We start from the raw sequence: 72,089 nt of genomic DNA on the forward strand, positions 1-72,089 counted from the left end.
GTCCGAGCTCTAAGGAGCAATGGAAAACAAAAAATAAAATAGGTACTTAATTGATGAAACAGATAGTTTGAAGAAAAAAGTAGCATGTTTTATAAACACACCTGACTGGGCAAATGAAAAAGCAACTTTTTAAAATTGCTGAACTTCTGTTTTTTTCCTAAAAATTAATGCATTAAAAAATCTAAATTTCCAGTTTTTAGAAGAATATACATTACTGCAAAATGAGAAAAAAGGATATCGAATAGATTTTTTGAGGGTTAATTATTTTTTAACAAAACTTTTATTTTATTACATGAACAGTTTCTACTAAAAAATTGTTATAAATCCTGAAAAAAAAGTTAAAGAAATTACGCTCAATTTAGATTCTAAAGAACTAAAACATCGATTGTGGCAAGTTTAATTTACATAGAAAACTGCCATGAAAATGAAAGTCTAAAATATCTCCATATCTGCTTGTCTGAAATGAACGAGTTTAACAAGCTCAAGTAGTTAATTTATCGTTGGTTTTTGGTTTTTATACAGCTGAAAATTAATTGGATTTTGTTTTACATAGTTTAGATTTTTCAATGTATATTTCATTTTGAGGTAATGAGATCTTCAGATAATTTTTAGATAATAAGTTGTGCCATGGTGTTCTTTGGTTCCAAGTCAATATGAAAAAAAAAACTATCAAAAACATTATAAAAATTCTAGTCTGATTAGACAAAAATCTATTGAGGATGGTTGCTTAATAATTTTTGCAGGCGGGTTCAAAAATTTGTAAGTGGGCTCTTAGTTATTAAGACATTTGTTTTTGTTTTTTAAATTGAACATTTTTAAATAGAAATAAAGAAATATGAAAATGTTAGTCTTTTATGTTTACGCTCTGAAGTTGCTGGCCTAATTTGTTGCAAATAAAAAGATAAAAGTGAATTAAAAGCCGACCGAAAAGCTAGTGCCCGAGGCGAAATAAATTGTAAACGTACAACTTCAAACAAAGCTTGGTTAAAAATGTCTAGATTGAAACAAAATTGATAGTATTTAGATCCTACTGTTTTAAAAACCTTAAAAAACTAATTGATAATTTTTACGATTGTCTTTTTCCTATATAAATTTTAAAATTTTGATCTATTATTTTAATCTGAAATTTTGGACAAATTGGATAGTTTTCTTTTTTTTCAGTTTTGTCAAAGTAAGCACAATGTATTAGGGTATCTCCATTTCCCTTTATTAACTGTACGAGCTTACTGAAGAAAATTAAAGAGTAAAACTAGTCTTTTATGTTCATGCTCTGAAGTTGCTGGCCTGATTTGTTGCAAACAAAGTGATAAAATTGAGAAAAGCGCCGACCGAAAAGCTGGTGGCCAAACCGAAATAGATTGTAAACGTACAACTTCATACAAAGCTTGGTTAAAAATGTCTGAATTGAAACAAAATTGATAGTACTTAGATCATACGATCATACTGTTTTACAAACCTTAAAAATCCAATTGAAAATTTTTCAGACTGTCATTTTTCTAAATAATTTTTTAAAAATTTTTATCAAATAATTCAATCTGGTAATTTGGACAAATTGGATAATTTTTTTTCAGTTTTGTCAACGTAAGCACGATCTATTAGGGTATCTCCAATACCCTTTAATAACTGTACGAGCTTTAATAACTGTACGAGTAAAATTTGCTATAGGAAAAATTAGTTATTCACAACAAAATAAAATCGATCGACCATGTTCCTCATGGTGCAGAAACGAATGAATGCCTATGTTTTTTATAGGTTCCCATGTTGACCAAAAAGGCTAATCAGACAGTTTTCATATATGGAAAAAGCTAGTCAAAAAAACTTCATGAAACTCCATAAGTACAACAAACTGCATGAAAAGGATATGATTAGTGATTTTTTGTATAGAAAAAATGATATGACTAGAATTTTCCCATAAACCAAAAATTTTGATTTCTGTAAGATTTAATGTCTTTCAAAAATTTTTAGTTCTGTTCGTAACCGAAGACAAGGGACAATGATCTTGGTTTACTCAAAGCCACAATTAACAAAAGTTTGGCCCTTTAGAATTTACGACACAATGGAAACGACTTGAAATCTGCGGTTTGAATTGTCTTAGAGTTGTCCTACACAAATGCGATAATGAAAAGATCAAAGTTTGAAATTTTGGCAAAAAAAATCAAAAATTTTCTTTTTTAAACATTGATTTATTAAGTAATCAAGCATTTATCAAGGTGTAAATAAACAAACTATTCAAAAAACAGGCGTTTTGAAAAAATTATATTAACAAAAAAGGAAAAAAATCAACTTTTGTGTATCCAGGGCTGCGTTATGCCTACAAAAAAGCGCCAAAAAAAATGCATGCAGAATGCAGATGTTAACCAGGAGCACAACAGTGTGTCTCCGCCCTCAGCTGAAAAGTTCGTATGCTGGTTCTTACCCTTTTGGATTATTCTTCTTGACAAAAACTAAACTTTGCCTTTGCAAGCAATGTTGGCCCTTTCGTATGTTGGCCGTTTCACTTGTGGATAATTTTTTTTCTAAAACAAATAAAAGTCGCTTTGCGTACAAAAAACAGAATCGTTTTTGGGTCAATTTCTAAACTAGTCTAAAGTTTTTTGTCGTCACCATCATTCACTAAGCAACACTCCATTTTGACCGGGTATCAAAGTCAACAGCAAAATTCAGTTTTTGCAAAAATATTGTTTTCGAAAAAACTAAATTTTTATATTGCCAATTTCTTTCGAAATTTAATAGATTTTTGAAAGATCATGATTGTTGATAATACAAACTTTCAATTATTTATCGATTTCATTTTTCGTCGCTTTTTTTGAATATATCAAAGCGAATAGTAAATTTGATCATCAAACATCGAATGAGTTTGATGGACAAAATATCTACAGTTTTGACCTTCCAGCCACCGAAATCGGCGTGACAAGGTGGCTTAACCTTATACTATTAGCTAGTAGTTAGTTATAAGTTAATATAGTTGATACAATTAACCAACCTTCCGGTCAGATTGAACTACTGGAAAGGTTAACACAGTTTGGATTCAAACTCTGGGTGAACCAAGAAACATCTCCGCGTTTATTATGCAAACAGGATTGTTTGGTCTGAAAACTTAAATTCACAAATTATCTCTCGGCCAACTTAGTTTTTATTTGAACTTACAAATACTTGTAATTTCTAACCTGAATACAAAAAACTCCGAACAATTTTTGTTGCTGTTGAAATAAACTATCAAGTTTAATACAATTGAAGTCAATCTGAGTTCAAAAAGACATCGAATTATTAGTGGAACAGTGTTCATATATGTTAAATGTAATAGAAAAAACTGACTTAAATGGAAATAATTGAAAATCACAACTTCGTCCATAGAGACGAGCAGCGTCGACTGCTTTCGGTTATACCCGAACTAAACGAAGACGAGATAAAAACGAGCACGACTCTTGCTACGCTCTCGTTTTGCCTCTCTGGTAGCCATGAATCCGACGCCAAAATATTACAAGACAGCATCAACAGGCGAACTTCGATCCAGAGTCCTCAAGATTACGAACGAATCACTTCATGCACGGATTCATCTTCGGAACACGAGACTTCAAGACTCAATATTTGTCAGTTCTCGGCTCTCGGCCTATTCGTGAACAAATTTGTCGAAGGGTGTTTCGTGACCTTGATCCACGGTCGGAATGTTTTGTACCCGTTTTTCGGAATTTACCTAAACGCTGCGGGCAACAGTTTCAACTCAATTCCGGCTGTTTTTGCAACAATCTGGGCACTCAAAATCTTCTCGGCTATTTTTAGTGACGCGATCCCAATAATGGGAAAGCGTAGGTTGCCATATATGGTCATTGGTTGGGCGATTGCGGCAAGTTGTTTGTTTGCGGCATGTTTTCACGAGTACCCACAGCCGTATTATGGAGTAACAAACTGTACTAGAAATATTTCAATCGTGACAAACCCGAGAGCTAATGAGTCGTCTTTGTTTTACATTTTGACGCTTTGTGGGTCGCTGATTGGCGTAGGCATCGCTTCGGTAGCTTTGGACGCTTTGACTGTTGAATATGCTAAACGAGAACCACTTAAAACCCGAGACAGAGTTTTGGCGTACTTGAACGTCGCCACTTTTTGTGGAGCTCTGCTTTCGACCATTCTCTGCGGATTCGGGTTAAATTCGGTCGAATATGGAGGCACTTGGTGCAAAAGTTCTCTAAATTATGAACAAATTCTTCTAATTTACGGCATTCTTTGCATTGTGTGCATTTTTGCGACAGTTTTTTTGACTCACGAATTTCCACTTGAGCAGAAAAAAATCATGCCTTTGAGCAGCCATCTTGCGGGCATTTGGAAAACCGTTCAGTCGAGCATGTTTCTCAAAATGGCCGTTTATATTTTCCTTTCGGGATGTTTCGCTGATGTTCAGTCATCAGCAGCTGTCAAGATTAAGGCGTACTACGCAGCTGTTGAGCCAATCACGACAGGTGTTGTTGGGGTCATAAACAGTTTCATTATGATTGCTTCAATCCTAATCTTTACCAGATATTTCAGCAATAAAGACTGGAGAAAAACGACTATTTTCATTAAGTTGAATATAGTTTTGCTAACTGCATTTGCTCAACTCGTGACTATTTTTGGTGTAGTTCGGAACCAATACTTTTATCTTTTCGCCGACGAAACGAGTTGCACGCTGTTTCTCGGAGTCTTAATCTATATTGCCATAAACCTCTCGGCCGAACTCAGCAACGAATCCCAAGAAGCCACGACTTACGGGCTTTTGGCCACAATCCGACTGCTAACGAGTCCGATAAGCACTGCGATCGGAAATTCTGTCTCGGCGCCTTTTGATGTCGTGGACAACGAGAGATACATTCGGGACTCGACAGCCGATCGATGGGCAATTGCATACGCAGTCATCGCGACTCACATCGTCAACTCGGTATCAGTCGCTGCTGTGTTTTTCTTCCTCCCGAAGAACAAATTCGAGCTTAGTAAGCTGAAAATGAGGAGCACGCATAGTCCAAAGAAAGGCGTGGCTTTTGTGGTTATAATTTCAGTCATTTTTGTTCTGGCTATCAGTCTGATTATGCTCACGGCATTCCCCCAGACTCAGTGCTTGCAAGTAGTTGGAGGACAAGGATGCATGAAGATCAATCCATAGAATATTCCGCCGTCCATTTTGACTTCATTTGAAATTTAAAATGGTAATGCATTTAATGATTATATACAATCAGTTTATTTAGATTTCTAATAAGAAACTCAATCAAGCTCTTTTAGATAGGCTAGGATTTGATTTTTCCTAAAGGAATTTGACTAAAACAAAACTTAACTAAACAAGACTTAATTATACAAAACAGTCCGGAAAAGTATGAAAATGAACAAAAAAACAGTCCGATACTAACAGAATCGGAAAAACACTCCCAATTAATAACTAATTCAACAAGACTGCTCGTATCAGGGCGAAGCCCTGAATGTTCCAACTGCCTTTTAAGGTTTATTGAGCACCAGTAATACATAAAAAAAAATAAATGAAATAAAGTAAAATGAATTTTTTTATCTAAAATTTGAAATTTATTATGAAAATCATCCCCCCACACGCCATATAAAGTATAAAAAGATAGATTTCGTTCCTTGTAACAAATCAATTATGGCAAATAAGCTTCGTTCAACCAATTTGGAACGATTTATAAGACGGATTAAATCTCCGCTTACGCGTTAATAGCGCGAACTTTATCGCGCGTTAATTGTCCTAAATTTGTCCAAATGGCAATCTTCAAACCCTCATAAATTTACAATAAATGATCACAGGTGAAAATCTTTTCAAATTTAAGCTCAGGACAACAATACCTTTTGAATGATATTAAAAAATTCCGTCAAAAATGGCTAGTTAAAAAGTCGAAATTTGTCTGAAGAAAAAAAACCCACCCCGAGCACAAATATTCCGTTACTTTCGTATCGAAAGCCGGAACAACAAGCAGGCAGGCCGAGAATTGTCCTTTGTTCAACAAACCCAATGAAAAAAAAGAGACCGCCGCAGTCGCGCCAACGCCAACAGAGGGTAGGACTTAATACGAAACTTAGAGCCGGTTATCGCCGCAAAGCGACGACATGCGTGCATAGCGCCAACCTATAAATTGATTTTGGTAGTGATTTTTGAAAATAATTTTTAAAATTGAGCTCATGATATTAATCTCTTTCAGATGACTTAATGCGTCGAAAATTATTTAGTTAATAATCGAAAATGATCTGAACAAAAAAACCTCAAGCATAATTTTTTAACTATTTATTCGAAAAACGGAACAAGGAAAAAGTGGAAGAAACATCTCTCTCATTGACAAAAGAAAGAGAACATGAGAATGTGAAAATCAACGCGTCAGAAATGATAAGATCTGGTATCATAATAACGCCAGTTTGGTCATGAAAAAAAATATTAGTTTTTAAAAGTTAATTTAGGGAAATTAAACTTCAGTAGGCTAATTTTTGCCAAAAATCGAGCGGAAAAAAAGGCGCACATACGATTGTCTAAAAGACAATTCAGCCAATGTGAAATTCAGACAATTCATTCAAAAGTATACAGACAATTAAGACTGAGACAATTAAACCAATTTTACAAAACGCTAGATTCGAAAATAAAAAATCAGAAATGGAGTTATGTCTTGGCTTAAGGCTGCCGGTAGGCGCGCTATGCGCGCGGCGCCGCTATGCGTCGATAACCGGCTCTAAATTTTGTATTATTGGCTGAATTGTCTGCATATTGTTGGCACGACTGCGGCAGTCACTATTATCGGCCGAGTTGTATGGACGCGTAAAAAATAATCAAGAAGAAAACTATTGAAAAATTGTTGAATAATATATATCAAAAACTCCATTTTATCTATTACGTCAAGTTTTAGGATGGGTAAGGTAATACTTCTATATTTTGTGCACAGCGTTCCAAAATTGTTTTGAAAATTAAGAAAATGGCTATTTATATTTTATAAAAAGACATTTTTTGGCAATCAAGTAAAAATTTAGGAGACAATATCAATCTAAGATTTTGTAGGGTAACACGAGAGCTTGTTTACGATATGAAGATTGGCCCGGTAGTTTAAGCGAGTTATTATTGGCTGTAGCGAGGCAAAAAAATAAATCAATTTCAGGCCAAATGTCTTTTCTGATAAAAAAATTGCGTTTTATTTTCCTCATGTTTTGTCTTATATCAACCGAAATTGAAGAAAGTGTGTATAAAAATTCTCATACTGTTAGATTTGTCAGCATAATTTAAAACAATGCAGTATTTATTAGCAGCTTTACTAACGCATATTAAAAAAACTCCTGGTATGTTTCGACTGCAGGCTTCCTGGTCTCCAATTGATTTTGCTTAACAAAATAGGATAAACTACAAAGTTTTCCTTGTTAAAATTAAACATTGATTGTATAATTTGGTTTACTCGGGACCTAATGTCACACTTCCTAGGGGCAACCACCTAGCGGGCTGTGTGTGTCTATGCGTAACTAAGATTGCTTCGTTCTTCCACGAACGCTACTTGGTTGTCTTTGCGTCTTGTAAAGCTGTTTTTGCCCAAAAAAATTGTTTCTTGAAAAATTTGCAAAAAAAATTACTTTTAAAAGAAATTATCTTGCAAGATCTTGCGAGAACTTTGCGAGATCTTTTAAAGACATGCATCTTCTTTAAAAGAATCTAGCAACCTTCCTTGATGGGCGCGTGCCCACGACGCTATATTAAGCCCATGCAGAGGGGGAAGGGGCTTGTATAGCGTCGTTTCTACGTTTTAAAAAAAAATTAATCGGAAGCTCAAAAATTCCCCGCTAGAATTCCCTAACTTTTTGTATGCGACCCTATACCCCGGAAAAAATGGCAGTTTGTTAATGCCTTCTTTTTGATGGATTTATTTTTAAGATGGGTTTTGGTCATTTTTGGCCTGAGAGATGTGGTTTGCTGCTTTAAGCCGTTTGGCACGTTTTTTTTGCTTTTCCAAAAATAAAAAATTAATTTTTTAGGACGGTCATCTAAAGGTTCAAAAATGAAAAATTTTGAAAGTTGAAAATAAAAATAATCGAAATTGATATTAAAAATTAGTTTCCCGATGCGTAGTATGAAGGTCCTAACAGCAACAAAGCTGAAAACTTCTTTTTTAAAGGGGTTTTTTGGATTTTTAATTTTCTTATTTGGCAGTTTTACCGAAAATGGTAGCAAAAAAAGAGAATTTTGAATTCAGATATGTTCTACGTTTGCTGAAAGTAATACAAAAAAACTGAAAAAAAAAATTAAAAGAGAATTTAAAAAAGAAATCAGATTGACAGTGTTGCTGGATGCTCTGTGGGCCCCTTAGGGCCCAGTAGACGAACATCCGACTCGGAATAGTTGAAAAAACTGGAATAAAAAAATCGTTGTTGATTTGTTAAACCATCATGTCCAGTTTTGACTGAGCATTATAAGTGCACCAGAAGAGCGCATTTGTCACGCGAAAACGTTTTCAACATCATGACAAGGTAGGAGGATGGGACGCAGACCTGACTGGCTAGATCGACTAGGGTGCGCTTTGCGGGTTGCATCAAATTTTTATACTCTTTTCCTCCTCTTTAACCAGTCACTGGAAACTTTGTGCTTTAGTTCTGAAAGTTTCAAAGTATCTAATCTTAATAATTTATCAAATATAAACGGTAATTTTTTATTTGAAATTTTTTTTCTAAATAAATTTTTTTCGGCCGTTTGCTGTGAGCATATGGCAAATTAACCGAATCCCGAGTTTTTAATAATATTTCTCAAACGTTTTGGAGAGAAAATGGATGGCCTTGGATTTTTTTGTCTGACCTCAATTTCATCTTGTGAATGTTCATTGACCTTTAATTAAACCGTGCTTCAAAAGGATGTGATTTGAATTTCAATTAAGTTTTTGAGAAAATGGTAGAATTAATTCCTCGGACCAAAGAATTATAGAACGAAAATTGCATTCCGCTGATTTTCTAAACACAAAACCAATACCAAAAACAGGCAGATGGGGTCAAACGTATGTCAAGTTAACGCCCTTCAAACGTGATTAGAATTGGGACAAAAACGATCAAAAGATTTTCCCAATGTTAAAAAAACTGGCTTCATATTGGGCAGTGCTTGGTGATTAATTTTTGAACGGAGGCAAACTACTTGGTCACATTATTTCCTATAGGACTCAAATTGTAACACTATTTATGTTTGTCATGAACATAAAAAAATTAAAAATTTGTAGTTAATTTTCTTCATTAAAAATCCAAAACGGTTTGAGACCATTTAGAGGGCTGTTGGAACCTCCAAGTCTTTCCCTGATAGACGAGCAGTGTTTTCAACTTTGTTAAAATTCTCCTATCTAATAATCGAAACTTCACATTCTGTGCCAATCTTACAGCAAGGAGTTTTCTTGTTCATTTATAAATCTGCTTGTTGTAAACGTCACCAGAAGCTCTTGAAAAGTCAGAGTAGATGATTTTTACTTTCCTAGCAAAATTTTTTGATATCCTGGCATCAGTAACCGAACTGACTCCTCGCATAACTTTTGAGTCGTGATTTTGCATCACAGTTTTTGAACAAATGGGAATCTCATTGGCCGCATACAAACTTCATGGTTTTGTTCTTCTTTTACTATACCCTTTAGCGACTCAAAATCAAAATCAGACATACGACCCCAAAAGACCCGGTTCAGAGCGGGCTCTTGGTGTTTTGAGTGACGTCATGAAAAAGTGTTCGAGTTCCACTGGAAGCAAACCGAGCCTGTCGTACTGGGTTTTGTGGCGCATTTGTGTCAAGAACGGAGCCTTTTTAGACAATCTTTCTGAAAAGTTCTAAAATTTCATAGCCTGAGACTATTCTGTCATCACAAATGAAAAAAAAACTATTTTGCCATCATAAATGAAAACTAACATGATTCAAAGATAAGCACAAAAAATAACATTAAGAAATTAATCGACTATTACTAAATTTTTGGAGTTGAAATTAACCCATAAGGTAGTTTTGTTAGACTGAAAAATGTAACTTGGTAACCGCAAAGCGGGATTGGGATGTTTATGCGATTTTCGAAGACATTTAATTTAATTTTTTGTTCGAATTGGTACATGGGCGTAGTTTAAAAAGACCCCCTTAGGAATGGACTGGCGAAACCGCCCGTGAAACTGACTGACGCGGAAGAAGAGGAGGCTGTGGATGTGTTTGTCGGATACTGTCCCAAAGTCAGACCACAATCAATGGTGAGGAAATCTCATGGGGGCGGACGCCTTCCCTCAGGGATTTGACCCCCTGCCGACCCTAAAATTTTTCTAAAGGCACCTTGGGCGCCAATATATACTAGTTTTTAGGAGAGAGCGCGTGCCAAGAAAACGCAATTTTTTGGTCAAAATTTTCCAAATAGTACCTAAAAACGCCTTTTTTGGCCTGTTTCTTCAAAAAATTTGCCTGCAGCATAGAAAGTTTGGTCAAAATGGTGTCTTTATAGTGATTTGGGAGAGCTCAGAAAATCAATTTGGTCGACCTAAAAAAATGTCGACAAAATTTTCAAATTTTTTTGAAAATCCGCCCCCTCGAGAAAATCCTAGATCCGCCCCTGCAATTAGCACAGAATGCTCAGACAATAATCCTTTAGAAATACAACAATTTGTTCAGGTTTTTTTTGTGCGTGGTGTGCTAAAAAATCTGACGAAAATTAAAATTTAGGCATAATTGAAAGTAAATTAGACAAATCGGGCAACGGTTTGTGTCAAAATCTACTGTAAGAAAAAAAAATACTTTTTGTTCCCGAAATGGCGCGAAAAACATATAAAAGCTTTATTGGAATAAAATAAAAAATTTAATGCCTCATCTTTCTATAATAAGCCTTCCTCGTTTACTTTACTCGCTCGAAATTAGACTAACACTCAAAAATTGCAAAGCCACACTGTGACAATTTTTTGTAAGTTTTTTATTCGTTCGAATCAGGACTGAAAGGGCTTCAATATAAAGAATGACTCCACCAATTACGATGAGTTTTTGTGGAAAATAGTTTTGTTTGGAAAAGGAAATAAGCATGCTCGCTCACTCTATTCGTTCTAAATTCGACTAGAAATCAAAAATTTCAAACGTGTTTTTCCCGAAATTGAAATAAATTTTTCGAAACTTCACAATTTTGTTCGAATCAAGACTAGAATATGATATATCACTCAATAAAACACTGATCAAACACATTCTTATGGTAATTTTGCGAGGGAAAGGAAAAAAACTAAAACACACCAGCATACAAACTTTTTCCCTATTTTCAATTGTCGGAACTAAAACATTTGAGAATAATAAGAAGTCAGTGTACATGTAGCTCCAATGTTTGCAATTAGTGAAGGAAGAAAAATTGTTCGGCAGTTACTTATTAATATGTATTTTGTCTCAATTATTATCATTTTGTTAACGTGTTGGGGTATATATTTTCTTCTTTAATTTAAATCGTATTTCTTAAAATATCCCAAGGGTTGAATCATGTTATCCACTATAGTGTTAGAACTCATTTAGTTTGATAGTTTTTGAGTGAAAACGCTTCAAATTTTTTTAATGCAGTTCAAAACAAAACCGCACGACCTTTAACAAAACAAAATAGAAAGAGTTATAGATTGTGGTGTTTGATAAATGTATAAAATTATTAATTTTTCTACAGAAAAATGATTGAAAGTACATTATTTTAGTGTTTTACCAGTATTCAAAAGCAATCTTACATGAAAATGGCAACCCTATATAAAAATGGCAATGCTTTGATACGTGGCTAAGGGGTAGACCACTGTGGGTAACAAAGAGGACTAAGGGGGAAACTGTACCGTTGATCCAGATTTATTTCTCAGTTGTTGTGATAAGAGCAACTAAGTATGACTCTCGTATCTAAAAACCGTTGACAATTTGATAACCGAGTTTTCGATGCCAGTGATACAGATTTGTAACTCAGATGAATTTTTTTCGTAATGGTAAAAGGCTAATAAATTGATTATTTTGGCTCGCCAAAAAATGTACTCAGTAGCGTGCAGTTTTTAAATTGAACACCATCTCCAATTTCCTAAGAACTATTTAATTTCCGTCATCGATGATTTCAGGACTCCAAGCGAGAGAGGGATCACTGTGATGCCAAAATTCAGAAGAAACGAAGCATGCTTTCAAATGCCAACGCAATTGTCACAAACGTGATTTACAACCCTAATTTTTATTTTTCAATTCTTATTGCAGTATTTTGCTCTTTTCAGCCGTCGTCTAGCCTGTTTTAGAGCAGCTGAGAGGCGAGGAAAACAATCGCAAAAAATTAGATTATCTTATAGGTCTAGTGAAAACGCAGAAAGAGCATCATCTTAACAACAAAACATGATAAATGCAACACCAATAACTTTATGTGAGATTTCGATTAGATGAATATGAAAAGTATGAACGAAATTCACAACCACTGATTGAATTAAAGTTTCAGCAATAAATTCATTTTTTCGCATCATTGTTGTCACTTAATTTGAGCTAAATTTCCGGAAAATTTTTAGTGAGTCGAAATTTTTATTCTTAACCCTATCAAAAAGTTCAAAACCAATTAGTAAATTTAGAAAAAGCCGCAAACTGCTGATTAACTAGATAGCTCAATGGAAAACGCAAGAATGAACTACAGTACGCGTGTAAGGAACAGTATACGGTTCGTTGAAAAGTAGTTTAAAAAATTCAACATTTATGCGGTAAAAACTGATATCATCTTACTTGTAATTTTTCATGAGGTTATTGAACAAAACCTTGCTAGATAAAAAACCGTGACCCGTATTGTTCCTAACATACGCATACGATTTAATGAAGGCAATGCAGTCTGATTTCATCAAAACTACAATTAAATAATTTGAAAGTTATGCGCATATAAAACACGTAGTTTATACTCGAGGCAAAATTTATTCAACTGTACTTCATTGCGTTGGTTTTCCATTGCTCCAACTTTCAAAGAAAATGGCGGAATAGAGGTGCACCAAGGAAGTTTTTTCACCAAACAGTTTCAATTTTTCAACTAGCAATTTTCGACAGAAAAAATTGATGTCCAGGGCTCATACTTGAAAGATATTTCAAATGTGATCATTTCTCGTAAATTTATAATGACTTGAATTGGTATTATGTTGACGACAATAATCTAAAAGGGATAATTAACGCGGAGTATTTTTATTCCATTAAAGCGTAGGCGGCTTAAGTGAATCAATTCAAGTTGATTTGAGAAGAGTGACCTAAAAGTATCAATTTTTTTTAACATTGTGTGGGATAGAATTCAGAAATAAATATTTATATTAATGAAATCGTTTTTTTTCTCGAACAGTTTCATAAAATTTTCTTAAGCAAAAAGCGTTCGGTACATTTGCGGATGCGCTTCGACTGTAGCAGTTTTATCTAAACTCTGTATTTTTTTACTGTTCAAAAACAAACACGTTTTTTTTTACTGTTGATTTATTTTGTTTTTTTATCTGATTCTTATTCCCTCATTGGATGAAAGTAATTTTTGGTTTTTCAAAAATCATAATAAGACAAAACTAGCAAAAAACAATTGAATTTGACATTTTGTTCTTAAATTTTTTTTGTTAAAAAGCTGCTACCAAAACCTCGTTACTGATCAAATTTGCTCAAGTCAAACTATTTTGCAGGCAAAAGGTGTCCATCATTGAAAAATTTTAACATTAAAACATCTTAAAACAATGGAAAAAATTTCAAAATAATAAACTTGAGTTTTACTAAAAATAGAGTGATTGTTTTTTGTTTCATTGTTTTTCATTTTAATTTGTTGTATGTTTTATCCCTAGTTTGATTCAATTTTTTATACTATTTTATATCCATTTTTTTCGATTTTCTTGGCTTCAAAAAAGTTGAATTTTTTTTGGAACTCAGATATCAAACAAAACAAAACGTAGTGTATTCATGAAAAATTTTTTCCAATATTTTGTTGCCTGCGTTTAATAATAAACTATGACAGTATGATATTAACTTTGAAAAGGTATTCCATCTGGTTAAATTCAAAGTTGAAGTGATTGATTTTGGTGATAAAACATCAAATCATTGATTAGAAAAGCTCTGATTCGACTATAATTTAGCCAGTAGTGGAATAATTGGAGGGAGACGAAGTATTTGATCAAGCAATCCATTTTCAGCTACTGAACCTAAAATGTTTCTTTACAGGCCTCAAGCGTGAGTTTTTACAAATTTTGAGAGGAGATTTCGGTCCATGAAAATGAAGTTTGTTAAAAACTTCCAAAAGTGCCCGGAAAAGTTTTGTTTTGTGAAAATTTGGAACATCAATATGCTCGAACTATGACAGTATGATATTAACTTTGAAAAGGTATTCCATCTGGTTAAATTCAAAGTTGAAGTGATTGATTTTGGCGATAAAACATCAAATCATTGATTAGAAAAGCTCTGATTCGACTATAATTTAGCCAGTAGTGGAATAATTGGAGGGAGACGAAGTATTTGATCAAGCAATCCATTTTCAGCTACTGAACCTAAAATGTTTCTTTACAGGCCTCAAGCGTGAGTTTTTACAAATTTTGAGAGGAGATTTCGGTCCATGAAAATGAAGTTTGTTAAAAACTTCCAAAAGTGCCCGGAAAAGTTTTGTTTTGTGAAAATTCGGAACATCAATATGCTCGAACTAAAGCATAGACGCAAATTGCAATTTTATATTTGATACTATGTTAATGAGTTCCATCATTTACTGTTGCCTTGGTCCAACTTCGAATATTTAATCAAAGTTATTTTTCAATTTCATTTTGCACCAACCATTCCTAACTAACGTATTATTGGCTAGATGCAATTAAAAACAGTAGTCTAATTAGTAATTTTTCTCAAATTAGGTTCATAATATCAAACAAAAGTTGTAATATTTGGAGCTTCTAAACCCATGATGTTCTTTTTTGATGACTAAAGGATGAGCGAAGAGTGAAATATCATAAAAAATTTGCTAATGAAACTTGTTTTAAACGCTAAAAATTGTTGTTAGCTGGCTAGTGAAATTTTCATTAGCAAACCTTTCTCCTCAAAAAAAGCTCCCTACCTGTTGCATTGCTTAAACTCTTACCACAGCACCCTCACTTGATTTTGATTGTTGGTGTTTTAGTAAGATTGATGCTGAAACATAAAAACTCATTTTGAAAAACGCCCAAATAATGGCCTGTGGGTTATCAACAGCCCTTACAACAAAAAAAAACAATGCTTTACCAAAAAGTACAACAATAGATATGAGAACTGTTCATTTGTAGAACTAATCATTATATCAATCAAAATTTTAAAAAAAAAACTCTGGGTACAATAAATCAGTTGTAAAATACTGGGGTATTTTCACTTATTCCGCCCAACCGTTCATTTCAGAACAGAACACTGATAGCAATGATTGCTTTGGATAATACAAATGCGATCACTCTATTTTTTAGCCGATTTTTTACAGAGCCGGATTTTGAGCAGATGTGATGGTGGTCATTCTTTTTCTTTAAGTTTTTTTCTGTTTTTTTTTGGTCTGGATAGAATTCGGCAGCTTGTTTGAAATGAAATTTGAATAATATAACAAACACTCCATTTTCAAGAAGTCGTTTATCTATAAATTGATTTAAAATAGTGAACAAAACATTTTGAGATGGTGCTGCAATTTTATTGGCTAGTTCTAGCCAATCAGATTGAAACAAAGTAGTTTCAGGTTAAAAATGTTTGGGCGGAAGAAGTACAAAAACCCAGGTAATGGTTAAAAAATCAAATGTACAGCGCATCTTTAAAAACTGCCACTGAACCGATCCAAAATTGTTAGATAAATTTTTCTCAGAAAAGCTAAGTAAATCAGGCGTTTTCAATTCAATGCGCAATTTAGAGATGAGCCTGAAATATACAGTAGCTCCAAATTTGATAGATAAATTTTTTGAGAAGCAACTGATATTGTTTTCAAAAAAATGAGTGCATGCTTTCTGCAAACAAAATTTTTCAAAACTTTGAATGGAAATAAACTGCACCTCAAAAATGAACAACAAATTTAAACTGAAAGGCTCACGATGTCAGCAACAAACTAAAAAGTTTCATTAGCCTTTAATTAATAATTAGAGAACTGTTTTATTTAAAATGCTAGGGTCAAAAACTAGTGCATCAACGAGTGGATGTCAAATTTTTGAACCATCCCATCCAGTTTTTTTTTAATCTCCGATAACAATTATCCGGGTTATAACTTCAAAGCTACTTCATCAGCGTCATCTGCCTCATAGTCATCTGCCATATTTCGCCAGATATATGCCATATACTCAACTTCTTAGTCCATAAGCTTACGTAAGTGATAGTATGGAACAAAACTAGCCAAAAAAAAACTATCAAGTCCTTTGCTCCATCGTGCTAGTCGGTAAATCTTCAGCCAGTATTAGGAAATGAAAAGCAAGAAATATTGAAAATATATATATAAGTGTTATTCATGAAGGTTGTCGATGAACAAAACTTATGTCAGTCGGTATTCGAAAGGCCCTTCCTCAAGATTTCGACACCCTGATCACCTTTGAAACAATTTTAGGGCATCGGTTTTGGCTCATTAACCCCCGAAATTATCTTTGAATAAGACATGCGCGTTAAATTTTTTTTCCAAAAACGTCAAAATACGGTTTTTTTGCCCTTTTTAAAAAAAATTTAACTGCGGTGCCCAAATAGGTGTTTTTGAGTTTTGGAAGTGCTCGGAATATCAATTTTTGGTCGATCATACACAAGGTGGACAAAATAATTTACGATAAATTTTGGAAAAATCCTGCCCTCTATGTTGCAATCCTGTCTCACGAGTTCTTCAACTTCTACATAGAATACATAGTAGTTAGTAGCTACTCACTACAACTTTCTGTCGATGTTTTCATAGCACTGAAAAAGTAGTCAAGAAGTTCTCAATTGAAAATAGTCGGAAAAAGTTTTGAATCTGAAGTTCACTGAAGCGTTAATTTTTTATCATTAAACGATAAATTTCGTTTTTTTAAATGGAAAAATCCTCATCCAACGAAGCTATTTTTCACGGGTAGATGCATTTGATTGAACAAAATATACCATGTTGTACAAATTCCTGTCCTTTTTTGTATCTGAACTCAACCTTCATAATCTGAAACTAAACGTGCGAAAAACAATTAAAACATCTAAAACGACGCCATCTTTTTGACCAAGTTTTATTCGAACGCTTCAGTGAATATAATTCAAAAAAATGACGTTACAAAGGTTTTATGTATGGCTAAACATCAGTATTGATAGTTTTAAAAAATGTTTATTATAGATCCCTTTTTTGAGATTTTTATTGAAAGTAAAATAATCAAAGTTATATTGAAATTCCGCTTGCATGATTGAGCACTCATTATTTCGAATGCCCAAGTGTGGGATAATACCAAATCAGGGTGAAAATGAACAACAAATGGCGACAGTATGCTAAATTAACGTTCGCCTCTTTGATATACTTCTGCCAAGGTGCTACAATAGCTGCAGTTGCGCCTGTCGTCTCAATCGTCTCTGAAGAGGATCGAGGGATACCTGCCTATTTCACAGGGGTCATTGTGGGTCAAGATGACGTCGCTATTTTCTTCTCCAGTCTCCTCTTATTTCCTTATTTGATCAATTCTAGTAATTACCTTAAATATTTTATTGTGGGCTGTATCGGGAGCATATTATGTAATGCGGTGTTCGCGTTTACGTACAAAGTAGAAGATGATGTAGTCTATGTGAACATGTGTTTGTTCATTCGGCTAATTGAGGGATGTGCCTTCTCTTCATCTTGGATTTCAGGTGAGTCTTCAAAATAAACCAAAGTTACTCAGAAAAATCTACAGCAACAACAATATAGCCGTGGTGGCAGTCGACTCCGAATATAGCCACATATTTAACAAGGATAGCCGGTTGCTGTGCAAATAGCACAGATTGTTCCGACCAAATTGTTATAAAAACTACAACAAAGTTTTTTTTTCAAATTGCGTCGTTTCTTTTTTTTTTTCGGTGTGATAATAGAACCCAAATGAAAACCTGGAACTCGATTGAAACTTGTAAAGCAAACTGGGTAGTTGACAATAATTTTTCTCATAAAATAATTTTAAAAACAAATACATCAAAGAAAATTAGAAAAAAAGAAATTTAAACTTTTTTCAATTTTTTTGCAGAACTTTTTAAAATTTTATTCCCACAAAAATAATATTCGATAACTCATTTCAAATGAGTTACGCTAGGTAATAGTTAATTATTTTAAAAAGGTTTAAGAATAACAATTATATGCCTATTACATGCTTAACCAAAAATCTTTATTCGCTTTGATTAGACAAGAAATCGAAACATTGGTAAATTAACCAGGAAATTATTTTGAAATTTTTAAAGGGTTTTTATAAAATAGATTACTCAGCCCAGTCCAATGATGATTTGTTGTACCATATTTTGTCTGGAAAAACCGAGAAAAAAAACCCGAAGTTTCAATGGTCGGAACGAAATAGCTTCGAGCGTGAAACTCAAATCAATTTATCTTGAAAATTGAAAAAAGATCAAATTACAATTGAAATGGCTTCAATTAGTTACTGCTCAGCTGTATTTGATTTGTAATTAAAACAGAAAAATATGGAATGAAACGTGTCTGTACAAAACAGTCCCATACAAAACAGTCCAATACAAAACAGTCCGGAAAATTATGAAAATGAAAGAAAAAACAGTCCGATACAAAACAGTCCGAAAAGCATAATGAACAAAATAGTGACCGCTGCTATCGCGCCAACGTGTTTGGGTAGGACTTAATACGAAATTTAGAGCCGGTTATCGCCGCAAAGCGGCGACCCGCGCGTAGCGCGCCCACCGGCGACCTTAAACCGGACTGTTTTGTATTGGACTGTTTTCTCCTCCATTGCATGATTTTTGGGACTATTTTGTATTGGACTGTTTTGTATGGGACTGTTTTGTATATGCACCGGAATGAAAATATACACATAGTATTTGTTATCTGATTCGAATCATCTAAAAAACCTATAGAAATTAGTCACAATTTAGAGTTTAGTGTCATCAGCGTCATACACAGCTGTAACTAGTTTGTTAAAATTGATTGACAAAACTTTAAACATAAATCTTTTTCTTAGACGCAACAAATTATGTTGCTTACGTTTCGATTACATCTCATTTTTTTCCTGTCGCAAAATAAATTCTGTATTCAAATAAACATTTCTAAAAAAAATTTGTATGGATTTTGTTGTATGCATTGCCTATTTCTAAATCACGTATGGTTTACAATCGTTAAAAAAGTCCAGCTTGTTTTCAGTTTTGCTTTATTTTTTTTGCGTTTTGCCCTGTGACAAAAAACTAGCGCATATTTAAATCAGAAAACCAATATGTTAAACGGCTTCAATAATGCAGATTAAATTACATTGTGAGATTTGCAAAAAAAAACTTTTGAATTTCACATTGCATTATGACAAAAAATAAGTAATTCAAAATAATTGAAAACTAAATTTACAGGATTTTTGGAATTTAGTTTGAACAAAAAAAATGCTTATCGTATAATTTTCATAAATAAAATAGTATGATACATTTTTTTACAATGGCATCATTAACTGAATTGTATCATATTTTTTTTAACTTAAGGAAGTCAACATCAGTGGAAAAACTTAACAAAAAAGCCAAAAATTTCGATTTTACTTTCAAAAGAAAAATCTAGTCATGAGATTACTTACAACGATAAATTGTCAGTCGTTCAAAAACCAGACAAAAACAGCTAGTCGTACAGTTCTCAGTTGTAAATAAAGCTGTTCATCAATTTTTATACACTTTTTGTATGAGGGACGTAGTATGAGGCTCGCAAAACTAGCATTTTCTGTCAAAATGGGAACTGAAAAAGCTTGTGAGAGCTAAAATGGGGCATCAAGCTACAAAGTGTGAAAAAAGTTTGTCTCCTAATTCAACACTTCTACAATTTATCTTAATATCACGTCAGGGGCGGATTTAGGGGGGAAGCGGACGCCCCCCCTTCAGGGATTCGACACCCTGCCGACCCAAAGGGTCCCCCCTTTGGTATTTTTTAAGAAATCCACTTTTGGCCGACCGACCCTAAAATTTTTCTAAAGGCGCCTTTGGCGCCAATATTTACTAATTTTGAGGGGGGAGCGCGCGCCGAAAAAACGCAATTTTTTGGTCAAAATTTTCCAAAAAGTGCCTAAAAACGCCCTAAAAACGTGCCTAAAATCGCAGGGCAGAAAATTTTGCCAAATTTCGGGGCATTACAGTGCTTTGGGAGAGCTCAAAAAATCAATTTGGTCTACCTAAAAAAAAAGGTCGTCAAAATTTTCGATTTTTTTTGAAAATCCGCCCCCCCCCCCCCACGAGAAAATCCTAGATCCACCCCTGCATCACGTTATCTATTTTTGCTTCTCATTCTTTTTTCATCTAAATAAGCCATTTTTGCTTAAAAATAACAACCATTTTTAAATTTTTTTTTTGTTTTCTTTAAAAAATCGTTGTAGTGAACTTTTTTGCGCTAAGCCAACAGCAAGCGACACTCACTGTTTTTGAAAAAAAAATGTTAATGGAAATTACCAATGAAAAGTTACTTTCGTGCAAATTTCACTATTGTGTCTAATTTTCAAAAAGAATAAGTCTCAAAAAAAATCGATTGGTTTAGGGACAAATTTTCGTAAAGGTTACGAAAAACATGATAGACTTCTAGTTTCAGAAGTGGATTTCAGGTTTCCCAGCGGAATAAAAAATTTATTTATTGATCCATTTTTCTCAAATTGAGTCAATATATCAAAATTTGAGTTTTAAGGCCTAGAAATTCTGGAATTGTTCTCAAAAATTGCGTTTTAAGGCCATCCATATATTTGTTTCGTTGGACTTCAAAATATGAGATTTTTTTTAATTCGTCAATTTTTTTCTATTTCCTTGCGTTCAGCGCTTACTTACAACTGTCTGTCGACTGTGTTTTTGGTTGTTAATCAGTATAAACAAAGCAGAAGTTTCGTAAACAAATATGAGCCTTGTTTTCAATAGGGCAATATTAACGAGTAGCCGAAATCTAATTTACTGAAGCCTGAGGCAAAAAAAAATCTTGAAGACGACTAACCTTACCTACCATTTTTATTAGCTCCAATGTTTTAAATATAAATTTTAATAGGCATGCGCAGAGCTGTTCAGTTTTCTTACAGTTGTGTTCACTCTCAGGTTTGCCACTGCTGATGGAATACATCCCCAACAGAGAGGCGGTGGTTAGTGGCATCACAGAACTGGGTGTGGTCATGGGAGTGGTACTTGGACCCAGCATCAGCATCGGACTCTACTTCCTAGCAGGATACGCCTACCCTTTCGTCTTCATCGCCTCCCTTCAAACAGTGGCCCTCATAGGCTTCTTCCTTGTCCCCTCCCCCGCTGCTTTGAAAGAGGGGGAGGGGGAGGTTGTGGTTGAGGTCGAGAAGAGTGGTGTGGACGCCTTTTTGAAATATTACTTCAGTGGGCCTGTGCAGCTGTTGACGTTGACTATGTTGGCTGCCACTTCTATGATTGGCTACACCGAGACAGGTACGATAGAAGCCTAATCTTGAATCGAAAATTTAAAAACTTCAACGCTTCTGAAATGATTTCATCAAATCCAAACTTTGGAACCATTTATTCACTTAGACATAATTCTTGAAATGATAAATGCAGATCTATTAATTTTGATAATAATAAAATAATAATAATGTGGTTCCTGTAAATTTCAGAGGTGCTATCAGTAGGCCTTAACAGTCCTGTCGAGGATAGTCCATTTTTATTTTTTTTTATCTCCCCACATTCCAGACTGTGTTATTTTATTGAGCGAAGATAGTGAAGAAAGGGGGAGAGGGGTTTGTCCTCAAACCGGCGGACTGAAAATTCGTTTTCAAATAGGACCAATGTGGTCTATTATGAGAGCTTGAAAACACTTTTGTTCAAATTATTTTGTTTAAAAATCTAAAATTGACAATTTTATCTTAAAACTATCCACTCTTTGGGTCTTATACGGGTATAAGAAGTCATCAAGAAAGCAGTACCGTACCCTCAAATGAAATAAACAAGAACATAATTATTGATGCAGTTTGTTTTCAGTATTGTCAGTTGAGTTCCACGAATACATGGACATGTCGGACTTCGAAACGACAGTCCTGCTATCAGTTGTCGGACTAGCTTATCTCTTCACAGTGCCAGTGGCCACTTATTACGCCGACAGACACAACTTCATCCCAGTTCCCATCGGAGGATTCGCTCTTGCATCTTCCCTACTCCTCCTCGGAACAATCACACGCTCGGAACCCTTTGAGAAGAACTTCGAAATGTACGCGTTTCTCCTTCTAATAGCCGGAGGCTCCGCGATGACATGCATTACTCCGACGTTTGCGCTTTTATACTTCGATTGCACCCGAAAAGGCGTGACCCCTATTGGGACGCTTATCTCCGGCGTCCTCAACGCCCAGTTTGCCTTTGGGGGGACAATAGGTCCTGTTATTTTTGGGGGGATTCTTTACGAAACTGTGGAGTTTCATATTAGCTGCATTTGTTTGGGTCTGTATATTTCAGTATCGACTGCATTTTCGTTTCATTACATGTGGAAAGAAGGCTTACTCAAGTCTTCGTGTGATTGTCCGAGACACAAAAAAGCGCCGAATGAAAACACAACTCTAGTCGAAAAGCCTAAAAGCGACGAAAGTGAAAAGGAAGCGGGTTGAATATTGTATAATTTATTGAAATTGAAATTGCAGAAAAATTAAATTTGAAATCCGTTCAGTCAATTTTTGATAGCAACGGCAATGTTTTTTTTAAAGTATGTTGTCAAAATGTGGGCTCAAATTTAACTCAAAATGCAATAAATTAACAAAATTGCAAACATCTAATAGCTGATTTCACAAAATAGTATCAAATATTTATATTTATATCCAGATCATCAAATGTCAGATCTGAGTCCGTTTTCCCGTTTATATTTATCGTCGCGTTGAATGTTCGGCCAAGTTCAAGTACAAATTCGTGGAACTCAGCAACCATAAACCACACATACATTAAAAAACTAGCTAAACAAATAATGATTAGTAACTTTTTTGTGAACCAAATCGGAAAGTAATTCAAACTACTTTGCGAATCTTCGATAAATTCCGGTTGTTTATTTTTGTGCCATACGGCTACGAATTTCCTCCGTCGCCGACCGGAATAAAATACGGGGTTGGAACCACTTAGCAAGTCAGAATAAACACGCAATTCCATGTTTGATTTGACCGAATAACTTCTGATTTTTGACAACTCAGCTATGCAGAATTTTAGCAATTCGTGCTCTTCCTCTGTAATGTTCTGAGAAGTTTCTCGAATGTATCGCCAAATAGCCCGACCATCAATTGAATCTTTACATTTGATATACTCGCGACTGTTTTCAATTGAAAGTTCAATGTCATTTTGGGTGAGTACCGAGCTAACTGAATGATCGCTTAATTGCTTCATTACCTCCGTTGACGAATGAAGATTTTACAAAGTGCTGTTTAAGATCCTGTTGTCTGATTGGATGTTCCAGTTTTTCAGCACACTACTGATGTTCGATTCTGGGACTCAAAATGTTGCTTCGTTGCTCTGGTGGAGCTTCGTCGAGCCTAAGTCGGTTAATGTTTCTGATAATCGCTTCTGACTTATTTTCATTGATCGAAATATGTTGTGCGCAGGCTGGCTGATTATTGCGTGGCAATATGGTAACCAATTTTCATACGACTTTGATCTGTCGCCAATTTGTGAAATAACAGCTTCACTTTCATCTATCGGGCTAATTCGTCTACAATTGTCATCAAGATTGTTAATGGAATAAATAATACATATCATAGAATCAGAATTGTACTCTCTTTTGTGTTTTAATTTAAGTCAAACAGAATCTGGAGTCAACCGACCCGTCTGATCAGGATGTTAATTTTGATCCTGCCTCGATAACTGCAACATACACAAGGGTTTTTGTATTCTGAATTCTGACGTAGAACTGAATCAGTTTTGTCAAATGTCTGAAAATTAGAATGACTATATAATGAATTTTAGTTTACAGTCAGATAGAAACTTGACCATAATCAGTAGTCAAGCTTGTTCGAAAAAACTTCGAATCAGTTTTGAATTTTCTGCTACTTAAAACAACGCCATCAAACCGGTCGTTGATACTATCCATTGACTAGGAGAGGATCTATGATTTTCAGAGATGTACGCGGATTTCCGGAACCTCATCCGACAAACTTCTTGTCGGTTTTTGGAGTCCGTCAAACTAATTTTCCGACTCTTTGTCCCTTTTCCCCCACCTTGGAGCTTTCACAAGTTTGTTTTTTTTTCATTTTCACAGTGGCAGATGTGTTAATGTTATAAAAATTATAAATACTAGATAGGCCATGATAATAATATTTGGTCTTCCTACTTGACGCTGTAAAACCCCTTGTTATATCATAAAACGAACGCTTATGAAAGGTGGGGGAAAGGAAAAGGAAAAAGAAGTTAAGTCAAAATCTGCAAAACTGAAGAACATAGCTAAATTAATGTAGAAATAGTACTAGAATGGTGTATGTCATTTAGTATGAAAAACGGAAAAACTCAGACTAGAGTTTCTCGAAGCTGCGACCATTTTTTGAAATTTCATTTTCGGAATCACGAATGAAACTGCTTTACTATATCACAGTTGTACAATTTTTTTAGGTTAACTAGATTGAGAAAAAATGACATCAAGCGCATAGTTATTTTCCACTACAGGTTTAAATAATGATGTAAATTTTGTTACATATTTTATATTTGTGTAAGACGTTTACCTGAATCGCTTCGTAGTAATTTCATCTGATCTATGTTTATAAATGGTATCATGAATAATTTAGAGCAATCGGGTTCTATTGACAAAAATATACTACTCCAATAAAGAACACTGTCAGTCATTTTTGGTTATACCATGCCAAGGAAAACTGTATCGTTAATGTTAAGTACAGGGGCGGATTTAGGGGGGGGGGGGGGACGGACGCTCCTTTCCTCCTTAGGGATTCGACCCCTGCCGACCCAAACGGTCCCCCTTTGTACTATTTTGAGATATCAATTTTTAGTGACGGAATCTAAAAAAGGTACCTTCGGCGCCAATATATAATAAATTTGAGAGGGGAGCGCTCGCCAAAAAACGCCTTTTTCGGCCAAATTCTTCAAAATTAGGTACAGAAAATTAGACCAAAACAGGGACTTTTTAGTGCTGTGGGAGAGCTCGAAAAATCAATTTGGTCGACCTAAAAACGATAACTTTTGAAAATTCGCCCACCCCCTCGAGAAAATTTTAGATCCGCCCCTTGTTAAGTACTTGTATTTTAAGGAAACATACCTAATCCTGAAGTAATAAAAATAGAGCCATTTGTGTTTTATTGCATCTCAAAAATTGTGCTTTACAATACATCAAACGTTTTTGTTCCGACTACTTGAAAAAAGTTTTTCTTATTTTTTCATTTTTGTTTTCCACGCAAAATCAGCTACCTCAAATAATCATCAGAGAAAGTTGAATATTATATCAACCCTTACAGTTGTGATTCAAACTAAATAAAAAAATTTCCAAAAAATTCCCAGTCTCGAGAAAAACCGGTTGGAAATTTTTTGATTTTTCGACAGAATTCGAGCGAATAAAGCGAGCGCGCAGGCTCAATATAGCTTATTTTGATGGCTTAAAAGCTTGCAATAGATTAATATACAACGTTTAGTTTTTCTTGAGTATGTTTTTGAGTATTGTAGCGCCTTTCTGGAATCAAATTTTCAAACAAAAATTCAAAAATGTGCGGTGAAACTTCAAAAACAGCAAAAAAAATTGAAATTTTTTTCGTTTTTCTTGTCATTTTTCTATGAAAATTGTTTTTCAATTTACTTGTTTTTTATGACCAGCGAATATGTCTAATCTCTTGTTATTATTTAGTTCTTTTTATCACACTACGTCGAAAAAAACAACACTAATTTTAAAAAAAAACAAACGTTTTTGTTGTATTTTTAAGCCTATGGTTGGAATCTTCAGCGCTACTTGCACAGTAACCGGCTATCCTTGTTTATCATATTGTTTCGATTGTTTTGCCAATTGTTTTTTCTTGATTTCTGCTGAAATATATCTATAAATTTACAATGATGTTTTCCGGTGGCTACAAATTCAGTAAAGTTTGCAAAACCTGCCCCAGTATTGCCAGCCTTTGCCGCGAATTCCAATTACCAAGTGTTGGCTTCTGGCCATAATCGATTTTTTTTCTATAGAAGCAATATTTTGTAATCTCTCAATTTTTCAAAAACGAAGAAAATAATATTTAGGAGCGTATCAAAAAAAACGCTTATCGTTATGCTCAAAACCAAGTTCTGCTTCATATTCATTCAACGCTGATTATATGGGACAGTAGGTTCAATGAATCTTCAAATGTCTCAGTTTCACCGCGCATTTAGCTCGACTACTAAAAATCGTTTTTTTTTTTAGGTTTTCCGCCTAAACTTGTTTGTGTTATAGAATTGTTGTAAAATAACTCTTTTTTTCATTCCCGGGGTTTTAACTTTTATGAGACAAAACACGAAAAAACGGATAGATAAGCACCAAATACTTCCAAGCATCAAAAATCAACGTTTTGTAAACATCTGTTAACGACATTTTTTTTTTTGCAGAGTTGAGTTTTTTGTCTAACACTGCTCATATACTTGGTACTTGGTGCAAAAAAAAATCTCAGGAGAAACCCGAAAACCTATCAGGTTTATATTTTTTGAAAGTCACGAGCTGGTTTTGATTGATTATTTTTTTCTTCTATACATGACTTTTGGAACCTGATCTAAACTACATTTTATAATTGGATAAATTGGATATTTTACCACCGTAAAATATTTAATATTAACCAATCATAATCCATCTAACTAACAACCCACTTATTTGTAAGTGCTGAAATTACTTGTAATTTCAGCACCAGAGAGATTTGAATTTAACTTAGAATGCTTAGTTTAACTTAGAATTTAACTTAGTTGCCTCTTCAAGAGAACTTCAGCTGCCGCAATAAACCAGTATACCCTAGATCTATTGAGCCTAGCAGATACTAGTTAAACATACTGAGACTAGTAAGTATAAGAGTAAGATTAGGATCGGTATTAGACTAAGAAGTTGCACGAATCTATCCGGCCGAAAATAAGAAAGCGTGACGAGCAGACGTTGTACCCTATACGAAATTACTCTATGAGTTAACCACATCGGTTATAACTCATCTGTAGCGACCATAAGTCTCGAAGAAGACCTTAATAGCTTAGAACTAACCAAAAATAGATTAGAACCTAGACAAAACATTTTCAAAAATGTTATACGATAATAATTTAATTGAAATGTCTCTACGACTCAATAGATCAGAGCCGATATTCCGAACGATAATAGAACTACCCGGAATTGGAAGATGATCTCGGACAAGAGACGACATACGACAGGTAGAAACTTACCATTTAGTTTTATGGTTGTACGGCAAAAGCCAACACAAACTTTTGTATTTAGAATCTTATTAGCAATGAATTTAGATTTTCATTTGCAAACATAAAAATTTGAAGTAAACCTTCATGATCATTTCAGGCGCTAAACAAATTATTAATATACAATAACGATTGATAAAAAGATCTCAGATCTTTTTTTAATTTCTGCAGTATTATATAAAGCATATTTGAAAAATATTTCTTGAAAAAAAAATAAAAATTAGTAGCATGACAATAAATTGTTAGTAATCATAAATCATCCTGTTGTTCCCGCTTCATCACCTAAACATAACAGCATTTATAAGCTCACTAATATCATTGAAGAACTAAATCTTCTTATTAAATAAATTTAAACCATTTTAAACTTAAATTCACTTAAATTTAAAAATCAGATCATCAAGGCTTATCCTTGGTTCTTAATAAATTTTATATCTAATTAAATTTAAAACCTGATCATGAAGGCCTATCCTTGAATCTAAATGAACAATTTTGTTCTCCCCCACCCACTTAGCAAGTGTCTAACGACCTCAAACGTCGATTCACTATCCAACCCTTCCAAAAGACCCAGGACTAATAGAAATTTTTCAATAAAACTAACCATTCAAATTAAGATAAACAGTGAAGAACTTCGGTTATTCATCCTTCACTTGAACCCTCCTCTTACCAGACCCAGGATAGATCTTAAACTTAGTAAGTTTAAAATAGTATCTAACGAACTACTTGCGTTCTAATTATACCTGAACCCTGTGGATCGATTTACTTTTCTCCAACCCTTGAACACAATCACTACCCCTAAGTAAGATTAAGTAAGTTAACACCTTAGCTTAGACTAGCCACGAGAAGGTAAAAAATTATTCTTCGGAATCGATATACGTTTCTCTCCAACCTTGAACAAAAAGACCCAGGTTAAGCTAATCAAAAAATCGTAAGGACTAACAGTCTAAGGAAATAGAAATAACTAACAACTTCTTGCACCCCTCATCCTAAACCTTATGTCATTCAAAAATTTAGGAAATAAACAAACAATCGTTTTACACAACTGTGAAATAGATAACAAAAAGTATGATCTTGTAATCACACCTCATACACAAACAGTTGGATACATTAGAACAAAATGACAAACTATAAAAAGAAAAATTATAAACAAACAAAGACAAATCACACGAAAAAGATTTTCAAAAAATATAAGCGCATTTTCTGAATCAGAAGCCAGTACTTTGATGAACTCTACAAATTAAAAAAATCAATAGATAAAATTTGTCCCATCCACGATCAATTATATTTTTCCGACTCAGAAACAACTTCAAATTCATCAAAAAGAGGAAAAAGAAGAATAAAAAAGCAATACAAACACAACCAAGTACACTTGTATAATTGGAATCAACCAATTAGACACATCGATAGTTATATATTAACAGTCATCAAACAAAAAAATGAGCCACACTCAAAGTGCCGATAGTACAGATGACGAAGCAGTTTACCCCTTTCTTATAGATTCACTCAATGATAGAGGACAACATGATTTTTGCAAGAACTTACTCGTAAATTTGTTTGAAGCCGGAATCAGTCCATGCAAAGCAGGATTCCCAGATGTAAAAATCAAAAGACAAATTATTGAACATTATTTGAAAGACATATGTAACCTAACACAACAATATGGAATCTACACCATAGAATTCAGCACACCAAATACAGCCCATCGCAAATATGTAACTCAAACAGATGATATTGAATTAGAATTTTCAAAAGTATTCATAGAATATATTAAAAGCATACAATATCATATTTCACAAAGAGCAAACTCCATATTCACTAACAAAGTCTTTGCTATAATATATACTTATATTTCTATATTAGAAAAAACAGAAATTCAAAGTATCTCACCAACTGAAACATCCAAACATACAAAAGTACGAAATGAAATCACAGTATTTTCAACATTTCTACATATAATTAAAGAGAAGTTCACCAAAGATGCTGTTTCACAACATACAAAACATGATTTACAAAAAATTTTAGCATGGTTCATAATAAATTATTTCACCCACAATTTAGATTTAATTTCACAAGCAAGAAAAAATTTCAGACCTCAAAATACAAATGACGACACTGCTCTTTCAGAACAATCAGACTACGTTTGGGACCCTGAATGTTCTCATCCTACATTTCTAAATATCCCACAAGCTATCTCAACTCAAGCAATAAGTACAATATCTTATCACAGAGATTATGTAAAAGTAATACCAATAACCATTGATGCAACACCATTAAACTATTATACATTTCTACCTGATACACGAAATAATAGTTTAAATTCTACCTTCATACATAATGAAAACCTTAATGGAACTAGAAATCTTACACAACAAGGTATTTAAACACCATCACACTTCATAAATGAAGAAATCGTCCAAACAAGTATTTCACCAATACACCCTAATTTGACAACACCAAGAAATAGAAATACGTCACTAACACAGCTAACCCTACAATCAACCGTTAAACCTTCGGTTGCTCCAAAATATTCACATATGGATTATCAAACGTATAGACCAATGACAATACCGTCAAAAACACGAAACCCATTCTCAAGAAACACCTTTGCAGAACACAATTATAATTATGTTCACAAACCAAGAACAAACCAACCTCCCGGAAAAAACGCACAAAATTTAAATCACGTGATTTTCCATTATTGGAATCTCCCGAAAACATCGACCAATTCAGTAAATTTTCCAGATAATCCACAACCTACACAGGATTATAGTGAAAATTACCCATTCTTTCAACAAAATAAAAATAACCAACATACACCATATAATACAAACTATTTATCATCTGATGAAGATGATTATCACCAAACAGATATTTTTGCACCATATACTAAAGAATATCGCACATCTCGAAATATAAAAATTTACCCACGAAACCCAACAGATGAACAAAATACACAACAAATGCATATACAAAATCCATTTAACACACAATCTTTTCAACCAATACAACCACAAAATCCAATGTCAATGCATTCTTATCAACCAACTCCAATGAAAAATGAAATACCGCTTCCATATTACATTCAGCAACACAAAATAACAAAAAATCAACTTTCAAATTTTTCGCAAATGCCAAATGCCGCAGAATCACTACAGATGACAGTGAATCCATACCTCATGGGTGGATCATCAATAACATCCAATAAACCACTGATGGTATTCACAGGAACAGACCCTGAATATTCTGTAGAAGATTATCTAAATGCAGTAACAGCCAATTTAATTTTAAATATAAGACCTGAACCAATTAGTACGCCACTGCATCAAAATTGGATACATAGACGCACAGCACTAATACAAACAACCATAGATGGCGCAGCTCAAAAATGGTTTTCAGTATTACCTATAGAAATAAAATCAGACTGGAAAAGATTCACACAAGAATTTTTAAAATTGTTTGACTCCGAAAGAAACAAACAACACCAAAGAGTTTTATGTTATGAAATTCGCAGATTACCAAATGAAACAATCAATCAATTAGCAGTACGTATCGAAACACTAGTTCAAAAAGCATATTCACTTAATACACATGACTCTAAAAACACAAAATTGACAGAAATTTTATTGATGACCTTAACACCTCAATTAAGGAAAATAGCGATAAAAAAGAGAGCATCTCATCCTTCCTCAATTCGAGAACCAGACTTAGATTTTTGAAAACTAGTAGATAAACTAGAACAAGCAGAAATCACAATGAAACTCGAAGAAACAAAAAATCTAAAACTACAATATGTTAATCGAATTGAAACAAACACTACACATATAAATAACATACAGGAATCAGTTAGAGACCTGATTGAAAAAATCACTGAAATACTAAATATTAATGAAACCATCCAAATTTTAAAGGCAAACCATCCTTCAAAAACTGATGTAATTTTGCCGACGATATGGACACAGTATTTCCGAATGTAGACAAAAACAACAAGACAATCAGAATAAACCTCAAAAGCATAAAGAACCAAATAAATCGTTCTATCAATACATGAAAAAAGATCAAAATCTACCAAACAAAAATATATACAGTAATAACAGTTCAGGAAAACCACTTCCGAACAACACCAATTACACAAGGAATCAATCGCCATATAACTCAAGTTATAGAGGAAGATCACCAGAACGAAAAAAAATACACGAAATTCTTCACAAAATAATTATAACCGATCGAATAGCCAAAATAGCCAAAATAACTATTCAAGATCAAATTCCAATGCAACACAATTTGTTTCTGGATCCAGTTCCCAATCAAACCCAAGGAATAGACACTATTCCAATAATCAACCACGAAACTCATCATACAACAGAAATAGAAACTATTCACATAATAGAAATAGAAGTTATTCGAACAATCGAAATCAGAATTACCCGAACAATCGATCAAGAAAGAATTCATATAATAGATCAAACTATCACAGATCAAATAATAATTATCAAAGCAGATCACGAAACAATTCACAAAATCGAAACTCAAGTTACAATAATTGACATAGAAATTATTCCCAGTTACCACACAGGAATAATAACCATTATCAAAATTCTAAACGTCGATACAGAAGTAGTACACCAAAACATCAAAGACACATCAATCAAGTGCAGACAAATGAAGAAACAACATCAGACCCCCCAGGTATTGATGACACAGGAAGTAACGAACTACAACTAAATCATATAAACTGTTGATCATCAGATACAGAAAGTGATACAGAAAATACCATCTCTGTAAATATGATAAAAAATGAAAACGACTATGAACCTATCATATGTGAACAACCTTTTACATCACATATATATGAAAATCAATTGGAACTCCTTCACAATTACTATATTGGACCCACCAATACTACACAAACTACACAAGAAGTCAACGAAATCAACACGGTAATTAAACCCGATGAAAAAGATGAAACACAATGCTCAAACACAAAACATATTTATCAAAATATACAAAAAGAACAACCCAGAGAAAAAAATTTGGACAAAACCATTTCTATTAGAAAGTCCAAGGAACAAAGAATTTCAGCCACCAGATCTTGAAATTGATTTTTTAATTGATTCAGGAGCAGAATCAAATATAATTAATATTCTCACATGGAATGAAATCAAAACATTATATCCAAAAGTAGCGCCTCTTGCAACCTCCAGTAAACTAGCAACAGCACAAGGATCAACATTAGTAAATTTTGGAAAAATCCAATTATTCCTTCTCCCCACGAGAACAATGGAATAAAACAAAATTTTAAACAAACCGTTTAAGCAAATATTTCATATTACTGATATTAAGCACAATATCATTGGATACCATTTATATCTAAAAATATACCAACAACCCACATCTTAAATAGTAAAATACTAATCAAAGATAAGTACACAAAAACAAAAAATACAGCCCTAACATTTTTTCAAAGATTAAACAAACTACCACCATTCTTCTCAAAATTTTACCCAATTTATAATCAACAACGGAAACACCTGAAACCATGATCAGGAAATATATATAATTTTTCAATAAAACAAGTTCACCAGTATGATAAAAGTCGAAATAAACAACAACTTTTTATGTCAGACTTTGAATGTAAACCTATTCACAAAATTTTCAAAATCACGATCTCATCCATCAAATATTTGAAAAACACGATTTCTGACATCATTTCGTTACACGTGTATAACAATACACCATATCAAGTAACATTACCCTTAGGACTTTTAGGATATTGTGAAACAAATGCTACAATTTCACCCATAAATGAAGTAGCGTACCGCGTTAATAATATACTCCAATTATTAGATATTTGCCAATCCACAATTCTTGACGAAGAATTATCCATAAATAACATAGTAAGTAATGAAAAGAGAAACACAGATTACTTCACAAAAACACCATATTTCAAACCAACATTCAAAATAACAAATTACACAAAAGAACAACAAAAATTTTTAACAGTGTTTAAATTTGAACATTCACAAATTACACAAACCGAATTTGATAAATTAGCAAAGCAACTGTTAAAATATTCAACAGTCTACGCAACATCAAAATTTGACGTTGAAGAATCAGTTCATCACTACATCTCCCGTTAAAACCCGACGCATTTTTCAAAAAACAAAGAGCCAGTAAAGTACCAATTCACTTACACGACAAAGTAAACAGATTACTTGATATTTTAGAACAATACAAAATTATCTCAGCAGTAAATAAAAAAAACAACCAAAAGGTAACACTTTTATTAACCCTGTTATCATACTAGCAAAAGGTGAATCATTAAAAATAGTTTTAGACGCTAGATATCTCAATTCACTAATTGATGAATCAAAGTGCAATTGGCCTATTGAACCAATACAAGTTATCTTAACTAAGATAAATGGAAAATACTTTACAACCGCAGATATGAATAGTGCATACAATCAAATGCCACTAGATGAATAATCACGACTTTTACCACAATTTGTTATTGGAAATCAACAATATGAATTTAATCGCTTATTCTATGGAATATCCATAGGACCAGCAGCTTTTTCAGCTTCTATGAGTAAAATTTTTAGACCACTAATACTCAAGAAAAACGCAATCACCTATTTAGACGATGTTTTATGCAATCACAAACCAAAGAAGAATTGTTTACAGTTTTAGAACAATATCAAAAAATACTTCAGAACGAAAATCTGAAGGCCGCTCCCCATAAATCACAGTTCTTTCTAACACGAGGTAAATTTTTAGGACATAATATTGAACGAAACACTATCACTCCATTAAAATTACGCATTGATGCTATTCAAAAACTTCAGCCACCAACAAACAAAAAGAAAATCCAAGAATTCCTTGGAATGTTAAATTTCTTAAGCAAATATGTTTATAAAATGCAATTATACTTAAGACCCTTCTATAATATCCTCTGACAACAAAATAACTTTGAATGGACCACTGAACATCAAACACGATTTGAAGAAAATAAAAAACTTTTAGCTGAACAAATTTCAACTTAATTCCAGATCCAAATCAACCATTTTATGCAATGTGCGATGCTTCGAATTTTGGCATCGGCGCAGCATTGCTACAATCACATAGTGGTACAAACAAAATGAACCTTATATCAGCAAATTCCCGATTATTCACTCAAGCAGAGCTACGACTCTCAACTCTAATGAGAGAATAAACAGATATAACTTATACATTTACAGAATATGAATTTCTGATACTTGGATCAAAACATCCAACAGTTCCAAAACGTTCCAATTATTCTTCTCTTTACACAAAAGTGAAATCGAAATCATAGAGTTTATAGTTTTCAAATAATTCTAATGAAATTTCCAAACTTACATATAGTTTGGACAGCAGGAAAAAATCTTGCATTACCAGATACATTAAGTCGAAATACGCCACCTGAATTACTCACACGAAAAACTACAGTTGAAATACCAAAAAATTTAAATTTTATCTCGCAAAAGATGAAAAATCACCCCGACTAGAACGCAAATTTGCAGTAAAAACTGACATTAATCAATCACAAATAAATAACCTACAACATTTTCCACTTTACTTAGATTGCCAAAATAATCACTACGAAGTTGATTTACTAGGAACATCAACTTTCAAACCAATTCCATACTCACAATGGATAAAAAACAACACCCAACAAAAAAGAAAAAAACACCAATCGCAAAAAAGGCCTTTTTCCATTAATTGAAAAAGAAAATCTAACTGATAAAATAAGCTTATCAGGACCACAAACAAATGATTCAAAACACACAGTAATCCACTTTTTGACCTCCATGACCCACTTGACACAATTCCTCTTTCAAAACTGGAAATTGAAAATATATTTCTCCCTCCAACAGATAAAATTACACTTGAACTCTTAAAAGAATATCAAAACCTCGACCCAGTAATTAAACAATTGAAATCATGGCACAAATACAAAACTAAGCCCGTAAAAGCAGATACCACAATTTTAGGAAATAAAACACTCCTCCGATATTTCCGAAAATTTACTAACACAGCAATCAATGACAATACAGATCTTTTAGATTATCAATTAAATTATTCTTAAGTTCCCTGTCTTCCTTTAAGTATGATATTAATAGCTTTTAACATCTCACATACACAAAATACTAAAGGACACTCCGGATCAGAGAAAACATACTCAAACTTTACACAAAATCTTTATTTCCCAAATGCACCAATTTGGATAAAAGTATTATGCACTGATTGTATAGTATGTCAATAAAATAAACCTTATCCAAATCAAAAACAAATAGCACAAAAACAAGATTTTAAAGAACAAAGTTTATATTTTAACCATCGCATTTCATTCGATACAAAAGGACCTATTTCATCATCCTCAGAAGGAAACTCCTACATTATGGTAATTGTTGACACATTTACACATTATGTAGCACTCAACCCAGTACCACATTGTAATGCTTATTATGCCTACACGACACTTTATGAACACTGGATAGCTAAAATCGGATTACCCGAAATCTTAGTTACAGACAACGGTACAGAATTCATAACTAATGAAATCATCACACTATGCCACTTATATAACATCAAACATAAACCACGTACATCTCATGCACCTTAGACAAACGGTTTAGTCGAAGGTATGAACCGTTCACTACAAGAATATCTCAGATGTATCATAAATGGAAATGATACAAAATAAACAGAATGGTCAGCAGATGTAAAATTATTTCCCTTAGCATATAATTCACAAATCACGACAGCTCTAGGAATGTCACCATACGAGATGGTTTTTAATCAAAAGCCACGTAAACCAATTATGTTTACAGCAAATTCTCATAAAAAAGCACAAGGTTTTTGCCAACCAAATAAAGACTCAATTTGTTATAACCTACCTTCACACACACATGATGAAGATCATTTTCATCACCCACAAATTCTTAAATTAGCCTCCGGCACACATACCGAATGGATTTTAAATAGAGATAAAAAACATAATGAAATTTACCAAAAAGTAACAAAGAAATTGTTACAAAGGCAAAACATTAACGAACAAATTAATTCACGCTTTACACCAGCCACAGATTTTAAGATTGGAACATTTGTCTTATACCTAACTTTAATACAAAAAAAAGAATTTCTAAAAAATTACAACCCCTTCGAAAAGGACCATACCAAACAATTGCAAAACCCACTGACGTAACGTATAAACTCACCGATTCGAATCAAAAAGAAATTGTTCAACATCGAAACAATCTATTGCCCTACTACCCAAAAGAGTACGGGCTACGCGAATTAACTCAATATATTCTTTCACAGGTTTAAAATTTATTCAAAATCTTTCACATACAGAAAAAGAAACAGATGAAAAACACAACGTTCATCATGAAAAACAAAATCCAAAACCAACTACAACTCAAAACGATACAAAAACGCCAGACCAAAAAATACCTCAAAAAGAAAGAAAAAATAGGAAAATGATAGAAAAAATTCTACCACAAGAACAAGTAGAGAAATCAGAACAAAGAGAATCATCACGACTTAGAAATCAACCACGTAAAAACTACAAAACATTTATCCCACAATCTAAAATATTAAAGAAAGTAGAATTTCAAAAACAACTTTAATTTTAAAATTAATAATCTTTGCACCTCTGGATCATATTGAACTTTCATTTTTCAAAATAACATGCTGACAAAAGACGCAACAATTATAGTTCAAATTCAGCCAATAGGATTCACTTCAATCCGTCACCTTCTATGACTATAACACCAACCTATTAGACGAAAGATAATAAACTCCAGGCATATCTATAACTATAACTTTACAACCTCCAGGTCAAAAATAAGCAAACCGCTCAAACTTAACAACTAAAATAAATACCACCATAATATCATAACCCTCCCCTATCTAATAACGCAAAGATCAACAATATTTTCCCAACTCAGACCTCAAAAACCCTCCAACCAAAAATGGTAAATTAGCCTAAAGTAAAAAACGACCATATTCAATGGGCCTAAAGTACAAAAATCTCAAAAATACCCCAGATCACCCGACAAATAAAAATAAAGCAAAGAAGACCTCCCAAACACCATAAAATTAGCCCCCAACAACTTTTCACAAAACTCAACCCACTTGTCAAAAAATCAATAAATAACTCGACCACATTTGCATCTCGCCTCAAACAACAAAAAATATTCGACAAAGAAATCATTTCCTAAATGCTCTTCTCTTGATCAGTCAATATCTTTAAAAAAAAACAATTTTCAACATTTTCATAAACTTTTTCATACTACTTAAACTTTTATTCATATTTCTATTTGATACTTTTGAAGCTTTTAAAATAATTTTAATCATTTTTTACAACATTTTTTAAATTTTCTACTCCCTATTTGAAATATATCTCCAACTTTCCCAAATCATTGACCATATTCACAGGTACGATAACCCAAAGTTTATTTAAATGATACGAACAATTTTTAGTAGAACAGATATTTTTTTACTATTTGTAATTTTTATAACATTTTTATCATCCTTAATATTGACAATGTGCAAATGTATAAAAAAAGCAATAATCACATTCGCTTTAGCAACAATCCTTTTAATTCTTTTCATTGAAGAATACTACAATAAACATAAATTTTTCCACTAGAAAAAATCAATCAAAATACCTTCAAATATTGCTAAACAACAATCACAGAATCAGTCTTCACCGACATCATCCCAAGAAAACCCGACCAGACCTAAAACTACCCGAAACCCCCAAACATCCACACGAATCTCTTTCCAAGATAACCCATACACTTTTGAAGAACGATACGCTCGCTTATCCGAACCATTAGAACCAGTTCAGCGACAGGCACCCCAAAGTGAACCAACATATAACTTATACCCAACATTACCACAAGAATTAAGTAGAATAAGAAACATTAGTCAAAACCAAAATACAGTTGAAATAATAGACAAATTATACATCCACGACGAAACAGAATTTTTCAAACCCCCCGAGTTCATTTTGACATACCCCAATCACCATTACCAATTACTCTACAAAACCCAAATAGTACATTACCAGAAACTCCCCCACTCCTTTTACAACGTAGCACCTCAAGTATACCCTCAGATTACTTAGGTTCAACACCAACATCTGAACAAATACGTGAAAATCCCTTTAACCCCCCAATCCCACAGCACGACTACCATATTGGACAACGCACTCATTTACACAAGGTGAACCAAACTTAGTAAACGACCCAATAGACATTTCTACGGATACAACAACATCATCATCACTACCAAAAACATTATCACTACCATCAACACCATCATTAAGCCAGATTTCACCGACGCTTTTCCCTTTAAATTTTCCAAATAACCTCGACGCTAGATATCGAGAACAATCATCAACAAATATCCTTTTAAGATTAGATTGGAATACATTCACAGCACCCCCACCATTATTTGGACAACATCAAGAAAGTAACCGACTCCACAGTTGGACACTTAATAGACTACAATATAGACAAGATATCCACGAAGACATTCGTGAACACAATATCCAAAAACTCCAACAAAATAGTCTCCATTTGAAATTCGAAATCACGATTAAACTTAATAATATTGTTCAACATCCTTACCCATTAAACCCACCCAATATAACAGCTCAATCGCTACCACCACCATTAATAACAACTGAAGTGATATATAAGTACGACAGATATACCAAAAACACAATTGGTAACATCACATTTTATAATCCATACTCAGGATTATCATACACATGTATATTCTAAAAATATTAACATTTCAACACATCTTTTTTCTAATATTTTCCGATCAGAACAAAACCCTTCTCCTCGCACAGGACCCCAGGATTTATTAGTAACACACTACGATTGTGAAGAAAACGAACAAAAACACAAATATGCAATAAATCAAGTATCACAATGCGAAAGAGAACCACAAGCTATAGAAACTACAAAAGTAATAGCAACACTGTATTCAAAAGCCCGAGCAACAACAAAGGCAGGATATAAATTTACAGCATTATTTTCCGAAAAGAAAGTACATTGTTCTAAAGTTTCAAACGGAAATAAAACCGACTTGATCACGAACCATTCTATCAAAGTAATATTGAACGACTTCTACATCTAAACCCCGACGATTGTAAAAACGAATTACTCAGATTAAACATCACAAGAAATAAAAACACAGACAGAAAAATAGTAAATTTTCAAGTCTTTGCCGATTCTGTACATCAAGCAGAACTTGAAAGATATCAAGGACAAATAAAACTAGACGAAAAAAACCCATACAACGGCGCACACGGAAGATTAACTTATGTTATACACGATAAACACTGGATACCACACATTGGAATAAAAATCCCTCAAACTGCAAAGCAGACATAAAAAATAACGGATATCAAGAAATAATGATTTTCGATTGGAAAATGCAACTCGAAAAAGTACAACTCACACGAGATTTATCAGACAACAGAATGATCTATCAAGGAATTAAATTACCTTGCAAAAACGATCAATGTTATTGTGACCCTACAACACGGACACAATCAACAATTGTTTGGTTTCCCGAAGATACATGCACAACATTTCAAGTAACGAAAATACACACTCGTATGATAAAATTTCACAAAAAATATTTTATAGAATCAATTCCATACGAACAAATAAATCCATTCCGAAAACAAATTACTGATTTCAGAAATATTCATAATACAGAAAATAAATTAACACGTTTCCAAATATATCAAGAAACAGAAATATAGCAAATACAGAGAGCCACTTTACAAAACACAATATTCTGAAATACTAGTTAAATACGAAAAAGGTTTCGACATGACCACTGGAAAATTAAAATTTGACCCTTATGCCACAGGTCACTCTCTAAACGAAGGAACATCATACATACCAGTTATCTTTCAAAAAAGGAACAGGTCAACCTGGTGGAAGACTAAAGCCACATGACAGTAGAAGTACACGTTTACAAGAACTATCACTAATGAATAACACCTACTTTGGTAATATCCACTATGATATTCACTTAGATATGAAGTTAGACTACACAATTAGCCGAATTTTTCAAGAAATGTCACTCTCCGAATTAGAAACACTTCACCAATTATGCGAATTAGACAGGACACAAATCCTACAATCACTCGCACTAGCAGTATTAAAAATACCCTACGCAGGATACTTATTGTCAGTAATTAGATCAAATTTTCTAGAATACGAAGGAAATAATTTATGGTTTTATATTTGTACCAAAAAAGTATCACCACTATATGTTTTTGAAGATAAACGTTGTTATAAAAGAATCCCTATATTCTATAAAAATAAAGTACATTTTGTTGACACACTTTCAAGACGAACATATTTTTGGAATACCGCAGTCCCATGTGGATCAGAAAACAGCCAAAATGTAGTACAGTTGAATCCCAATGAAGATAAATATTATCTCCTTACTCCATACCCTACATTAATGCAACCACTCAAAAAATTTTCACCCGAAAGCATCAGAGCTATTGCTCGTAATCCAAATATTGATTTACAATCAATTGGAATGTATTCTAAATCAGATATCCAACATAACATTAGAACACAACAATTCCAAGAATTATTAACACATCAAATGACACTATACAAAGACAGTCAATTGATCAAAATTTAAGGAAACTTGCCGAAACCGCAGGATTTGCAGATATTTATACACAAGATTATAGCGGATATTTTAAAGACATTTAAGACTATATATATTTAAACGGTGAAAAATACAGACCACAAGATATTTCACCTTTAAGTATTTTCAGTTTTGTCACCCTTAAAAATGAAATTCTAGCTTTTCTAGGATTCCCTATTACATCTTAGAAAAATTAATTATCTTATACGCAATGTTTAATTTTATAGGATTTCTTTTCTCACTCTTAAAAGGAATCTATAAAACATGCGCTATATACACACAAGTAAACAGACAAGCAAGTGTAGCACGCATACTGTTTGCAGGACTTTTTGAAATTTTTTCATCATCAATAAACAAATTACTCCTAGACGCACAAATTACAGAATATAACACGAAAATAGCGACAAGACAGAACACTTACGACGAAGAACATAATAGTATAGAAGTAACACCTACCGCACCACAGTTGCCACCCCTACCACAAAATCATCCATTACCATTAGTCCCACGTAATTTTCGAAACGTAGCAATCACAAATAACCCAAATTCTAGACCAAATATACCACAAAGTCCCATACAGCATATAATGACACATCATTCACAAGATGATAATACATACGAACAAATTGTAGAACAACCCCATACCACCACTTTTCAGTCTCAAAATATTTTTTTTTCTAGCCCACAATGAGCCGACAACTTGGATCCCTACACCGCTCAAATTCCCACCCAGCCAACCTCCAAACTCCAATCCCAATAATCCCATTTTTTGCTTTCCCACCACCCAATTTTCTAATTAATAATATATCATCAAGCACGAATTCGGATGCTAACTCAGATATTTCAGTTTTATACTCTATCTCAAAACTTAATAACCCTAATATAAAAACCCCTGACGAATTTGCAGACTCCGAACCATCTCCATCAAATGATTTTCAGACCAACTCCTCAGTTTTTTCAAAACCCCCTTTTCAACCAATCCCAACAAATAATTCACTCCCATCCGTTTCCACTCCTTCTTATGCTTCGCAAGTGACCCCAACCTACTATCCACTTTATTCCGACCGATCATGTAATAACTCTCCAGATACCCCCCAAATTTCCCAGGAACTCGATAATTTTTTTACCCTACAACAACAGTTAATACACCCTAACACCCTCACAATACATCAACTCTCATCCACAATAGAATCCTCAAACCCACCTACTCCTACACCCTCCTCAGCTTACACTGCATCATTAGCACAATCATCGACATCCACCGAAACACCTAGTAGCACTAACCGAGCTTATCGCACTTTTAAAATAAAATTTCCGAATCAGCCATTCCCAACCAAACCAGGAACAGCCTGCGAATATATTAATCACCCACAACACACAAACACGAAAGATTTTCTAGCAATCGCCTTACCCTCATTTCCACAATATACATTAAATACACCTAACGACACTAATGACACACGTAGTTTCGTAGATGAGCATGTTTTAATGCCCACACTTCATTGGACAGCTTATTATCATTTTACTAACCCCCTTTGCCTGCCACTAACTAGTACTCATGACGACATAGAAAAGAACAAAAATATGTTATATAGACTCACCGCAACACTAACACCTAGACAATTTACTTACGTAGGATATAAAAAATTACTAAAAACATTCACTGCACTCCGAGCTAACGAATTCACGATAGAATATTACGACCATAATATCATCCGAACTAATCAAGACCAATTTTTAGATGAAGATCGCTTCGCTAACCCACAAGTAACACAAAAAATTTTTCATTAAAACGTCATATGTATTAACACTTAATATTTTTAATAGAAAAAAAGATCACATCATTTCTGAAGCACTAAATGATATTCAAGCTTACGAAAGTTTCCAAGACAATTTTCAGTTACTTTCACTAACCTTCCACTTACTTGCACCACATGAACGCGATTTGCACTGTTCCCACGATATTATGTTACGCACTAAACAAACTCACGCATATACATACTATCGTTTCATACAAAATCATTTTGATTTGCATACTCTATCAAGACAACCACACCATCGTTTTCAGTTTTTTAACTCAAAATACACATCACCATTTTCCTTATTTTCACTTATTGCATCAAAGAGACTAACCTCTACGGCATCCTCCGCAATTATGACCCAATAACACAAATGTATATTTTTTGTCCCATCACGAAGACCTTTAACGCCGAAGAATCCAGACCCTTCCTTATCCCGCATGGATTTATCCAGCCTATAGAAATACCATATTAGAATTCATTCACAATACTAAATATAATCACAAAATATATAACCTCATTCAAAACACACCTTACGAGTTTGCAGTAGGCACCGAAAAACTAAAATCCATTAAAGCACTTCAATTGCTTTGGCCACTGCTCCAAACTAAAAACATCATTCGCATACTAGCCAAATTACTAACAACATCAGATATGATACACGACATCTTCCCCCACGGCTTTTTCCCAGATGATTAACAGGTAAGTATAATTTACACTACTCTCCACTAATAAATTTAAATTAGTACTAACCATTTTTTAATCATGTTTCATTTATATTTCTAGTCTTCATACCGCAATCACCTACAAAAACAGAGAAGAAAAATAAAAATACAAACTTGTTAAAATTCTTCTAAAATTCATTAAAATTTTGTACTAAATAATGCAATAAAATTCATACCAAATGTAGTAAATTAATCTATAAACTATTTTCCCATGAAGTAGTAAAATTAAATACAATGAAAATTTATAACTTTAAAAATTCCCCCAAACGCAGTAAAATTGAAATTCTATGTAATAAATTGATAAAATGAAAATGCAGTACTAACCTTTTGATATTTTCATTCAATCGCACAGAAATACTATCCAAACTCGCACAGCTCGCCCACGAAGAATTGTTTAAATAATGATTATAAGTTTCAAGTTTTCATACTCAACAACTCTAACACACGATAACAAGTTTCAAGCTTTCCGTTAACCCGGTTGGAAAGGAATTATATACTAAACCAAACTAACCAACGCAGCTTACTAAACACCATAAATCATAAAATAACAGCATGACTAAGAAAAGAAAACCAACGGTACCCAAACCGGATTAACCCAGTTTAAAACTGGATAATTTTTTCTTTTGAAGACTATTATAAAATCTAAGAAAGAAATCATAAAACACAAAAAAGTCGCAAGACAAACCTATACCAAAAACAATTTGATTTTTGAAAAAAGGACACGACCAAAGTAACATAAGAAAAGACAAACATAAACCCAACATAAAACGTTATCACATAACAGGACCTCTCAAAGAAACAGCACGAAATCATACTCCCACTCCTGGCCTAACCCACCAGAGAGGACGTCCTGAGCATGCTCTATAGCCGGCCTAATCCACCGTGCTACATCCACGCTTTGTGACCACATCTCTATTTTTAATAAGAGGTACTCAAGGGTGAGTAACTCTTCAAAATAACCAAACTAAAACAAAACGCTTTTGTGAAAACGATTTACTAAGATCATGATTAAAAATTGGACTAACATAGTTTTTAGTTTTGTAAAATGTAAATTATACTTTGCAGTATATAGATCAATACACAACAACAAAGACGAACAACCAAAGACAAAATGACCCTACTATACTCGAACAAGAATGGCTAACCACAACCGATATGCCGTCCACAATCACAACTCAAAGAATTTAGAGGACGACTTGACTTCGCAGAAAAGGACTTCATTGAACTAGACCAATGACCACCTCGATGTTCAAGTATACGTACAGATCCGAGCTACGAGGCATCCTTTCCACACACGATCTCCACGCCATTCCCAGACGAGGTTGAACACAAAACAAGTTCTCTACATAATACAGAAAAACCCGTCATAGCAAATCATTTTGAAATCAGATTGATTTCATTGGGGATCACATTCGTTGTCACAAGAAGACGCAACGACTGTATGTCCCTAACTCCAGCGTTTTGGAACTTCTTTAACAAGAGAAACCGGACAAGAATATCATGTTCGCCAAATACCAACGTTCATCATCCATCCTTTGAATTGCAGAAAGATAATTCTAAAAAACTCTGTGAAACCCGGATGGGTGGAACCTGATCTAAACTGCATTTTATAATTGGATAAATTGGATATTTTACCACTCTAAAATATTTAATATTAACCAATCATAATCCATCTAACTAACAACCCACTTATTTGTAAGAGCTGAAATTACTTGTAATTTCAGCACCAGAGTGATTTGAATTTAACTTAGAAATTAGTTGCCTCTCCAAGAGAACTTCAGCTGCCGCAATAAACCAGTATACCCTAGATCTATTGAGCCTAGCAGAGACTAGTTAAACACCCTGAGACTAGTAAGTATAGCAGTAAGATTAGGATCGGTATTAGACTAAGAAGTTGCACGAATCTATCCGGCCGAAAATAAGATAGCGTGGCGAGCAGACGGTGTACCCTATCCGAAATTACTCTATGAGTTAACCACACATGTTATAACTCACTTTTTTTATGGGACTACCCAACAGACAGTTGAAAAAAAAAGACAATGAACGAAGCAAAGAAACAAAAAAATTACTGAAACATTTTTGGAAAAAAAAACTAATTTTCTACGAATTTAAAAAAATTACAAGCGGCCTTTAAAAAAATTAAATTAAAAAAATTACGGGTTCTTCAATTTTAACGACGTTATAATTGAGTTATGTACAATAAAGTTAATCCATTTTGGGAAAACTGAATCAAAGAGCCAATTTTTTTTTCTGCTGAGAAATCTTAAAGTTGAGTTCCACTTTGGAAAATAAAAGTCTTTCAATTTATTTTCGCACCAATTTCTGCAACCGTTATAAGATAGCGCATTTTGCTTACCTCTTAGACAAAAAACTGATTTGAGCTCAAAAAACACACAATTTCCTGAGTGCATTCATAAATGCATTGATATGTATAAATGCACTTCTGCAATTATTGGAATATTTTACGTGTTTGTTTTCTTGAAAAAAAAATGAAAATCACCAAGACGTGTACAAGAATCTTAGTTATGCTCATCGACTTCTAAAAAAGATTCAATGGGTGAGTTTATTTGTTCGCTAGTAGTTTTTGATAGTTGAAATCGATCTTTTTTGCACCATTTACGATTTCGTAATTGGAGAGCGCAATTTGCTACCTTCCAGCAAAAGAATTTGAGTTAGTCAACTTGCGTGCGTTCATAGCATGAACACACAAGTTTTCGTTGACTAATGCATTTTTGCAACTGTTTTTCCACTCAGCAAGGAAATTAATTCACTATTCTCGGGCCCTCTGATAGTGAATTAATTCCCTCTTGCTAGAAAATATAATCCTCACTTACTTGTTTTTCGCCGTAATACAGCTTCTTAAACTTTTAGAAGACGACTGATTGGCAATTGATTAATAGAAAACCAATCTCATTTAGTCTATTGATAGAGCGCAAAATTTCCTTTTCACAATAAACACAAACTAGTGGCCCGCTTTCGAAAAATCTGAAAGCTTTTTTCCATGTTTAAGCTGTTAGCTTAATTAAAAACTTTCGTTTTCCTACCACCTGAAAACTTTTTATGCTGTTCAAGGGCAATTTTTCAATTCATTTCTTGGAAATATTTGAATAAAGGTTAATTGTATCAATTAACCATTCAGTCAAAATTTCTCAAATATTACCATAAGACAATTCAAAAAAGGATGGAAATTTACCAGGCCTTTAAGCTCTTTGATTTTCAAAAAAAGTAGCGCTTGATTTTTTTTTGAGTGAAATAATTGCAAAAATGGAATTGAATCAGATTTTAAACTTGTTATTTGGTTTGAGCGCAATCAAAAATCAAAAGTCGAAAAACAAAAAAATTTGGGCGTGACAAAATTATAGAGTTGAAAAAACGATTAACCGAAACAAGGGTCTTCACTTTTTGATTGACACTTAATGAGACCCATGTTAAATAATTTTTTTGCTGAAACCGTAGGTTAGATTAACCTCAACACATGTTATACGTTTCTTTGTTTGCAAACAAATATACATAGCCAACGGACAGTTGGAAAAAAGTAATGAACGTGTTTTTCAAAAATCTCAGTTTCGAAAACTCAAAGAAAAAGTATATGCCTTTATAGCTCTTTGAATTTCAAGATCAGTTTATCATTAATGCTTTTCTTATACAATTAACCCGAATTGGGAAAACTTGATCAAAAAGTAAAAATTTAATTACGCTGGTAAATCTTAACCTTAAAATTCACTTTCCAATCTAGAATTCGATAACATTTTTGGTAACCTCCTCATTTTTGATATTCGATAGTGGAGCTTGCTTTCTTGTTAGCTGTGGAATTGAGCTGAATTCAAAAATAAATCAAAAGTCAAACCACGCAAAATCAAAATTGAGCGTGAACGATTTTTAATAGTCCATCCTGCAAACAAAATACTAAAAAATTACCAAGTCTTTTATAGGAAACTTCATTACGTTTATTGTTCCGACTTTCGATACGAAAGTAACGTAATATTTGTGCTCGGGGTGGGTTTTTTTTTCTTCAGACAAATTTCGACTTTTTAACTAGCAATTTTTGACGGAATGTTTTTATATCATTCGAAAGGTATTGTTGTCTTGAGCTTAAATTTGAAAAGATATTTCACCTGTGATCATTTTTCGTAAAGTTATGAGGGTTTGAAGATTTCCATTTTGGCCATTTTGACCAATTTGGGACAATTAACGCGCGATATATTTCGCGCTATTAACGCGTAAGGGGAGATTTAATCCGTCTTGTAAATCGTTCCAAATTGGTTAAAAATAGCCTATTTGCCATAATTGATTTGTTACAAGGAGCAAAATCTATCCTTTCGTACTTTATATGGCGAGTCGGGGGATGATTTTCATAAAAAAATTTCAAATTTTAGAAAAAAGTTTTTCTTCTAAAATTTGAAGTTCATTTTGTTGTATTTAATTTAATTTTATAATGTTATCACTCTTCCAAAAACCTTAAATGGTAGTCGGAACATTTAGGGCTTCGCCCTGATACGAGCAGTCTTGTTACCCTTTATCAATAATTGGAAATTGTATGAATCAACCATACACAAAATTTAATATACTCAAACAAAATTTGTCGATTTTTGAAATCATGTGACATATAGAAATTATACATTTTTGATGAATAAGAGTACAACTCACAATAACAACCCTAGCTCAAAGATTTAGCAAGCTTGAACACACAGCTTGAAGTTATCAGTCAAAATTATCAAAATATTCGAATAGCGTTCACAAATAAATGGATACATGAATCAAATACACAAAGTGAAAGTTTTTATTTAAGGATACTTGAAAATAGTTAGCACTGAATTAAGAAAAATTGTATAATTTACTCAATTCACATAGGAGTTCTAGCTAGCTTTTTCTCCCATATGCTAAATAGTAAAAATTTTCAGCTTCTTTAATGGACTAATTCAAAAGTTAACTATACACAAATTTTTTTCTTTCCGAGAGTCAGCCATCTAGAAAATAGTGCCAAAATCTTGAAGACAGCAAAAATAAAAGCAGCAAAAATTATTCGAAAATTTGTCCCTTTTTTGATGAACATTTTGATGAAGTTAATGAACATTCTTAAAAACAATTAAAATTTCCTGAAGTCTTCAAAAAATCTCCGAGGTTTTTCAAGTTTTTTCCAAGATATTCCGAAGCCTAAAGATTCCAATAGAATCAAAATAGCATCCTTGAAAAACGTCGCCCTTAAACATACCGCAAATATTTATGATATAATTGACAAACATTTTCGAAATATTTTAAGATCATATTTGTATTTCTTGCCGATATAGTAATAGATATGCTTGCAGAATAGCAATAGATTTGCAATTCTGACCTCTTTGCTAGAGAGGGTATAATTAACTAGCTCCCATACAAAGTATGCAGATGAATTTTGGGCAAATAATACTTCAGCTATAGTCTCTAAATATACGTCAAATATTCATGTCTTATCACAGATACACTCCATTACAAATATAAGACTATCCAATACTACCAGTTTTGTTGCACGCATCCAATATTTGTATGGCTCCCTATTTATCCTTCTGACTGTCGTTAGTGTCGGGTGGCGATCGTGTCGACATGACATCCATGGGTATATAAGCCACGTGATCCGATCTCGTCTTTCGCTTCTCGTAAATCGTGTCCGACGCTTCATTCGTGTTGGTACTAGTCAGCAACGACAACTTTCGTTTGCGGCGTCCTTTGGTAGTCTCGTACTCAGTGTCTTTGTCCGGCAGGATTTTTCGACGGACTAACTCGCGTTTGATCATTTCACCCGCAGCTTCGTGAATAAACTCGTACTGCTCCTGCGTTTGAACCATTTGGGGCCTAAGAAGCAGTCGGTTGCTCTACTCTTTGAAAAAACTTGTTATATGAAGGTGAAAAGTAGTAGCAAACTTTCGATCCTTAGACAGATTAACAAGGCTTTAATAGATCACGTTCGCAGATATTTTCATGATTATTATCATTGCCAATAATCCATTAATGACGGTCCTTTAAGCTAAAATTGGAAAACTGACAAAATCACAAATATAACAATAACCTGGCCGATCTCAAACTTGCCACAATTCCTCGAATATCCACCACCGAAGACTTCTCAATGTTCTCGTTAATCTGGTCCAGTGCAATGAACGAGCCAGTTCTTCCACATCCTGCACTGCAGTGAACTATTATGGGGGACTCTGGCTTGGTAGCATAAGGGTAGTAGGATCGAATCTTGGCCAGGAACTTGAGCATTTGTTCTGGATTCTCAGGACATCCGAAGTCAGGCCAGGCTGTGTACTGGAACTGCTCAACTATCCTTTTGGGCTGATCTTTTACCGGGCTTTTCGAATTGATTTTGGACTGAAATAAAACAAATCGTCAATACTTTTCTCCAAAAAATGACCATTAAGAATTTTTCTGGCAAATTTCTCCAGCTATAAATTTTCTATACAAAGTCTACCGTTGAGTTTTAACCGTTTATATTAATTAATTTATACAATTTAGAGATTACATTATACATTTATAATGTTTAATCATATTATAAGAAAAGATGGTGGCCTACCACATCTCTGTTCAGGTTGGTGTGTGCCCTGTAGAGTCTGAACTCTCTGCGGGTGAAGTTGACAGACTTGGTCTCGTTGAACCCCTCCACAGTTAAGTCCCCATAGTCCCACTGCATGTTATCCTCTGGCCAGTACTGGTTGCACTTCAGCACGTCATTCTCAATGCACTGCAAAAAATTAAAACCGCTCGTATCCGTCGTATCCCGACGAAGCTCTGAATGTTCCAAATGCACATCAACGTACCTGATGTGGTTTTTGGCAAAAAATTGGGCTCTTTTCTTAGCCAAAAACCCCCTCCCTTTATTTGAATTTCAACTTAAAAAAACTACTTCACAGTATTTAGCAATGAATTCGCATTCAGCAACACTGGAAGTACAGTAAACTGGAAATGAAAACTTTGAATAATAGCAAACAGAAACTCGGCAAAGAGTCAAAGAACGCAAGTAAACAGAAAAAATACCAATTTAATTTTTGAAAATAAATTTCTGCTTGAATAAATTTCAGCTTTTTGAAAATGAATTTCGATGAAAAAATTAGATACACTTAAAGTTTTGCCTAATTTGAGAAAACGAACAGTACATAAAACTTTTACTTCGCTAGGAAATCTGATAATAAAGTTCCATTTTCAAATTTAGAAGTCGATCACGATTTTGTGACTGTTATACTTCTGCTGTTCGATAGTGGAATTTGCCTTCTTTTTCACAAGGCAAATGAACTGAACTTAAATCGAAATTAAAAATTAAAACGCAAAATAAGTTAAGTAATGCCTGAACAAATTTTAAGAAAACAAACAACTACGTTCATTGACTCTTGAACGTGATGGAAAAAAGGAATAGAGCCAAAAATTGACAAATTATCAAAAAAAAATTTAAAAATTTGGAGAGGTTCTTTTTTTTTCAAAGATTTGCCCGCCGTAAGCTATGTAAAGTTTAGAGTGAATTATTTTGCATCTATTAACATGTCAGTAGACTGCAATACTTTAATTTGAAAAAAATTTTGAGCCGAATTAAATCACGGCTTGAAGTGTCTTAAATGCAAACTCAGGAGACCAATGTTTCTGAGAGATTGTCTAAAACTGAGAGCATGAAGTCAAAATTAATAAACTATCTATAAACAAATTACGAAATTTGCGAATCTTTGATATTGTTTTGAAAAAATCTAAATAAAAATTGCTTTTTCAAGGTCATTTGAAAAAGTCATTAAACATAAAGAAACCGATGAAAAAATAGTGCTTATTTTTCTCAATTTTGTTTTTCTGAAGTAAAAACCAAAAAACACAGTCTAATTTAATTTTTGTAACCACGTTTTCTAATATTTAAGAATGTGGTTTTTATAAAATGATGATTCCTTTTGTCTCAGAGTGAATTATATATTGAACTGCTTGGAAGTTGTGCTGAAGCAGTTTTCAAACTTGTATAAAAGTAGCAGCCAGCTGCTGCGCAAGCAGCACGGAAAGTTTGACTAACTTCGTCGATGAAACAAGAGAACGTAAATACAAAACACTGACTTTCTTGAAAAAAATTTCAACTTACAAATTTTAAAGAAAAAATTAGATGCGCTTTAAGCTCTTTGAATTTCTAGAACAATTTATGAAGGACGTTTTATTTATAATATGAACCCAATTTGAGAAAAACTGTATTTTTATTCCGCTGACAAATGTTAAAAATAAAATCCACTCTCAAAACTAGAAATCTTTCTTGTTTTTTTTTGCGTTATTTCCACGTTCGTATTTGGAGAGTGCTATTTACGTCACTTTCAACAGATGAATTTCAATTCAACTGAAAACGTGCATTATACCTAGTTGCATCAGTATTTTAAAACTTTTTCTTGAATAAAAAACAAAAAGAATCAGCAAGACCTATATTAGAGTCTTCATTACGTTCATTGCTATTAGTAAAAATAACCCATCTTAAAAAATGGTATCAGTAGGATTACTTTGTATTCCACTGGCAAATCTGAAAATTAAAATCCACTTTTGAAACTAGAATTCATTCAAATTTTTGTGATCTTTACAGTGTTGCTGTTCGATAGTGGAGTTTGCCCTAGCAATGAAGTGAACCGATAAAATAATCAGTCAAACCACGAAAAATCAAAAATGCGCCTGAACAAATTTTAAAACGTTTTTCTCAAAAAAGAAAATAAAAAAGTGACCGTAACCTCTAAGAGAGTCTTGCTAGACTATGTTCATTACCCCTAAAAACATTTTTTTGCACTTTTTTCTTCTTTTTTTTAGAAGAAAAAAGTGAAAAACCATCATCAGTTTTTCTCTAGCGAATCATCATCAGCTATAGTCGTTTTCAAAAAGAAAAAACAAATAATTGAAAATTTTTTCTTTTCTAACAATTATTTAAAATTCGCAGAACTTATTTTGTTTTTTGTTGTTTTGTATTGCAAAGGAATTGCTAAATCAAATGTCAAAAAATTAATTTCCTAAAATTATAGCCAACTAACAATTGGAGAAAAGTAGGGAACGCAAAGTAACTGAAAAAAAAACTGACTTGTTTTTTCAAGAGCCTTCAACTTTTGAATTTTGAAGAAAAAAATAGATGGCTTTAAAGCCCTTTGGAATTTTAGAACGATTTAAGATTCACTCTTTGTTGTTAAATTTAACCCAATTTGAGAAAACTGGATCAATAAGTAATACTTTATTTCGCTGGGAAATCTGAGAATTTGTTCCCATTTTCGAAATCAGAAGTCGATAGCGTTTTCGTGACATTTTAACTTTCGCTGTTCGATAGTGGAATTTGCCTTCCTTTTAACAATGGAAATGCACTGAACTTAAAAAGAAGCCACAATTCAAACCGTTAAAATCAAAACTGAGCGTAAACAAACTTTAAGACTTTATCCTGAAAAAAATCAGCAAGATCTATATAAGAGTACTCACTACGTTCATTACTCCTAATAGAACAAAAAAATATGGGTTTAAGAAAAAGCTTTTGCTATTACACTGTATACTCGTGCGTTTTACTCGCTCAAAATCAACTGAAAAGCAAAAAATCAAATAGGTTTTCCTCGCCACTGAAAAAACTTGATCCTAATCACGATTGAGATTGTTTTTTAATGATATATTACACAACATATTCTGATTTCTATTCTGGTACCTGATTTTGCGTGGAAAAAAGCATTAAACTAAAACACAACCGAATACAAAGTTCTTCCCCACCAGTTTTTTTGCCAGTTTTTGTTTTATCCAAAAAAATTTTCTGTCGCTCAACCACTATTTGCTAGCATATTGTGGTTGGGGAGAACTGCCTTTAGATAAATGATCCAGTACATGATCTGTCAAAAAAGCAGCTGGGACCATTGGTTAAGGTTGAGCGTGGATGTGAGTGGGAGGGTGGAGTGAGTGTACCTGTGTGAGCATGATGATGAGTGTGACCTCGTACTCCCACACCATCCTCCAGAATGCATTGACAGTGTTGTGCAGGGGTCCCTGGGTGGCAATGTACGTGAACTCACTCTTGTTTCCTAACACATCAGTAACACACCAGCCATATTATGACCACGCTCAATGACAAACAACTCTTTATTCAAGTCACAACTAACTAACTGCAAGATCCTAATTCAGAAATCGCTGCACAGGTATAGGAGCTCAACTTTTAAAAGTTTAAACCCATTAAAAATGACAATTAGTTCCAATAGTTTACAATAATAAAGTGAAAATTACAAGAAAAGAAGTTTATTAGTGCAGTGTGAACAATAGGCTATGTTACGACGGGTTAAAAGGAACATGGAACTCAAGTAAATGGCCCATCGAGGAGCTGCAGATTAAACTAAACGTCACAAACTGATAGCCACCCAACAGAATTCGTTTTTTGTATATAAAATGGACCAAAAGAATTCCATATCAAACAATTACACACGGATGTTGTACTCATTTTCAAATAATCTAAAATTTTGATGACCTTTTTGGGCCGACTAGATTTATTTTTCGAGCTCTCCCAATATCAAGAAAGGATCAAAACCCAAAGCTTTAAAGTTCTCTTATTGCCAAAAATTTCAGCGCCGCAAGCAAATAAAAAAATCAAAAAATGTTGTTTTGGGACTCTAATTGCATGTTTGTAGCACTCAAGGACTTAATTGTATCTTACCGCTTATGGCACTTTCTAAAATTTATTAAAGTTGGTTGGCTAAATTTATATGTCGCAGAAAAATACCAGAGGGGATCTTGTTCGTCAGTGACAAAGAAAAAGACCAAAGAAAAAGAAAAAATTACAAAGTTCTGTAGGGACCAACAATAGAAAGAACCCGGACTTTAAGACTTTTCTATATCCATAGTTTGGTTCTTTCTCATTATTGACATTCTCCGCAAACTTCGGGAGCAAATTTTTCACGGCAACTGGGATTTATAAAGTTTTGTTAATTGGTCGATAGAAGTCAGTTAGCGGTCTCTTATGCACAAGAGTGGATATGGTTAGAAAGTAGTTCGTTAAGTGCCTGGGATGAAGTTGGCGTTGATGTAGTCGCTGCCATTGTAGTCCCGGTTGAACATCATCCTGTAGTTGGCCATGCTCGACAAGTCAATCTAGGCCGTACGAATAGAACAAAAAATATTACAGGCAGTAGCGAATTAGGAAGGGGGGAGGGGGTGCATTTTTGAGCGAATGGCCCTAAATTTTTTCTAAAAGCGCATTGAGCGCCAATATATACTAATTTTTGAGGGGGTAGCTCGCCGAAAAAACGCATTCTTTTGGTCAAAATTTACGTAAAGTATTTAAAAACGCCTTTTTGGCCAGTTTTTTTCTTCTTCAAAAATTGACTGCTGTACAGAAATTTGTTAAAAATGGGGTCTTCATAGTGATTTGGGACATCTCAGAAAATCAAATTGGTCGACCTAAAAAAGAAGGTAAACAAGTTTTGAAAATCTGCCCCACCCTTGAGAAAATCCTTGATCCGCCCCTATTAGAACACTATTCGATGCTGAATACTATTTTTCATAGCGCAATGGGAAATTATTAATTTTTGAAAAATTCATCAATAGTATAAATCAAACGCTTTTTCACATATATTAAAGGTCAGTCTGAGCATTCAAGCCATGACATTGTCAAAAACTGTCTTGTTTTAAACTGAACACGAAAAGTTCCTAGTGCTTCAGATATGAATCAGTGGCTGAGGTTTTCAAGGTTTCGGCGCTCATTATGGTTTTAAAACAGGCTGCATTTTCTATGTTGAAATAAAGGATGTCATTAAAATGTGTTTCTTTTGTTCGAATACTTTCGAAAAAAGTGCGGAATGTTTACGCTTGCTGTGGTTTTTTTTATTCAGTCAATTTTCGATTTATAACTAGGCTTTTTGACAATTTTTTTTACCATCTGAAAAATTGAATAAAAATGTTGAATGCTTATATGCACAAGGTTAGCAAGCCTCTTGTTTTTGATAGAGTGTTGGTCCAAAACTTTTGGATATTTGTTTGACTTTTTCGATAAGACGAAGTTATTCAGAGCAAACCAAAAGTTTGTTTTTAGTCGTCGAGATGCTTTTTTGTAATCCAATGACGATTTTCAGAAGAAATTGGTCAGTTTTTGTTTGATATGACAAACTCATTTTGATCAAATCTGAATGACATGATTTTTCAAGTTGTCGAGACTCATAGTTAACCCTCCAACTTGTTTTTTTTTGAAAAACGAGCTTCAAAACGATTCAATGGTCAAGCCACTGAAATAGACCAATTTGAAAACTTTTATTCGACAGTTTGAGATTAAATTTGGAAGCGAACTTAAAAAAGTTATTAACAAGAAAAGAACGAAAATTTTTATTATAGTTTTCGTTTAAAAAACACACGATCTATATAAATAAATGCGATCTTAACTTTCCACCTAAATTAATGAAAATACAAAATTACTAGGATCAAGTTACTATGTTTTTTTAATTATTTTTTTTTTAAATCATGTGTTTCTTAGCAAGAAAAATTTGAAAGATTGTTGCTAATTCTCCTGTCCAATTTGGAAGAAAAATGTTTGAAGTATTTTTTTGAAAGTATTTGAGTCAGTGTTTTCTGACAGGCTTCTGACAGGTTTTGAAAACTGGAACCAAAAATACGAACCTTTGTTTTCAGGTCTAAAATAGTTTTAACTAAAGCTTGTTAAAAATTTTTTATCACGAAGCCAAAGTATTTTTAACAATGTCAGAAAACCGGCAATCGAAAAATTGTTGGCTCTCAATAAACCACTACAAGCGTTTTAAATATATATTATGCAGTTTGAATACAGTACTCAATGGTCAAACAATAGTTGAAACCAACGGTGGAACGATGAAATTGCAGCCAATCAAACTTGCCAGTATCGTTCATGCAATCAACACAAGTATTGGTCATAATCATAGCACACGGCATCCAGTGACCCTGGAATCTGTAATCATGGACATCGGGCTATGCCTCAATTTGGCAAATTATGTTTTTTTGCTAATGCAGGCTTCCGTTCAACTCGTTTCATTCCCAGATGGCAACATGCTTTCTAGCGCATGATTCCTAGACTCTTAACTCCACCATCTGCTATTCCTGTACAGATTACGAGTTCAATTATAAATAGTGGTACATTTGCCAACGAGTAAACCGAATCATTATGTGTCCCAATCTTGATGGCCTAACCAGGTACTGGTTTTGTTTCTTTGTCACCTGCATATTCTGGTGGTGACTTCATATCAACTGTAGCGCACCCGCCACCGGTTTTCCTTTCAGCGCCTCATGGTCATGCATTGCATTTCAGGCGCAACATTGTGTTCCTTTTGTACCGCATACTGTGTCACATTCTATCAACGATTACTATACAGGTGATTCGAACTTATAGCGATTGGCAACTACAACTCGAATTGTCACGCTTGTTCCATGTTTTAGTGCTGAAACTTTTTTTAATATGACAACTGTTGTCCCACCGTGTAGCACAACCGTCCTATTCTAATGATGACATTGTATATTTTGAAACTCCGTCAATTAATCCTCAACATGTTCCGCAGTTTGTCCATAATAAAAAAACAGGTTATAATTCAGTCAACGAAAACTACGCATTGACTTCTGCTAACCTACACTAAGGTTTTTGATCGGATCGATCTCTCACCGCTCGTGACTTAGCGGAATCAAAATTTCAGTGTCGCAAGGATCATCTTCCTGAATGGAAGTAAGCTCAGCTCGACGTCATTCCGCTAAGCATGCACAAATGGTTGGTAAAATTGAGTCTACCGTTGATTTTGCTGATTTCACATTTCATGCAAAATTGACATTCTTGAAAACAGTCGTCACAGGGAAAGCCAAGTTCAGCTAAAAGGGCATTAAGTACAAAGTTGCAGCACCGGCCATTTTGTAACGGAAGTTTGGGCAACCACACGTTTTTAATGGCGCGCATCTTAAGTTTTTTCCCCAACTAGAGAGCACAATTCGCAAAGTATCATTAGTTTTTTCTCTGAAATATCTATCCCGGTAGTAGTTTTCAAATCATTGTCATTCAACGATGATCTAAAAAGTGTTAACATGTTAAGTGAAGCTGTTATTAAACTTCCACCTAATCGTAAAGATACTTGGCCCATGCATAGCGTTGAGCCAAATTGACAGTGCTCAACATTCTTGGATTTTAATAAATATTTGAAAGAAAAAGCTGTGGGCATGGAAAATTGCGCATAGTAAACTCTAAGACAAAAACTGAGGAACCAGTTCATCCAAAAGCAGCTACAACTTTAGCAGCTAAAACCAAGTATCAAGTAATTTACAGGATAAGTCTAAGTATCTGCCATGTGTTTTATGCAAGGGGAGTCATGGAATATTGAATGATGCTGTTTATGAAGATAATAATGCTGAACAGAAACTTTGCTTCGCAAGCTTCATCTGCAATAATATTAACCGATATTATACTGAGGTTAAAACGTGCCCAAAACCAGAGTGTGAGAGCTCACATAATGTCTCGCTCCACGGAGACAATAAATGGTTTCTTCGGAAGAAAAATTTCAGTTTTTCAATTAAAGCTGGAGCTAGAAGATTCGAGGAGAATACAAATATTTCAACGGACGCCGTTATTAGTGATATATGGGACAATGAATCATCTAAGGGATTGTTGCCAATTGCAAAACTTTGTCTGACCTCGGATGAAAGCAGTCCCCTGGCGGTGTTTTTTTTTAATTGCATCTGATCATTCTTGAGTGTCTAAGTCTCTAGTTAGCCGTCTCGGCTTAGTACGAGAGCCTGTTAATCGGACTATCGTGGTCTTAATTTAACCAGCGTTGATGAGACTCGGAGAGTCAAGTTTGTTGTTTACTCCTAGCCAAACAATAGGGATTGGGTGTTCACACTGTGTGGCTACCTTAAAAACAAAATTCGAGTTTTGCGCCCACTCAATATATCTATGAGGAAGTTGAACTTATTATAGGACAAGACTACTACCACGCTGTTGCACCCTTTGAGTTGTTATCGCGAGAAAAATAACTCGTCATATTCCATTTGTTTGGGTCCATAGTTTGGGTCGTAAAAGGTCCGTTGCCGCCATCCGTTGGATCTAGTTCTTTGTGTTTTAAGAGTGTTGTTGAAGATTCCTCTTTAACTGAACAGCTAAAACTCTGTGACGAGTTGGAATGCTATGGGTCTTTCAAACAAGTTGATGCCCTTTCCGGCGCGGATAAACAAACTCTATCCATCTTTAATTCTGAAACCCCTCAACATTGCGAAAGATTTTTTGTGCCCCAGCTTTGGATTGACAGTAGTGTCAGTCTGCCGAACAATTAATACCCTCCAGTCACCCAATTTAGACCCTTGGAGCAAAGCTTAAGTTAAAACCCTGAGCTGCGCTAAAGATACGAAGACAAAATTAGAAAAGACAATTGCAAAAGCAGTGTCAAAGCTATCAAACTGAATTTTCCACCTAAGTGATCCTAATGCGAGTTGTATCTTGCGCATCATCCCGTCGTAAGCCCGAAAGATTCGGATAAGGTGAGTCGAGTGGTTAATGGGCAGTTGCTTTTCGCTCAAGACTCAAAACCCTTCATCTTTGGCATAGCTAGCATGGGGCCATTAAAATTTTTTCATACCCAAGCTATAATACCGCTGCTACAGGTACACGGTAGATTTCATCGAAAGCCCTAAAAGGTAGCAGCTGAGTTATTGGTCCGATCTTGCTTAAAAATACTGATAGACTTTTTCTACCCGATTAATTGTGATCAGAAAAATTCGTTTGAAGGGTCCTTCCGGTGATGTCATTAATTGTTTGGAGATATCATCTTCTTTCGTCATCGATGTTGCATCCATCAAACATTCCGAACACGTGTTCAACTGGGAAAAGTTCAGCTCCTTTACGAGGTAAAAAGAGTAGTCGCCTTTATGTTGAGCATGCTGACTTCACGTAGGTATATTTTCGGTTTGGATTTACGAATCATTGACTCCACTAAAATTAATATCGCAAAAATTGCACAAAAAAAGTTCATCAATCATAAAAGTCAGATGGAATTTTTTCCCGTTGAGGTGAAAAAATCACGACTTGTGCTCGCTTAGTGAACAACAAGTTGAAACTAAGCACCCAATATTACTCGACGCCTGTCAAACCTTTGCTTGTTGACCTAATGCCTCCACCATAAGCGTTTTCATCAAAGCTTAGACTACATGCGCTCCGTTTCAAACATGAAATATGCAAAACCTGGGTTGCGTCGACTTCTTCGGTCTACCAAAAACCAATGGGTAACATGTTCTAAACATGAAAACCTAGTAACAATCAGCCATTTAATTTCGAACATCTGAGAAAAGATGGGGACTTCTTTTCACTTGCCTTACCACCAGGGATGTACACCGTGAGATTGTGCAACCTGTGGACATACTTCTTTTGTGATGGGCATTGAACTAATCATTGCGCCTCGTGGTACATCGAGCACAATTTGGACCGATAACGGCACGACTGATTAAATACGGTGCGAAGATAAATTATTTGTCTGCATCAAAAATTGAAACAGCATGGCTCTGACCATTTTTGCAGACAAAATTGTTTCTTGAAAACTTATCTCGCCACAAGCAAACCATCATGGCGGCTCCTGTGAGCGCCTTGTTCATGGGTAAAGCGCGTGCTCTGTGATATATTAGGCAGTAGTTGAGTTACTGAAGAGGTGTTGGGAACTGAAGAGGTGTAAGTCTTAGTTGAGCACTGTTTGAATTCAAGGCCAACCATTCCCATTAGTAACGATTCACGTGAATTAGAAGCATCAACCTCAAACTTATTTTTGCATGGGAAACATGCCACAAGGTTTTCTTCGCCTTCACCTGGGGAATACTTTGATCACAAAAAGTATGTGGAAGCGCATTTTCACGCTATCCCTATTTGGTCTCGTTGGCTTCAAGAATTTGTTACATTACTGAGTTAGCGTGTCAAGTGGCACACTCAGTCTGACTTCACTCTTAAGACAGGCGACCTAGTATGATTAACTGAACCCGATAGTCCGCGTGATTATTACCCTCCATCCCGAATTGCTAAGCTAAACTATCGACTGGACCGTTGCGCAGGATCCACCCTTGTTATAACCGCAACAAGCAAACTTCCTCGGCCGACCGTTAAACGTGTTCCGGTTTTTCCGGAGTTTTGGGTGCGGATCTTTATGCTGAAAGCGTAAATTGAACGCAATTTCTTTGGCTTAAAAACAACCATACATAAGAACTTTTGACCGAGCGGTCTAAGTTAATAGACAAAACTAACTAGACCAATCCGACGTAGGTTTGAGTCCCCCACGTGCCCATGTTTTAACATACTAAATCAGGGATTTTAACCTATTTGACCTTTTTAACTGTTTTTCGTTTCTAATCTGGTTCAACCTTGATTACGGCTCACCGTCGAAAATAGCATTTTGTCTCGAGGACACTACCGGTTCATGTGGCTAGCTTGCGCCAATTTATATGATTTTCTAGGCAGGTTATTAATGGTTTGTGATGTTTTGTTCAAACGAAAATATTATTTAAAAAAGAATTTTCCGAGAGTTTATTTGCTGATACTTAATTCAAGCATTTGAATTCTCATAATTTACCAATTTATGGAGATTGGGTGCGCACAAAAGTTTCAATCAGAGAAAAATTTTAAAATTTCTTGAAAATTGACCAGCCTAAATGAGAATGAACTCTCCTAATTTCTCATTTATAAAAAAAAATTTTCTTTTTAGAATTTTTAATTGATTCTGAGAGCGTTATTTAAGATCCGCTTGCGAAAGCTGAACTTCGAAAAATTACACGATTCAATCAAAAGTCTTCACACTTTAACTCTTAATCAGCACAAGTTCTCACCTGTATTTCAGACCATATACAAGTATTGGGCAATCGCACCCTCGTGTGTTCGTAAGGCAAAACACCATTGTCAACATCGCCGTACCTGACAACAATGTTTAATTGTCAATGAAGCATTTAAATGAGATAACACGTATGAAAGTTGTTTACAATGGAAAATACCGGTTCATTGTCATAACTGCAGGGTCAAGTGCTGTCACTGTAGGGTAGTAGATGAAGTCGTTTTTGGGATCCAACATCTCGAAATCCTTCTTCAGATTTCCCATCTGCTTTGCTTGAGCGCACCAGTTGCGAAAGCTACAAAAACGTAGTTTGCAATAATTATAACTTTTAGGTGGTTAGGTTGTATCTCACTGGTATATATGATCTTCAGAAAAAATTTCAAGAAACTTCAGCATTACTGTAACGATTCAAATATGCTTGTAGTATTTTTTAAGTTATTATGCATCTACTTTTCCAATCAATCGAAGCAGTGGTAGATTTGAAAAGGGGACGGAGAACTCCCCCTCCTCCTCAGAGATTTGATTTGGAATTTTTTCTGACACCCAATTCTGGTAGAAAAATGCTTAAAATTAGCAAAAGGCTGTGACTCGCCTTTAGATAATGATATTGTGTTGATTTTGTCAAAATATTCCGAAAAGTGCGTTAAAACTCACATTTTAGCCTGTTTTGTGAAAGTTTGAGTTTTTATAAAGATTTGAGAGAGCTCGGAAAGAATTTTTTTGGGCCTAAAATATAAAAGAATGCCCCCCCCCCCCCCCCACCCCTCGAAAACCTCCTAAGTCCGTCTCGCACCCCAGGATCATATCATCAAAATCAGCTTCTCAACTCCACTCGAAATTTGGGTTCGATTTTAAAAGTTAGCTCAGAGCTTTTTTGTCTAAATTCAGTGGAAAAAATCAATTTGGGTATTTTGAGCCTTGAGCTTTTGAAACTGGTGCTATCAAAACATTTCGATCCTTCTGTCAAAAAATGGTATCGAGAGAAATTGCTAATAAAGTTTTACCTTGAACCACTTCTTGGCGAGAGATACTCCGGTTTGAGCTCACATTAAAAATTAGCGATAAAAAACGGAAAAACACAGCGATCGCCATGGATGAGTTATCGATGTTCATTGCCACAATAGTAATTTTTAGCGATAAGATTATCGCTAATTTGGCTAACTTTCACCGATGAAACAGCGATAAAAAAGCTATCAAAATGAGCAAAAAATAGTGAACAGCCGGCGTTCGATCCCGCAACCCACGATCATCAGATGTCATATAATTAAAATACCTAACGATTTCATAAAATTAAAATCCGTACGGTTTTGTTAGGGATTTTAATTTTATGACATCTGATGATCGTGAATTGATTTTAAAAAAAAAACTTTCAAAACAGATTTAAGAGTTTTGGCCTGATGATTTCGATAGGCTGCTTGTATTGCAGGAGCAAGTCCACATCACTGAACTTCATCCCAGCTTCGGCCCACTCGTCTTTCGACTCACTGGAAGCTTTCCTCACACAGATAAAGATCAACCCAAACGCTAGGAAGCTGACCAGCAGAGCCAGAGACAGATACTGGAAACCCAGAATGTGATCTTCACTCTCGTCTGCCGCAGGTTTTCTAGAACATTCTCATTTAGAAGATAAGTTGCGATAAATCGACAATTTTAAGTGAAGATTACCTACAACAAAATCGATCTTCAAAAAAAAACAGATGGAACATTTTTGAGCACAGTTTCATATTCATTCGTGCATAATTGTTTCTAACATCTCGAAACCCTCGAGTACGTAGCTACTTGCATGCGTGACGCTTAGCATAGGCAATTGAAATAAATACTAACTTTGATGCGGCGCGCGTCAGTTTGACTTTTTGTTGCAATTGTAAGAACATGGCCAACAGACAGTTGGCAAAGAGTCAATGAGCGCAAGTAATCAATAGAAAAAGACTGACTGGTTTTTTGAAACATATCAACTTTCATGTTCTGAAGAAACAATAGATGGTTGACACTTTTTTGATAAAACTAGCCCGATTTGAGAAAACTGGGTCAATTGAAAAAAACTTCGCTGGAAAATCTCATAATTAAATTCCTTTTTCGAAATTAGAGGTCGATCACGTTTTTCAAGACTTTTACACTTTTGCTGATCGATAGTGGAGTTTGCTTTCATTTGAAAACTAAAACTCATTTTCCTTTCAACTGCAGAAATCAACTGAACTTACATAAAACCAAAAAACAATTCGCGAAAAATAAATTTGTGCTCGAAATTTTTTAAAGACTTTATCTGAAAAAAAAAACATCATCACGACCTATATAAAAGTCTGGACTACTTTCATATGCTCGTTAACACTCACTCAATTCTAATTGCGCTAATACCAGCATGCTAAGCGGCCCGCATGCAGGCATGGTCCCCGAAACCCTCACCACCTAGAGGGCCCCTATTTTGGTAGCTCTTTTAAAAAGCTTGTTTTTTGAGTTCCTAAAGTTGTCCAAAATTACCCCAAAATCACCTAATTTTATTCCCGAAAATCACTTGGACTAAAAACTTAGAAATTTCAAAATCAAGGTCGCAGAGTTCTCATATTAAAGTTAGTAAACATTTTATTATTTTTGCCGAAAAACAGTCACCCACCAAAATGTGATTGCGGCACCACTTTTTGAGTTTTAGGAGGAAATTTCTTGTCAATTGCTTTCTAATTGATGATTTTTCCAATTAGAATTAGGTTATACTAATTATACTAATCAATAAAAAAACCAATTTACATGGTCTTCTAAGCATCAGTTGAACTTGAACTAAAACGAATTGTCTTCTGTTGAATTTTTTCTCTTTACTAAAATTTTTGAAATTGTGGTGGTCAAGATGTGATGAATTTTCAGCTTTCTGGGCAGGGAAAGCTCAACTGAAGGCTTTTCTCGTCTCCAGTGTGATGAAGTTGAAAGTGGAACTTTATGAAATGCGGTAAGTGTCTTCTTAAATTGTCCACCACATTACTGAGCACGAGTTTGCGTTTAAGGATGTCCTTGCTACGGTATCTCTTGGATCTCCATACCTTTCGGTAAATTGAGTCTGCATTGGTTTCAATTTGTCTTCAGTATGCATATGATCGTTGAGACCAGCACAAAAGTCAGATACACGTCTTTTGTTTTACTCACAATAGAGAACTAATTTAAGGCTCGAAAAAACCTCGTGCTTTACGCAAAAATCTCATACGTTGTATTTTCCGTGCTAAAAATTATGGCCGTCTTGTGTGTAAAAGCCAATTTAGGTAATTCAGACCAGCTTCAGCCTGATGTAATTATGAACTGCTTGATATATTAGGTTAATAGCGTGTTTTAAAGTTCGACTTTTCTCTTAGTCCACTGAGAAAATGCGGCTCTAAGTCTCAGCGTTGTTTCGAGTTCCGATGACCAATAAGTAAAATCAATTATCATAAAAGTGCTTCCATTGTTATAGATAATTAGCTGCGGAAAACCAAAAACTTGATTTTTTTTTCTAAAAACTTAGTGGTTTCATTTGATTCTGCATGTGTACATAGATAAACTAGTATAAATCGTGAAAAAGCATCGACAACCGCTAGGTAAAAATTTTTGCCCTTGCTCGGTGGTCTTTGTGGACCTATGTGATCAAATTGAAAAGTTTTCTCTGAGCCATTGTCCCTATTGTTGTAGAGAAGCTTTTTTTAAGTCCCTCATTTTGAGTTTATTCTTCTGACATTCTAAACAGTCATCAAGTAGCATTTATACCCCTTTCTAAAATCCGAGCCAACAGAAATAAATATTGATAATTTCGAAAACATTTAGGTTCATTATTATGGGCACTGCGAGGATGATTATTCGAAAGCACTAAATACGCAAAAATTTGGTAAAAAGTTAGTTTGACTCTGAGTGCAACTAGCATTACACTCATTTAAGACTAAGAAATTGCTTTGTTCGTCATTGATCAAAAATTAGTTTTGCTTAAAACAACTTTTCTGAATTTCTTCCCTAGTGATAAATATTTTTTTTTTGTTTCTGACAGGTTTTTCATTGTTTTTCAAGCGTTTTTTTACTAATTGTTTCTTACAGATTTCTCATTGTTTTTCAAGCGTTATTTTTACTAACTAGAATTTAATTTTGTTGTACTGTTCTTCCCGATTTTTGTCAATTTTGAAATTTGCAGTTTTTGGTTCTTAAAAGGTGAAAAAGGTTTTTAGTTTGGTGTCTAAGGAGTTTAATTAACTTAACAATCGGTTCACAGTTTGTATGATCGTTCCGGTTGTGGCCAAGTTTAGAAGGAAGCTATTTTCGATATCACCCTCAACTTAATTGATCTATTCTGGTTAGTCTCGGGAATTCTTCAATGAGGCAATTTTGTCAGGAGTTTACTCATATATGGTTTTGTCCGTTACATCAGAAAGCTTTTTTATCTGATTAATTTGATTTCCGAAAATAAAAAAGGTTACTTTGTGAAGCGCGGAAACAATGCCACATAGTTCACGTTGTTGTGGTGGCGTTTTTTGTTCTCCTCTAAAAAAGACTCTGGAAATTGCGGATACCTTCTTTTTCTTTTCTCGAAAATTCTTGTTTTAAAATGCATCCTGTTCCCATTTTTTGGCAATCTGCATGAAAGTGAAATTGATAGTTGTTAATTGGGATAGCATTTAGAATATCATGATAAAAACTGCTTTCATTTTTTTCACTTCGTTTGCTGGTAGCCACTGAAAAACCTGTTTTCACTGTTTGACAGGTCTGTGATAAAGAAAAATGTTCTGTCTAGAGCAGTTTTCAGATTTACTTGTATTAGCAGAGAATAAGTTTTTTATGTGGCGATTTGTTTGTCTTTTCTGAGTCTGCCAAGAGGTATCATCAATGTATTAGATAGCTTTTTAAATTTTATGAGAGATTCGAGTGCATATCTCCTTAAGATACTGAAGAAGTTTGGAAGTGGTTTTAAACAAAGAATCCTACTTGATAAAAATTTTGTCGACCTTAACAAAAAAGCTCATCAATTTTTGTGGTTCACCGGTTAATGGAATCTGATGTCATGCCTAGGCTAGATCACATTTTAAAACATGATTCATTGATGCTTGTCATCAGGGCTTGTATTGGTTATAATGGCCAAATACTGTTTCTAGTACCGGTTATCAAATTTAGATAATTTGCATACAGGACTTTCACATAGGTTTTTTGGCAGAATGTTAGCAGGGTTCACAAACGATGAGTTCAAACGTCATTTTTATTCATATCTTTGACTATACCTACTTCAATCATTTCATCAATATCTATCAAGTTTGTCTTTCAACTGAAAAATTATTTTGCTGGATCTTTGCTTTTTGAACGTAGCATCCTGTTTCAATGGTGTATGGAATTTGTGTTATGTTCTACCAATGTCTTTTTTATTACGCGAATACACGTCTCGATCTTCTATAATCATTTAGGTTAAATCAGCAAATATTAGGTTAAATATCATTTCTGTTAAATCAGAAACAACATCCGTTTACTCACGTTGTGAGAAGTCATAAACAGAAGAAAAAAAATTGATGGTAATAACAATTTATTTTGCTCATACTGATTAATTTTTCTCAGCCGAGAAAAAAAAATTGAAAATGTCTCAGTTACAGAGAAAAAATTTAACAAACAGAGCAATCAATTGTTATTTTGAATGTGACCTCTAAAGAGTTTTCGCGTCATACTAGGAATTCGTTGCTAATTCCTCCTCATTCTTACAGACAAGGAAAACCAGAAAAAAGTTGTTCAAACTATTTTGAGATACGTTTGCTGTATCAAACACTTCAGCATCTCGTTGATTTTTTTTTGAGACTTAGACAATTATTGTGAAAAAAAATTATTTCTAATCCAATTTCTCTAGCCTGCACGCAATTGTGCTCATGTGATCTATTGTGAAGTTTATGCTGCCGTAGTTAGTCTTTTGGAAAACTTTTCACTTGTCTCTAGAACACAAAAAATCTATCTGATTTCTCGATCTTCAGAGACCGCTGTTTCATTCTGAATCTAGAATCGCCAGACAATCTTGAAAAACCACTTTGGTATGCTTCAATTTGCATTAACCTTGTGATTTAGAGTATCTTCGAATAACAATTTCGGCAAAGCCTTTTTCCTGTGCTCGATCAGAAGATTTGCAATGGACTTTAATGATTCAAGTTTTGATTTCTGTTTCAAATCAAGATACTGTAAGCATGGTTCAGGTGCTTTTCAGTCGCAACCTGAAGTTTTTTAACAATTTTTTTCAACAAAAGCAACTACTAACTTCTGAATCTTTTCACATCTGAACCATCACAATCCTAATTAATTTCTGAACCATCACAAGCTATTAACTTCTGAACCATCACAATCCTTCTTTGATTAAAAATTGCTTTCTTGTCCTTGTATGTCTTTTACTGCATATCCCAAAAATTTTTGTTCGATGTAACTGAAAGGTATTTTTAGTTTCATTCAGGATGGGAAGATTATGTTCAATTTGAGTATTATGGTGTTAATGAAGATCAATTGGATTTTGGATGTGTCCTCATGGGATACAGTTGTAGTTTCAGCTCGGAAGTAGAAAATTGGTTTTGAAATATTCTGGTACAGATGAGTTGAGCGTCAAACGATTGGATACTTCTTTAGATACAATTGGATATCCTTTTTCATTGTTTGAAAGACACTTCTATTTGCCATACTTGGAAAGAGTTGTTCCATTAATATCAAAACAAAGTTGTAATGAAGTATGTCTTAAATTTCAGTTTTTAGATCTATTGCAAGATTTTTCTTTGCTCTTGGATTTTTGAAGTGTGTCTTTTTTTAACCACGTTCTTTTTTTCCTGAAAGCTAGGGTAGCATGTTATACTGCAGATTGATACTGGATCAACCTTAAATTCAATTCCAAAACCGTAATCTCATAGTCTCCGCTGGCAAAATGGTTAAATTGAGAAATTGTCTGGCTTAAGCATTACTATCATTACTGGGTTTCGGAGACTTTAACAGTTTGAAGGAAAGAAGTAAGTGAATGCATTGCAACCGTCTATTATTTTTCAACCCATTGAGGAGAGTTCACGGAATGTGTTTGTTTGTTTTGGAAACTCGGTGAATGAGATCGATTTGAGTCTCTTATGCTGTTAAGAGTATGGCCATTTCGATAGTTTTGTCGAACTCTTGTATTATGATTAAATTATATTTATCCTAGGAACAATATTCGTCAGCGGCTTATTCACTTTCTCAAAATGTCTTTTCTCCCAACCAAACCTCTCGCAAACTTTTGTCATAGCTTTCAAACTTCTTTGAGTTTGAATTTTGGCAGTATGTTTTTGATTACCACTGCCATTAAAAGTGTTTTTTTTTAATAACAAAAGCCGTAGTTATTTTGATTTGAGTTAGAATTTTTTTGATTAATCCAAAGTTTGCTCTTGTTTTGTTTTTCCGTACTGACCGTTCTGATTAGGGAAACTGTTTCTCTTTTTGTTTCTTTTCATAATCATTTCCAAATGAGAATTTTCGCTCATTTTTAATGATCAATTTTTTTCCGAGTTTGTTTAGTTCATCTTATGTTTGCTTTTTTGACTTTTTGACGTTTTATCAACTTGATTTTTTTGAGTTTCAAATGAAGTCATTTTGACAGTTGTTGACTAGTTGGCAGGATCTGTAGTTATAATGAACACATGATGCTTAGTGATGACATGATTTGTCAATGTACTGATAGTTTCTTTGTTGGTACTGTACAATTAACACAGCATCTCTAGCGGCGGCCTTAAGTTTTGCAGCAGCTTCAGTAGTGATGATTTTGGTCACCACAAACTGTTTCTTTTTTTGAAAAAAAAAACTGTTCAGACAAATCAGCCAAACCTTTATTGAGAGTTTTTAACTATGAAAAAATTGAAGGTATTGAGCAGCGGATGGTACTGAGTTTTTGCGGCAACTAGTTTTCTTTTACTCTTTAAAAAAATGAGTTTTTCTTGACAAAGAGATTTTTATTTATTCCCAATTTTTATGATATCTATAATTTTTCCCAGATAGACTATATCGAACCACAATCCTTCATCAGTAAGACTATATCGAACGAGTAAAGTGCCGTGCGTTTCACTGCTTTAAAGATGAGCTACTAATTGAGAAGAGCTTAAAACAATTGGCAAAAACTGATACGACAGAAGCACTCAAAGGAGGTCAAATTTTTGTAGAAAAGTAATCGTGTGAACAATTTGAAGTGTATACTGCTTGGCATTGGTGCTTTAATCATTTAGGAAAACCAATTGAAGTAATTTAAGAGTGCTGTTTGTCGGAAACTATTCTTAAAAACTTAGCTAAAAACTTGCAATTTTTGGGCCCGGCTACTTAAAAAGAACAATAGCAATTTTTGTACCAGCGCTTTTGATTGTCACCAAGAACAAAAACTTAAAGATTTTGATTTGATAAATAATGAGTGCCCTTGACATTAAACTAAGTCATGTTTTTGGGGGTTCTGAACCTACGATTACTATTTGTCTTTTGAACCAGTGCCGAGGTTCGGCAAAAACATTTACCTTTTTCATTATTATAAATAATATGATTATTATGATTACTATTAAGCTAATGATTTTTTTCATAAATTTTATTACGAGTGTTTTTTATAGCTTAACTTTTTTCTAATGTTAAAAAATTTTTTAAGAAGCAAAGTGAATGAAACAACACTTCTGAATTTCTCGACCAATTCCAGTTTTCACTGAAATTCCGTATTTTATAGGAAAAAAAAATTAGCATTATGTCTGAGAATAGATGTTTGTCATGAACCCAAGAAGTTGTTACAGTTTTTGATAGGCAATTTGATTTTTTAACAACGGAGTTTGAAGCAAAAAATTTAGCATTATCTCGCAGTTGCTGGAGATAAATTCTATTCCATGTAATATGATATATTTTGTAATAAAACCATCAAAATTCTATAGGAGTGCAATTTCCAGCTTTCTGGCGTTTAATGACTTTGTAACATTTGTTGAGAAAACTGCCGAATATCAATCTTGTCGAACAGCCTAAATAGCTTCTATGAATTAAGCATCTTAAGATGTATTAAGATGTACGTTGATCCCGAAATATGTTTTTTATCCTAAAATCCCAAAGCACATCAAAGCTCTCAGCAGTAACGCGTAGAACTTCAGGTTAATTTATAGTCTTAGCTACATTTAATCCAAGCTTACTTTCATTGGTTTATGAAAGCTACTTAACCGCATACGGCCTGAAAAATTTCACAGTGTCAATTTCTAAGTAAGCGTTTCAATAAGATAATTTTACTAACAAATAATGCTTTTTAACTCAAACTTATTTAAAGAGTCATGAAAATATTTTGCAGCAGCACAGTGGTAATTTTTTTGTCAGCATAACAGGATAATTTTAAAAAATCAGTCAAATCGGCTCTCATCAAAATGAAGGTATCGGACAGTGCAAATTACTGAACCTTGGCGATGCAGCAGCACAGTGGTAATTTTTTTGTCAGCATAACAGGATAATTTAAAAAAATCAGTTAAATCGGCTCTCATCAAAATGAAGGTATCGGACAGTGCAAATTACTGAACCTTGGCGATGCAGCAGCACAGTGGTAATTTTTTTGTCAGCATAACAGGATAATTAAAAAAAAATCAGTCAAATCGGCTCTCATCAAAATGAAGGTATCGGACAGTGCAAATTACTGAACCTTGGCGATGCAGCAGCACAGTGGTAATTTTTTTGTCAGCATAACAGGATAATTTAAAAAAATCAGTCAAATCGGCTCTCATCAAAATGAAGGTATCGGACAGTGCAAATTACTGAACCTTGGCGATAATCAATTTCAATTTACTCTTAAACCATAACTTTATGATATTTTTTTTACTTTTTGGGTTTCCAGCTTTTTTGAAATTTTTCCGAAGTTTTTCCAATATGCCTGCTTTTATACAAGCCATATCGAACGAGTAAAGTGATCTGCGCTTTAACTGACAGAAAGATGGGCTACTAATGAGCGGCAAAATTTGATACCATATAAACAGCCACAAGAGCTCATTTTGTTTGGAAAAAATAAGCCTGTGAACAATTTGAAACCTTAGCTTGATGTTGGTGTTTTAGTATTTTAGTAAAGTAAATTGCAGCGATTTAAGAGTACTGTTTGTCGAAAACTGTATGAAAAAACTTTTTTTCTTAAACTTACAACTTTTGGGCTCGGTTACTGAAAAAGGCCAAAAGTTTTGACTGGCATTTTTTACCAGTGTTTTCCAATGTGACCAATAAAGAGGATAAAGGAGTTGATTTGATAGACATTGAGTGTCATCGTCATTTGAATAGGTCCTGTTTTTGGGACTAAAACATCTGATTAGTTTTTTGCCTTTTGGTTCAGTATTGTGACTAGGTAATAACTCTTACCATTTTGTACGATTATTATGATAATTATTATAATAATGATTATTATTTTATGAGTGTTGAGTAGGAAAATGTTTGATGATTATAATCTCTTTTCTTTAGTTTTCATGATTGTGATTGTTTTCACAATCAGTTCCCTGTGGTATAATGACATCAAAAATGCTATACATGACAGTCTCTTCTTTGGTTCATATTTCATAGAGGGAGGGAGAGGGGAGGGCTAGTTTTGTTCGGTTGAGCGAACTCAAATGATTTTTACTACCGTTGATTCTTTCGATAGTTTCTTTCGTCTGTATCGCTGTCAGGGTATAAAAACTGCCCAGTACCATATCCACGTCTAAGCTTCATGTTG

At 34.1% G+C, this 72,089-nt stretch overlaps 2 protein-coding genes across 2 annotated transcripts; one reads left to right on the forward strand and one right to left on the reverse strand.

Annotated features, from left to right (window-relative positions):
- Positions 1-17,074: 17,074 nt before the first annotated feature.
- On the forward strand, positions 17,075-22,666 carry LOC134846129 (MFS-type transporter SLC18B1-like). Its single transcript, XM_063863351.1, has 3 exons — positions 17,075-17,725; positions 21,122-21,475; positions 22,022-22,666. Exons 1-3 carry the CDS (start codon positions 17,347-17,349, stop codon positions 22,636-22,638), a joined length of 1,350 nt encoding a protein of 449 aa, XP_063719421.1. The 5' UTR covers positions 17,075-17,346; the 3' UTR covers positions 22,639-22,666.
- Positions 22,667-49,177: 26,511 nt separating this feature from the next.
- Positions 49,178-57,019, reverse strand: LOC134846660 (receptor-type tyrosine-protein phosphatase eta-like). Its single transcript, XM_063864044.1, has 5 exons — positions 57,009-57,019; positions 53,547-53,652; positions 50,194-50,361; positions 49,690-49,991; positions 49,178-49,475 (listed from the first exon to the last, which is right to left on the reverse strand). Exons 1-5 carry the CDS (start codon positions 57,017-57,019, stop codon positions 49,178-49,180), a joined length of 885 nt encoding a protein of 294 aa, XP_063720114.1.
- Between the last annotated feature and the right edge of the window lie 15,070 nt (positions 57,020-72,089).

The sequence above is a fragment of the Symsagittifera roscoffensis genome, chromosome 5, assembly GCF_963678635.1.
Source record: "Symsagittifera roscoffensis chromosome 5, txSymRosc1.1, whole genome shotgun sequence".
NCBI classification, from domain to species: domain Eukaryota; kingdom Metazoa; phylum Xenacoelomorpha; order Acoela; family Convolutidae; genus Symsagittifera; species Symsagittifera roscoffensis.

Excerpts from the sequence above, each read along its gene's own strand:
- LOC134846660 (XM_063864044.1), bottom strand. Across the intron at positions 49,992-50,193 it reads CCAACCTGAACAGAGATGTG|TCCAAAATCAATTCGAAAAG; the intron begins GTAGGCCACCAT and ends GTTTTATTTCAG. Across the intron at positions 49,476-49,689 it reads GCAAGTTTGAGATCGGCCAG|GCCCCAAATGGTTCAAACGC; the intron begins GTTATTGTTATA and ends ACTGCTTCTTAG.
- LOC134846129 (XM_063863351.1), top strand. The coding sequence starts at position 17,347 with ATGAACAACAAATGGCGACAGTATGCTAAATTAACGTTCGCCTCTTTG. Across the intron at positions 17,726-21,121 it reads CTCTTCATCTTGGATTTCAG|GTTTGCCACTGCTGATGGAA; the intron begins GTGAGTCTTCAA and ends GTTCACTCTCAG. Across the intron at positions 21,476-22,021 it reads GATTGGCTACACCGAGACAG|TATTGTCAGTTGAGTTCCAC; the intron begins GTACGATAGAAG and ends GTTTGTTTTCAG.